The sequence below is a fragment of the Abramis brama genome (genome assembly GCF_963993115.1).
Source record: "Abramis brama genome assembly, chromosome: 13".
NCBI classification, from domain to species: Eukaryota; Metazoa; Chordata; class Actinopteri; order Cypriniformes; family Leuciscidae; genus Abramis; species Abramis brama.
In genome coordinates, this window is record NC_139975.1 from 6698169 (window position 1) to 6759116 (window position 60948).

General features: G+C 37.2%; 4 protein-coding genes across 6 annotated transcripts; 2 read left to right on the forward strand and 2 right to left on the reverse strand.

The window, feature by feature from the left end:
* Positions 1-3553: 3553 nt before the first annotated feature.
* kazald2 (Kazal-type serine peptidase inhibitor domain 2) lies at positions 3554-9226 on the reverse strand (the record flags this gene model as incomplete). Its single annotated transcript, XM_084133009.1, has 4 exons — positions 3554-3863; positions 6729-6876; positions 7105-7265; positions 8746-9226. The coding sequence occupies 4 exons, from the start codon at positions 9224-9226 to the stop codon at positions 3742-3744; spliced, it is 912 nt and encodes a 303-aa protein (XP_083989135.1). The 3' UTR covers positions 3554-3741.
* An 11329-nt stretch (positions 9227-20555) lies between these two features.
* Positions 20556-34865, forward strand: aup1 (AUP1 lipid droplet regulating VLDL assembly factor). Of its 2 annotated transcripts, none has more exons than XM_084132439.1 (12): positions 20556-20767; positions 21585-21722; positions 23071-23221; positions 25200-25390; positions 27192-27264; positions 28468-28541; positions 28992-29058; positions 29971-30094; positions 30220-30363; positions 31743-31894; positions 33044-33132; positions 34380-34865. In XM_084132439.1, exons 1-12 carry the CDS (start codon positions 20727-20729, stop codon positions 34423-34425), a joined length of 1290 nt encoding a protein of 429 aa, XP_083988565.1. In that variant the 5' UTR covers positions 20556-20726; the 3' UTR covers positions 34426-34865. The 2 variants fall into 2 exon arrangements, with proteins under 2 accessions (XP_083988565.1, XP_083988566.1); XM_084132440.1 differs by having other exon boundaries at positions 29971-30076.
* A 591-nt stretch (positions 34866-35456) lies between these two features.
* Positions 35457-38494, forward strand: tubb4b (tubulin, beta 4B class IVb). Its single transcript, XM_084132758.1, has 4 exons — positions 35457-35671; positions 36714-36822; positions 36954-37064; positions 37270-38494. The coding sequence occupies exons 1-4, from the start codon at positions 35615-35617 to the stop codon at positions 38328-38330; spliced, it is 1338 nt and encodes a 445-aa protein (XP_083988884.1). The 5' UTR covers positions 35457-35614; the 3' UTR covers positions 38331-38494.
* Positions 38360-60011, reverse strand: loxl3a (lysyl oxidase-like 3a). 2 transcript variants are annotated; one of them, XM_084132757.1, is made up of 15 exons: positions 59784-59861; positions 58482-58813; positions 58192-58355; positions 56388-56605; positions 50546-50738; positions 50210-50390; positions 49930-50084; positions 49303-49473; positions 48068-48223; positions 46801-46960; positions 46440-46683; positions 42706-42821; positions 40169-40305; positions 39570-39681; positions 38820-39382 (listed from the first exon to the last, which is right to left on the reverse strand). In XM_084132757.1, the coding sequence occupies exons 2-15, from the start codon at positions 58774-58776 to the stop codon at positions 39309-39311; spliced, it is 2376 nt and encodes a 791-aa protein (XP_083988883.1). In that variant the 5' UTR covers positions 58777-58813; positions 59784-59861; the 3' UTR covers positions 38820-39308. The 2 variants fall into 2 exon arrangements, with proteins under 2 accessions (XP_083988882.1, XP_083988883.1); XM_084132756.1 differs by lacking the exon at positions 48068-48223 and having other exon boundaries at positions 38360-39382; positions 59784-60011.
* Positions 60012-60948: the final 937 nt, after the last annotated feature.

Consider the following 60948-nt stretch of genomic DNA (forward strand, 5'->3'; position numbering starts at 1 on the left):
TAAATAGGCCTACCATAAAAGGTCTATCCTAAAAATAAAAAAGACATTTCGCTTAAGTCTCCCCTTAACAGTAATTTTAACTATTGTTAAGTTTTAGTAGCCTATTATTGTTCTTATATTTTGTAATCGTGACATGCAATCAAACGCCATATTAGCCTACTGTTGCATGCCTAAATATTATATTTTTTCCCAAGTGTTGCTTAATCACTAGAATTAATATCCCTCTATGCCCATGTGGATATTTTATATTGGCCAGTCTGTGAGCAGCTGGCTGTGAAAGTCCAGTCAGACTGTTGCAGAAAACGCATGAGCCACGTTAGTAATTCACGCCATCTCCAATTAGCGTGACAACAATAACCTTTCATCCTGTCATTTATCAATTAGAGGAGATAAAAAAAAAATCGTTTAGCTGAGAGCTGTGCAATAATGTGCAGCTGTGCTGAAGAATTCGGCGTCCCTTTATTACTTTGCGACAAAGGGGAGACAAAGACATATTTCACTCATTGCGTGACTTAATGAGGCCTCTCACAATCCATCACCTAAATGCAGCTCCAACAGCGGACGGAATTCTCGCGAGAGTTCCTTTGAGAGCGCTCGGAGTTCTCGCGAGAGTTCCAGCGGAGAGCGAATGAGACAGCAGCACGCGCCACCTCATGGTGTTAATGATGCATTTCTGCCACTTTTCTTTGCCGTTTCCAACTTCATATTATTAAAGCATGAGCAATGAACAAATGATTACTGCATGATTGTGGGCTTCTCCAGACATGAGGACATGATTTATTTAGCGCACTGAGGTAAATAAATTCAGAAATAATTGAATAAATGATCAGAATAGAGAGCCTATAATTAATGTAATTGTCATTTTTGTATTTCTTGCCTTTTTGTTTCAGAAACATATAATAATTATATAATTATAATTAACTAATTAACATAATTACATTTAATTAAACAATTATTATTAGCCTACATAAATATAATAAAACAAAATAATTAATTAAATATAATTAATTAAATTCAATGGATAAGTCGAGTTAATTTATTTATTTAGATCTAATTATTTTTAGGTTTGGTCCTTCAGATAACTATGGATTTTTCTGGCTACTGTATGAGATATCAAAATCAGCTAAATAATTATCAGTCAAAAAGCGATTCTTTGCTTGAGTCTGTTTTACTGCAAAGACTCGCCATCAGGAGTCAATATGATCTCTGTTCATCTCTCCTGTGGATATTCATGCTTATCCATCGACAAGCACAATATTAAAATGCTTCATGTCATGACTGGTTCATTAAGTCAAACGTCTTTTCCCGCCCACTTTTTATTTCAATTTTTCTATATCATCCAGTTGATGCTTTCATAAATCCAGATGTATTTTATTCTTCAGATTATCTTTTAAAATGAACAATGGCCAAAATACTTCTGACCACATCATCTTCTACTCAGGTGAGGTTAAGTGTGTGTGTGTGTGTGTGTGTGTGTGTGTGTGTGTTATTATTCTTCTTCTTCATTGAGAGGACCAAATGTCCCTACAAAGATAGTAAAATGTAAAAATGTGTCACATTGTGGGGCCATTTAGTCGGGCCCCATGAGGAAAACAGCTTATCAATCATACCAAGTGATGTTTTATGAAAATGTAAAAATAAAATTTTCTGTGATGGGTATAGGTTTAGAGGTAGGGTTAGTGTAAGGGGATAAAAAATCTCTAAAAGTCTATGCAGAGTTAAAGATGTGTAAAAACGTGTGTGTGTGTGTGTGTGTGTGTGTGTGCACATGTTTTTCTATCCTGGTGGGGACTTGAATGGACACTTACTCATGTGTCACTGTGGGGACCTAAATTGAGGTATCCATGGGTACACAAGCTTATAAATCATACAGAATGAGATTTTTTAAAAATGTAAAAATGCAGAAAGTTTTCTGTGATGGGTAGGGTTAGTGGGGGGATAGATTATACAGTTTGTACAGTATAAAAATCAGAAAGTTTTCTGTGATGGGTAGGTTTAGGGGTAAGGTTAGTGTTAGTGAGAGAGAATATACAGTTAAAAACCATTTCTTCTATGGCATTGTCCACATTTAGATAGCTAAGTAAAAAAGTGTGTGTGTGTGTGTGTGTGTGTGTGTGTGTGTGTGTGTGTGTGTGTGTGTGTGTGTGTGTGTGTGTGTGTGTGTGTGTCTGCGTGTGTATGTGTGTGTTTTGGTCAGGCTGGGCAACTAGTAACCTGACCCAGCGTTTTATTGAGATGTCCATTAATCCTAGCTCTCTGCCCATGACCTCTGACCTCGGCTGACCCCTGCACATGGTGTTGCCGGCCAGAGGGACTCGGGCACTGCTGCGTCCCGGATCGCGTCTCCCATCCTGACAGCAGCCCACTCTCTCCCATCGGAGTGGGGATCATTAAGCGCGAATCTAAAACGAGGGCCAGGGGAGAGCTTTATCCACACAAATACAGCCATGAGAAAGAGGCTCGGCTCTCATCTCAACGGATAGAGTTACGCTGGAGTGAGAATGATTCAGCTTTTAATTGCATTCTTCTAACTCCATATCACATCTTCATCCATCTATCTCTCTCTCTCTCCCTCCCTACCCCACATTCTCGCTCACCCAATCGTGTTGCGCGCTCCCCTACAAACGCCTCTTATAGTACAAATCATTCCAAATTGGAATTCATTTTCAAAGAGCTTTTAAGAAGATGAATATGAGAGCCACTTACTTTAAATGATCCATTATTTTAAAGCTTGAAGTCGTATCGCTTACCTGATCCCTATAAAAGAAAGTCCTCACCTGCCACCAGGAGTCTAAAAATACAAGGCGTCCTGAAAGCGTATAGATAGGCTTTCGTTAGGTATCATTGCTTTCTCACCGACAGTAGCGGCGCTGAAAGAGAACACCTGATTGGCTCGCCGCCTCCCCTCGAAGCTGTTGTCACCTATCCGAGCTCTGGTGAGCAATTACCTGGCCTGTCGGAATCCTAGCCGAACAGATTGAATTCTGATTGATTTCTGCCCAGGAAAGAGGAGAGAATTTAAAGGTCTTCTTTTTTAATTGGGTATTTGGTGTGTGCTGATGTGAGGAACTTGTCCCTCCCCGGGGATCCTTTATGGGGCAATAATGGCGCTGAGAAACAGCCTGGTCTGCTCTCTCCCTGGAAGGCCATAACCCCACATTTGTCCTGAGTGCTTTTCTATTATGCATTGATAGCTAAGCATCAATCAATAGTGGAGGGAAGAGAAAACCCAGCGAAACCAACTTCTTAAGTGTAAAACGCCTCTTAATACCAGAGCTTTCAAACAACTTAACCTAGGTGCTTTTTTTCCTCTGCTGAGCGTCTTCGAGAAGCCAGAAGCGAGGAGAGACGATGCTGATGTTTTATTCAAAAGCAGGGAATGGTTTCGGGGGAAATGCATGTCACGGCAGCATCGATGGCAGGTTTTTTTTTTTTTTTTTGGCTTTTAGAGAAGTCCGGCACACACGTGCACTTTTGCATAATGGCTGTCTAAACAAACCACAAATATTGTAGATTTTCTGACATGCATTTTGAACAATAAATGACTCGACGAGTAAATCAACTATTTAATTAAGTTCTATTTTTTAAAGTACAAATCTCAAGAGTGAATAGAAATTATTTGGATTTATATACAACGGCCACACATAAAAGGCAAAAAAACTATATTTTAAGAGTACACATTTTACGGTGAGCTTACGAAACATCTGTGATTAAATGCTATGTTTTTATAATATCTATATGCTACAAATACATATATCCACTTGGCTGGCCTTCGTAATCTTCGTCATCGACATTCTCCTCTTCGCCTGATATTCTATAAGCTCCGTTTTCTTTTTGCCGGAACTCTTTGTTCAGCTGAGAACCTGGAAAACATAAAGGGAAAACAATTTGATTAATTGTATTAATTATTTATGATTCATCATAAATATGCATTTTTTTAATATAATGTAATTAATATAATATACAATAATTCTTAGTAGATTTTTTTTTTAATTAACAGAGTGAATATGCATTGAACAGCCAGCATTCTAAGAGGATCTATTAATTAACATACTAAATAAAAAATTGTTTAGAAAGCTCAGCATTTTCTCAATATGCCCATAGCGTCCTGTAAAACACGCATGATATATTTAAATCTTCTCTTTCTCTTTTTCTCTTAACCTATAGGAAAAGGTCTGTCCTGTGTCCAGAGTCACCTTTCACTGCCACCCATCCCAGAGTTCATTTCAGTCGGGACGTTCCGGGAAACGAGGGGTGGGGGGCAGGCACTGGTGGTGCAGATAAGGGGCCGTCTAAAGGAACAGTCCCCCCAGAGAAAGAGATAACAGCCAGACAGTCACAGCAACGACCTGCCACATAATACACAAGCCCTTCCACCCCTTCTCCCTTTCCCTTCCAAATCTCCCCCCATCTAGGACCCTCTCGACCTCCTGTCATCACCAGCCTTTACGTTGCTGCTGCAGAAAGCCCTCGGCTGGTGTACGGTTATCGTCGGCCCTGACTGATTCTCGGAAAGGCCAAGTTCACCTTTGGCGATGAGGAGATGATAAGCTTTGAAATAGCCAATGTGAATCGATCAGCTCCCACTGTTGGTGCGTTCACATGTCTTTTCTGACCACAGAGATAACAGGAATAACCCAACAGACCTCTCTCTGCAGTATGGATGGATATTTTTCAGTGTTAAAACAAGAAAAATTTTCAAATTAAAGGGAATTTGTGGTTTGCATTAGGTTACTGCACTGCAAAAATGTTGATTTTTGAATTTTGATTTGAAAAATTATTTTCTTTTTGTTGGTTTTCCAGGACAAATACCTTAACATTCTTCAATCAAGATACATTTACTTAAGAAGCAAAATGACACAAGATAACAACTCTTGTTTTCTAACACAATTATAAAAATTTTGTGGCTTTATTACACTTAAAAAAAGAAAAGAAAAATGTCTGCCAGTGAGGTGAGAAAAATAAACGTGTCTTCACTTTTTTTCTTGTTTTGAAGCCTCTAAGTTTTGATAGATTTTTCAGGAAGTAATTTTGTTTCTCAAGTAAATGCGTCTCGATTTAATAATGTTTAGGTATTTGTACTGGAAAACAAGACAAAAACACTGAGGAAGAAAGTAATTTTTTGCCGTGTAAAAGTACTTTTCATTGTAATTAGATGAGGATATCATCTTTCACTAGTGCACAAGAAAAATACTAGTCAACTAACATGAAACTGGTTAATAATAAGAAAGTTACATATATACAGTACCAGTCAAAAGTTTGGAAACATTACTATTTTTAATGTTTTTGAAAGAAGTCTCTTATGCTCATCAAGCCTGCAGTTAAAAACAAAAAACAAAAACAAAACAAAAAAACAGTAATATTATGAAATATTATTACAATTTAAAATAATGGTTCTCTTTTTTAATATATTTTAAAATGTAATTTATTTTTGTGATGCAAAGCTGAATTTTCATCAGCAAGTACTCCAGTCTTTGGTGTCTTATGATCCTTCAGAAATCATTCTAATATGATGATTTGATACTCAGTTATTATCAATGATGGAAACAGTTGTGCTGTTTAATATATTTTTTTGGAATACTTTTTTCAGGATTCATTGATGAGTAAAACGTTAACAGCATTTATTCATAAAAACAGCATTTATTCAAAATAAAAACATTTCTAACAATATAAATCGTTACCATCACCTTTTATCAATTTAACGCATCCTTGTTGAATTAAAGTACTAATTTCTTTTTTTTTTTAAAGTTATTGTTCCCAAACTTTTGAACGGTAGTGTATATTGTTACAAAAGATTTCTATTCTAAATAAATACAGTTCTTTTTTACTTTTTATTCATCAAATAATCCTGAAAAAAGTATCTCAGGTTATAAAAAAAAATATTAAGCAGCACAACTGTTTCCAACATTGATCATAAATCAGCATATTAGAATGATTTCTGAAGGATCATAAGACACCAAAGACTGGAGTACTTGCTGATGAAAATTCAGCTTTGCATCACAAAAATAAATTACATTTTAAAGTATATTAAAAAAGAGAACCATTATTTTAAATTGTAATAATATTTCATAATATTACTGTTTTGTTTTTTTTGTTTGTTTTTTTAACTGCAGGCTTGATGAGCATAAGAGACTTCTTTCAAAAACATTAAAAATAGTAATGTTTCCAAACTTTTGACTGGTACTGTATATATATATATATATATAAAAATCAGAAAGATTATATATAATCTTTCGGATTTTTCTTCTGAGAAAAATCTTCCAGAAATCTTCCAGGGAAATTTTCTTCCAGAAATCTCATATACAGAGTTTCAGAAGAGACTTTGGCGGGGTCCCAAACTGTGTTCAGATTGCTAAAATACCAAAATCTGAAATCAAAGTCAGAGATCTCAAATATTAACTATATTTGTCATTATATTCTTCCAAAACCAAACTATCTGAGCTAGGCGGACTCATTTGTGTCTATTTTTATTTCTCCCTAGGAATTTCAGGAGAAACATTATTGATACTTAAATGGAACCAAGTCTCTCGAGTTATGAACAAGCAACTTCTGAACAATAACATATTCCTCCAGGTATAAGTGTGTGCGTACAACACTTAAACAGTGGGGTTTGTGTCTGTGAGTGTGTGGAAGCAGCCCCAACGATCTTGTTTTTTCAGCTTGTTCACCTCTGACCTTGTTTTCTAAAGGCCATGTCTGTGTCTCTGAATGAGTGTTCTCAGACATACCTCCACGTGTAACCTGTAATCTGGCGGAGGCAGACACCTCTCCGAAGGTGTTCCTGGCGGTGCACGTGTACACACCTGCATCGTTCGGGCCGACTCTTTGAATCTGGAGCCAGCCGGTCAGTTCAAACCTCCGCGGACCTCCACGGGCCTGTCATTACAGAAACACACCATTGCACATTTAACAAAACCAGAACTGTGACTAGAATGCAAACCTGGTGTGAGAATTTAATTGAGTTTGTCTGTTAAAGCTTCAATTATATAGACAATGCAATGAAAAATACTAAAGTATATGACTACCATTGTAAGCAGACCTTGGATTTCTGATGACAGTTTGTAGGATGTTGCTATAAAATTGTTCACTTGTATGTGCACGTACCTGTACAGCCGTGCTTGAATCATCAGCAGGAAAAGAAATAACGTCCCCCTCTTTCCTCCACTGGACGGAAGCCAGTGGATACGACGACACCTCACAGGAAAAGATGACATCACTTCCTTTGGCTGTGACGATGTCACGGGGAGCGTAAGTGATAACTGGTTCTGTAAAGTTAGCAGAAGATGTAAACTTTGAACTTTAGCGGAACTGATTACATTTATATTTATTCATTTAGCAAAGGCTTTTATCTAAAGCAACTTGCAATTGAGGAATACAAGCGATTCATCATAAACACGAGAAGTGCTAGTAGTACAACATTTCAGCAATTGTTCAAAATAGCACAAGCTTGAATAGGAAGGGAGGAAAAATGAGAGCTTAAATTAGTCAAATAAAAGTTAAAAAGTAGGCTATCCCAAAGCAAATCTCTGCTAGTGGATGGTTCTTTCACAGCAGCTTCTGTATTTGCGGTGGCCATTTGTGCTGTGTTTGGTTAGCTCAGTTAATTATTTTAAGGTGTGAGATTGGACACTTACGAGCTGCTAATCTTAAACATGACGGTAAGGTAAACACAAACCTAATGGCTGAATTTTTATTCCCACAGTTGAACAAATGGGTTTTCATTTGGCCTTTTCCATGACAAAACTTTTAAATGAGGGGATTATGTTGGCACTCAGTGTATGTCCATGACAATGAGAGGACATTTACATCTATATGTATATACATTTACATTAGCAGATGTATTCATACTAAAATGATGCAGCCTTTACTTTAGGTGAGGTAGCAGAGCAAACAAGTCAAGTAGCCTACATAGACAAAAAAAAAATCAAATGGCAAAAAGAAAAGTATTTGCAGGCCTTTAGAAGGGTAAATCTCTGTCAATAAATGCCCAGGCCACATTTTACGGCAAACACTAAAAAAATAAATAAATAAATATATTTTGTTGAAAGAAAATGAAGCATTTTAGGACTATTAATTTTTGCATTGTGATTTTATGTTTATGACAATGTAGTACCCTCACCCAATTCTCCTTACATGAATGCAAAAAATCACATTCTCATTATTGTCATGTGAATATATAATTTAATATATAATGGTCCGGTTTCACAGACAGAGTTTAGATTAAGCCAGGATTAGGCTTTATTTTATTTAGAACATTAAGTAGCTTTTATAAACATGCCTTAGAAAAATCATTACTGGTGCATCTTGAGACAAAACAAGGCACTGATATATTTTAAGATATGATAGATCAAGTTGTTTTCAGTTAAAACAGCTTAACATGCATTTTAATCTGGACTATAGGTTTAAGCCTTGTCCATGAACCCCGGGGGAATATGGGGAATATAGCAATTACCTGTTGGAATATAATTATTTAATTTTAATAATTTAATGTTTAAGATATTTAAAAATATATGAATTGTAAAATGTTTATGCATCATGGTAGTATTTGTTGTGCTGCAATATTTTAAATGGAATAAAATAAAAACATGTTGTATTTACCATAATAAAGTTAAATGCACTGTAGAAAGTTGCAGTAATGAAAACTCCCATTGAGAATAATGGGAATTACAATATGTATACTATCTATCTATCTATCTATATATATATATATATAAAGAATTAATCAGTTTGTTCAGAGATACTCACTTGTCTTGCAGGGTCCGTGGTGCACCATTGTCAACGTCTGACCTTTGCCTTGTTTGTGTTGGGCTGCCCGAAACTGACATATATTCTTAAATGTCTTTCCATCAGAAGCGCAGAGTGTTTCCTGCTTGCTGCACACGCAGACGGCTCTGGGCTCACCTGTGGGGTTTCTGCGAGGAGCTCTGCAGCGCAAACTTTCAGCACAGCGCCCGTAGAAAGAAGACCCGGACCGGGGCTCCGGGTCACACAGTTGCCCCTCATCGTTCCCACACTCCCAGCAACACCCGCACTGGTCCCGAACCAGCCCGGCTGGACAACCCTGCAGCTGCCTAACATCTGGGCACCTCTCAGGGTGGCACTTTTTAGGGCATCCCTCACCTGGTCGAAGGCTCTTCTGCCAGTCAAAACGACCAATGTTCTCCAGATGAAATGCCTCAGATACTGAAACTAGTATCAGTACTAGTATAACTAGTAAATAAGCCATTGTTCCTAAGGTTAAACTGGCTAAAGTCAATAAAAATATGAAAAAGTCCTTGTCTCAGATAGCAGAAGTAGCTCTTATCTCAGTGCAGAAGGCTAAAAAAATGCACTCTTGAGGGACATGAGTGGTCCTCACCACTCACTAGGCCTGAAAATCCCAAAATACAGTGTTTCCAGGTCTCTGTGCAGTCCTCGAAGTATCCTGATAAATTGACCCGTGTGCACAAAAGTGCAGCAGGCTGAATGAGCAAGAAGGTGGGTAAGAAACAGAGCTCTAACTTTGGTGACCCCCTCTTAAACTGCAGGGTGCCTCCACCCCCCCATTTGCCAAACAAAAGTGTAAAAAAAGGTGTGAGCTGAGAGACACAACATCCAATCAAAATGCTCAACTTTGAGTTGGGGTGGGGGTGAAACCATGGGTTGGAAATCATGGGTTTTAACCAAACTTGAGGAGTCAGCAAGAAAAGATAAAAGTCATAAATTAACCTGCGGTCTCAGGTATAGTTATCTGATTTTTTGCACATCCTGAACGTTGTTGTTTCCACATAATAGGCTATGCTTGTCTCCCGTCAGGTGCTGAGACTTTAATGTTTTTTAAGTAATGTTTTAAATAAGTTGAATACCTATAGCTCACTCGCACAATCAGTGTGTTTTAATATACCTATACCCATTAATGTTCCCAATCATCTAGAAAAAAATATTTTTTTGTCAATTACATGAGCTGTAAATTGATCGCCCTATGGCCCTGTTTACTGGTATTGAGGTGCGTTTTGACTGGTTGAATGAAATTGCATGTCGATAAAGCACAGAGAGATATGAAAACAAAAGAAAGAACGTAAGGAAGCGTGAAAAAACATGATGTTGCAAGCAAAATTCTGAGTTATTTTAGTTATGTGCATGTAATAACAGAACTTCAGATTCACGTGACCTCTGTCACATTGTCGATATCATTTCAATCGGATAGTCATTTAAGGCATTACAAGTAACGCGAGTTTCTTAAACAGATTACTTTTTTCCAAGTAACTAAAGTAATTACTTTCAAATTTACAACAAAATAGCTGAGTTACTTTTTCAAATAAGTAATGCAAGTTACTTTGTTTTCCCATGCATGTATTGACCGATAGCTCTCCTGTCCCCTTTTTGAGAGAAAGCGTGAGTAAGTTCGTGAGGCGTTGTGTGTTGCTGTGTGAACATGATAGGCTATACTATCTAGACTGGATGTGAGTGTGAATTTACACATCTCACTTGCACAAAAACTGATTCAGTATTCCTCCAAATGAATAAAAACAGTGAAATACGAACTCAGAATGTTACACAAACCTGCAATAATTGTTAAATTACACAAATATAATGTATGTATTTAATCTCACGTTATTGACCAATGTCTTTTCTGCTGACCTTGTAAGATCTAATTCAATCGTACTAATAAGCAAAAAAATTACTTCAACATCAAATTTATGTTGTTGTTTTTTATTGTTAAAGTAGCCTACGTGTTGAACCTTCTCTATTCTCACAGCTGAAAGGTTTGTTTGAGCTGCGCCCTCTACTGTACAGATGTGAATTTGCACTTGCTTTTGCATTTTCACTTTTGGAATGAAAGGGCCTTTACATTTGCCAAAAATATATGCCCAGCTCAGATGAGAAAAATGTAATGTAATGCATTACTAAAAAGTAACTAAGTAATGCAATTACAGTCGTGCTCAGAATTAATCATACCCCTGGTTAATATGATCAAAAATGGCTGTAAAAAATAAATCTGCATAATTTATCCTTTTGATCTTTCATTCAAAAAATTGGCAAAATCCTAACCAATGGGGATTCACATTATAAAATAAATGTTTTTCTCCAAAACACATTGGCCACAATTATTCATACCCTTTTATTAAATACCTTTTTGCAATCTCCTTTTGCCAAGATAACTGCTCTGAGTCTTCTCCTATAATGCCTGATGAGTTTGGAGAATAACTGACCAGAGATCAGAGATCATTCCTCCATACAGAATCTCTCCAGATCCTTCAGATTCCCAGATCCATGCTGGTGCTTCTTCTCTTCAGTTCACTCCACTCATCAGGTCAGGGAACTGGGACGCTCATGGCAGATGCTTTTTGTGCTCCCTAACACATTTTTGTGTTGATTTTGATGTTTGTTTTGGATCGTTGTCCTGATGGAAGATCCAACCACGGCCCATTATAAGATTTCTAGCAGAAGCCGTCAGGTTTTGATTTTTGATCTGTTGATATCTGATAGAATCCACGATGCCATGTATCTGAATAAGAAGTCCAGGACCTTCAGCAGAAAAATTGGCCCACAACATTAAAGATCCAATGGTATATTCAATTGTACACATGGGGTACTTTTTATCCTTGTGTGCACCAAACCCATCTAACGTGTTTGCTGCCAAAAAGCTCTTTTTTTAGTTTCATCTGACCACAGAACCCTGTGCAGTTTGAAGATCCAGTCGTGTCTGACCACTGAATATGCTGGAGTTTGTTCTTGGAGGAGCGAGGAGCATTTTTCTTGAAAACCTCCCAAACAACATGTGGGGATGTAGGGGTTGTTTGATTTTTTTTTTATAGGCTTTTTGACCCCAAGACTCAACTAATCTCTGCAATTCTCCATCTGTGATTATTGAAGAGTCTTTGGCCACTCAAACTTTCCTCCTCACCGTGCATTAAGACAATATAGACACACGTCCTCTTCCTGGCAGATTCGTAACATCTTTAGTTGATTATAACTTCTTAATTATTGCCCTGATGGTCAAAATGGGGATTTTCAATTCTTTAGCTATTTTCTTACAGCCATTCTCTATTTTGTGATGCTCAACAATCTTTTGCTGCACATCAGAACTATATTCTTTGGTTTTACTCATTGTGATGGATGATTAAGGGAATTTGGCCTTTATGTTTCCTCATATATAAACTCCTGTGAAACAAGAAGTCATAGCTGGACAATTTCATGTTCCTAGTCACCCTGGTGTGCTAAATAAAGGTAAATATTAATGGGAATATACTTCAGAGATATTTTATTCATAAAAAATTCTAGGGGTATGAATAATTGTGGTCAACGTGTTTTGGAGAAAAACATTTATTTCATAATGTGATTTCCTCCCCACTTTCAATTCTTTTACTTCAATGAAAGGTTAGATTTTTGCCAATTTTTGGAATGAAAGATCAAAAGGATAAACGATGCAGATTTATTTTTTACAGCCATTTTTGATCATATTTACCAGAGGTATGATTAATTCTGAGCACGACTGTAGTTACTTTTTAGGGAGTAACGCAATATTGTAACACATTACTTTTAAAAGTAACTTTCTCCAACTCTGGTAACTGGCTAAGTTTAAACCTCCTGCAGTGGTTGATTGACAGGCAAGTAGAGCTGTTCAAATCCATTCGACCACATGAGCATTTAAACTAAAAACGCAATTTTACATGTTTTGACCATGTTCATGTAATTGAAATTGGATTTGCTCATAAATTTAGTATTGAATTAGTGTAGTTTTCGTATTATTTCCTATCAGGAAGATTTGCCGTAAGATTTTAAAAGCAACTGATTGTCCAAAAATATATAATATATAAATAATTTGTATCATATTACTGTCAATGTTCAACACTACAAATATGGTCTCAAAGGTATTTAGGTTCCACTATATCCAAAGTTTGAATGTTCTCTAAGCATCCTAAAAGTAGTAACATTTAACAAATGTTAGACGAACGTCCAACTAAAACATTGCTAACATTATTAAAGACCAGATAACTTTGAATGAACATTCTATTAATGTTACTGCAAGTTCTGAGAACATTCCCTGTTAGCTGGGAAACTCTCATTTTGATTTTATGGGGCTAAAAAAAAACATTCAGTAGTTGGTCCAGATTTGTTGTTGGAGCTCTGCATGAAAAACAAAACAGGCCTCCATTACAAATGAGCTTATCTGTGCTGTGAAAGAAAGTGAGAAGATATTTCGCTCCTCTCTCTCACTAATGTCCTTAGTTTATCTGCTGCTCTCACCTCGCCACGTTAAGCCAAAACAAACAATTAGGCGGCCATTAAGGGCCCATTGTTAATTGTAAATAATCCATCATTAATATTGATTAGCTGTGGCGAGCAGATCTCATTCACTTCTTACCTCCTAATGAGTGAGTCTTAGTGGGCTAATTGCTTCAGGCTATTTCCATTCAACACCGAGGAGGCTGCAGCGAGCTCTGGAGTGTGCCTTGAGTTTTACAGTTAACTAACACAGATTGAACGTCCATGATAAGATCAGACCCCACTCCAATTAACTTTCTCTGAAAACCTTTCCCAAGGTTACAATGTGCTTTTCCGATCTGTCCAAAAAGCGGCATAAAAGTAGGTCACGTGACTCGCATAACTCAAGTCTTATGAATATACGCGCGTGTGTGTGTGTTTACAGATTTTCATTGTTTGATTATTGCTTTAGGGTTTTAACTGGAAAATACGTGCTGTCACAGTATTTGAGTACTTTGTTAAGTGTACTCAGTCTGAGACGGTAACGTATTAAATGGTTGCTTGAAGGCAAACCAGCTGTCTGCAATTGTGTAAACTCTTTTTGAGACGACAGCAAATATATGTCTCATTGTCTCCCCATTCAGTGGAACATGATGTCTGTTTGATGGGTTGAGTTTGAAATATGTTGTCAATGTAAAAAAATAAATGCACTTTCAAAAAAAAAAAAAAAAAAGCAATTTTCTGTGGATAAAGTGCAGTAAACTGTAAAACTATTTGCACTACAAACAGTGTGCTTATAATTAAGACAATATATTAACATAATATTGTATATATATAAAAACATTAAAAAAGCATAACAAGCTCTGTAATGCAGCTAAAAATAACTAGAAGCAGAATTTAAAAATGGCCACTTCCACTCTTATGTGAAAAATAAGGTTGCATGTATAAAAAAAATTAAGCTCTTTTTAACAGATTTTTTGCATTGTTTTTCATGACAAGTACAGACATTTCTCATTTTTTTTGTAATTCCCATTATTCTCAATATTGATTCTCATTAGATTCTCATTACTGTAATACTGTTATTTCTTCTGTAAAGCTACTATTGTAATGTATTTATATTTAAATCAACTTAAAATTAAAGCTAGAACAGATTTTTTTTACTGTATAATACTGTAATGTGACTGAGATGCTTTGCATTACAGTGATGCAAATTTATAAATATAGTGAGTATACAAAATATAAAATTAAATTTCTTGCTTTCTTCTGTTTTGGACAGAAATGTGATAATTTTTGGCCCATGTTTATGACTGAAGAAACCTTTTGGAGGATGCGCTGCAAAAGTATTTTATCATGGCTAAATTGATTCATTATTTAGATGAAAACAGGATTGATCAACAGTGCGGAATGATCAGATTGGCTCACCCAAAGAAATGCAAATCAAATATTTTTTAGAAAACCTTTCATGGACATTAGTGACCCATAAAAAGAAAGCAAAACTTGATATCTAAATCATTCTTATTCATGTCAATTTCTGTTGTCTGTTTTGGAGTGTAATGGGTACTTTACTCCAGTGATTTATTTTCATGTGGACAGGCATGTCAGATTCATGAAGATCAATTGTTTTATCCTGTCTGTCTGTCTCTCTCATGTCTATCTCTCTCACTCATACATACACACACACACACACACACGCAAACACGCTGTCTCACAGTCTTCATGGAGCCTCCACAAATTTAATTCCTTTATAACAATGATGTCACTAAGCGGAGGTCACATGTGGAACAAATGCTTGTAAATCCAAATGACAGTATAGTGTATTAAACAGGGCGATGGAATTACAGGACGTGAATCAGGGGAGAGATTCACCTCACCTCTGGGATTAGATATATTGGTTTGTGATAACACAGAAGCCATGAATCACTGCAGTGTGTCACAGGAGGTAGAGCCCTCATCATGGCTTTTAAATGATGATCAATAGGATCTTTATTTCACTAATTTGCATGCTGTCATTCGATAACTTCCTCTTCAAAACTGTGAAATCACCTCATGCAAGAAGCAAGGGAGTGTTTAAAATTGCATATTAAATAATTGCATTTTTTTCTAGATAGATAGATAGATGGCGCTCATTCAACACATTCATAACGCTGTTTTGTTTTGTTCTTCCATATAAAGATGCAATTCCATGAGAAAGCAATATAAATCCCATTCAGCACGTCACCCGCTGTGAAATCACTGTGTGATGTTTTATCGGGCTGTGTACGCATGCTGTGTTGAAGGATTTCAGAAAACATTTGAATTGTATCTTAATTCACTTGCGTTACGTAGCCTATTAGCAGAGGAAACAAGAATATTAAACTAAACAAGTCAAATTCATCAGTGCAATCATTTTCTCCAGCTCATCTTTGCAAAATATACCAATTTACATTTATGGCGCTCTCATTATCCATTATTTCCCATATTATGAAACACCTTATAACCTGTCAAGTCTTTTATCTCACCAGGCAGGTACTTAGCTTCAGCGTTATTAACATGATCCAACTGCCTCAGACTCGCCACAGGACGCTTTTCCCGCGAAGTGAACTGCTTGATTTCTTTTTCAATTGTTTTAAAGTGCCTTTATTGTCCTTCGACAGACATTAGCCTCACAGCGTCAGCCACGACTTGAGAACTTGGCACTCTAGGACATCGGAATGGTCAATCAGAGCAGATAATGTTGGTCAGGGTGGTTGATTTGGTCTCTTTGCAATCTCACAGTCGACATAAATTGCTGAGACGGACCATTTAAGCAGCATAATTCCATCATTTTAATAGTTTTAATGCTCAACAGGTACACAGATCTGGGCAGCGTGTGCTGTGTTTCCCAAAAGTCACACCCTGTGCCAAGCTGGACTTGAATAATTAAAGTGGTTTTGTGTATACTCATTCATCTGAAGTGCTCTCTTAAGTCTTTCTCCTGAGACGGATTTGAGCGGGAAAAGGCGGAACTGTTCCTGCATTAATGAGAAGCTCTTTGCTGCATCCCAACTCTCTAAAGATAGGCAATATACAATCCAACATTATGCTATTTTTAAAGCCGTGCGCGTGCGTGTGTGTGTGTGTGTGTACACTTCTCAGAATACACATATTTTGATATTCCATTTCAGGCAAATCTGTGGAGAAGATCTATCAATATGTAGATTTGTCTTCAGTTGTTAAACTTTTCCACTCCTAGGCCTCGATTCATCCACAGCCATCAATGAAAATAACACAACTTAGAAATGCATTTCATGACTTTGTTGTAGCCTATCAAGAAAAGTGTGTTAAGAAACTTGGCCAGAGTTGAGGAAACACTCTTAATTGATGTTTTATATATCCAGGTAAACATGGCCTCATGGGAAATCAATACCAGGGGTCATTTACTGTCTCTAAATAAAAAGGATGTCTGATGGATGCCTTGAAGTTGGCCGAAACATCACTGTTTTTAAAGAAATAAAGTCAGCTCTATGTTTGTAGAGTGAGTATTGCACTTTTCTTCTGATTTTTGAGTCAAACCTCTACGATTGGTTGAACATATGCCTTTTATTTTCATCTAATTTGTTGCATGAAATACCACTGTTATACCATGAAAGATGAACCAGGGCTATAATTGTGTGATTTAACAGGACTAATATGTATTCTACTATATGTTTACATAATACGTGTGTGTGTGTGTGTGTGTGTGTGTGTGTGTGTGTGTGTGTGTGTGTGTGTGTGTATATATATATATATATATATATATAGGTCTATGTGTGTGTGTGTGTGTGTGCGTGTCTGTCTGTGTCTGTGTGTGTGTGTGTGTGTGTGTGTGATATACACACACACATATATGCATATATACACACACATATATACATATATACACATATATTTTATAAACAAACTTTTATGTTAAATGGGATTAATCACGATTAATTGATTTGACAGCACTATTGCTTGGTTGTGGCATAATTTACGTTACAACAAGTAATCTTACCATTAATAACCTTTTTTTAAGCCATTGTACTTGTTTACCAAGCTTTATTGAACATTCTAAATTGATATAGTGAGATGATGTGTGAAGAAAATAAATATCAAGGTAAATATCACTTGTGAACAGAATATTTTATTGAGCATCATTTTTAATCAACCTGATATTTGACAAAATATGTAAAAATTGTTTATTTTGAATTATGTAAAATAATAAAATAATAGTTATGCAATTAGCCAAAGTCTTTGATTTTATTCCACAAAATGCTAGTAAACACAACATCACAAAACATAATTTGAGATTGTGGTGGAAATTATGGGGAAAAAATCTATTCGACATTGTTAGCAGACATTTTTAATAATCTAGTGAATAATCTAGTGTTTTAGAACACTTAAGTTTATATATATATATATATATATATATTATCCTCATATACTATATATATAGCCTATATATATATATATATATATATATATTATCCTCATATACTATATATATAGCCTATATATATATATATATATATATATATATATATATATATATTATCCCACTAAAGGCAAAACGGACATCCGGCAAACACAGAACACAGACGCAGCACAACGCCAGAACTTCTACGGTTACACAAACTTTGCTTTCGCCCCCTCTAAATCAGGCCCCTTTACCAGCATCTGCCATCTGTTCCAGGAGAATCTGTTTCACTCCCCGAGCCAAGCAAGGCCGTTATTGGTCCTAATGGCGCTATCAGCTAAGCCGCTAAACCCAATTACTGCTTAAAAAGGGAGGCCACCCCAGCTAATCATGGCCGCCTAACCTGATTTGGCTGTGATGAAGAGATGGGATAAAGATCAGTTAATGCAGGGAGAATGATCTCACAAATACAAAAAACTCAATTCATTTCTCTGGGAGGCCAATCTGTCCGATTCAGCGCTAATGGAGTGGAGTTTCATTAGACTCGAGGCGTGCTGCTCGCTCTTATCAGCCTGATGACAAATAATATCAAATAAGGGTGATCTTCATTAGCGACATGTGTCTCAAAAAGCTTCGTTTTGAGAGGGATTGATGCAGAATGTCTTAATATACTGATCTGGACATCATTGTGACATGGAAGCAAATAATAACACACTAAAACAGCTCACTATTATTCATACTTAGGCTTTACAAACTGGATTTGGGATTTAAACAAACCCTATGTTTTATGTTTTAGCATGTTTGATTGTGGCACAGACATGAATAATACCTCAAATCATGTAGCTTGCTCAAAAGAGTTTTTTTAGGGTGACTTTTTTGAAGTGATCTGATTTAAAATCGAAGGACAGGCCTAAAAACGATTGAGACTTGGGCCTGTATAACCACTTTCCTAGCAACTGTGTGTGTGTATAAGAGGATACAAATTTGTGTAATTACATGGGCATTACACTGTGGTTTATGAGGACGTTTCCTGAGTCCTCGTAATTTAAACGGCTTAAAAACATACTAAACAATGTTTTATTAAAAATTGCAGAAAGTTTTCTGTGTGTGTGTGTGCATATGTACGTGTGTGTTCCTGGTAAACCCTACGTTATAAGATGGCAATATCAGAAATCCTTGTCCTTTTGTGGAAAATCTACAAATGGTTAGGGTTAGGGGGTAGAATATACAGTTTGTACAGTATTAAAATAATTATGTCTATGAAAAGTCCCCATAAAACAAGCGTCCTTGTTTTGCGCTACTTCAGACTCGTCTCTTTTGCTGTGCGCTTTTAGGCCTTAAAGTCAAGTTCTCTTAACACACTGTTAACCACACCATCTGTTAATAGGTCTGGTTTGACAGCGTGTGTGCATGCGTGTTCACCTGAGGGTACAAATTCATTTATCCTGCCACTCTCATCTGCAACCCTGCAGTAAGAGTTAGTTGTGCATGCGGCCGCGGGCTGAAGGGCAGGTCTGGACCAACAGAGCCGGGCCAGGCCTTACAGACGGACATTAGGCCAAACCGGAGTTAAAATCCTATTAGTTTCAGCTGGGAATCAGATTATCGTCGTCGAGAATCACTCGTCTGGCAACTAGGGTCTAATTTACGCCAATCAACAGCAATTATTGAGGGGAAGGGGAGCATCTATTAGGGAAGCTCATCCACTTAGGCTAATGAATGGGGCAGATTCAATCTCTAACTGAAGAGATGTATTTGGGAACTGCAGCTGGGGGCGAATGCACTGCATTCAAGGGGCACCACTGTTATCTGACTTTGTGTGTGTTTGTGAGGAGAGAGACATTCATTCGTACTGAGTTTTATTATACATGGCAGCCGTATAGATCAGACGTTTCAGTATTTTTGTATTGTGTAGTATAGGGCCTATTACATTTGCAGTAATACTTGGATCAATATAGCCTATGACAAACTGCTTTATTTGCTTACTGTCAAACTGATCATGAGGGAGATTTAGCTACCCTGCTAAACTGTGACTTATTTCCATGAAGGAACAAAGTAGAAATATTAGAGAAGTTATGGTTTTACTAATGGATTTAATGTTTTAATTTATTGAATTATAATGGTGGGCAAACAAAAAGTCACTGACACCTACAGAACTGCTGAATCGATGTTTTCATAAAGTCTTGAGAGTTGAAAAGGTGACATTGGGAGATAAGAAAACTTGTGGTGTCCCCTAGTGTTTGAAAACAGCAAGTGCTTCCTGCACAAACTTCATTTCTTACAAGACAATATGGATTTTTATTTTCATAAGGCAAAAGGAAGAAAATGAAAGAAATAGTTAGCAGTTGTCTAAATATGTAAGAATAAAAAATAAAATAAAAATTGAAACTGTAAATAAAGGGTGTCAGACTGTATTGTAGTGCATACTCCATAACGCAAGATGTCAGTCTTCAACAATAAAAATGCACGCAGAAAGGCAAGAAAATAAGATAAAGATGAAGGGTGACTTGTTTCCGTTCTCTTTTGAAAACTCAAGAGGAACATAGATGCTTTATTTACCAGCCCTTCCACTCTTGACTATTTGGGAATGTTAACAAATGCGGCAGTAGAGGTCGCTAGACTTTTACCTCGGGGCTTAGAAATGAAATGGCAAATACATAATGTTAATGAAGGCACTAATTTTACAAGACATACAGTTGGAAAATTGAATATCGTTCTTGTTAAGCATACAAATCTGCATCGAACAATATTTATGTATGCTGTATTTATGTAAAAATGCACTTCTCCAATTATTTGGCGGTGTGCACTATAAGATATTGAGTATTATAATTTGTTGTATAAAAGCGATCCTAAACATTTAAATACCAGAGCCGTTAAATATGTTTTTCAACGGCTCTGCTAAAGACCAATCAGATGCGTTATAGCAAAGCACGTGATTCAACACGGAAGTAGCTCTGGAGTGTCTAATCTCGTTTCTTCACTGAAGTTCTTTGTTCTTCATCTAGAAACATCAGCAGCTTCTCAACATGGCGAATAACAGCACAGGCTAAAAACGGGCTAGCGTCTCTCCCCCTCTCACCTTCTGTTAAACCCTGAAGAATAGTATGCAGCAGCCTTTGACAATATCCCAGAAAGAGTTTAAATAATGGAAACGCGGGGGATTGAGCAGATGTTCGACTTCCAGCGGTAACTTATTCACATTTAAAGCTTGAAATGACAGCAGTTGCAGAGCTAACTCAATTAGCCGTAGCATGTTCAACATCAAACCCTCAAAAACACAACCGTATAAAGTCTGTTAGAGATCATTGAAGGATTTTCAAATACATACATAAGAAAATAAATAGTAAACACGAATGATTTCTGGTTATTTATGCACTTACGTAATTTAATAAACTATATTTGCTATAAATGCTATTGAAACAGTATAAAAAGGGAATAATTTTATTTAACAAGGACGCATTAAATTGATCAGAGGTGACAGATATGTTTTGCAACATTAAAAACCTTTACTATCTTACTATTTTAAATAAATGCTGTTTTTTTTAACAGTACTATTATGGTTTATATGATAGTTTTACATAAAGTCTGGTTGTGTTTACAGTTAATGGAACCTGCAAAATTATATTGTTTATATAAACACAATGAGTCTTACTATTTTTGATTATTTATGTCAGCAGTAAGGCCTGCTGCATGCAACAACAACAACAAAAAACCTAATCTACATTTAAATCATAATGCATGTTCGTATAATAGCTGATTTTTCTCCACCAAAGCCTTAATTCATATTTCTTAGGTAGTCTAGTAGTAATCCTGATATATTAGAGTAACTCATGACAGCAGAAATGAAGTGCACTAGTTAGTAAACTGGAAATCGGTCATGCAGTCTCCTGTGTACACTGCTCAGATCTCTGAAATGGAGAGATGGATGTTGAATTCTGCCAAACGGCTGTTCTCAGAAATAGATCCTGAAGCTGGTTTCTATTCCTGTCATCTGTTTTCACAGGTTACCAAATGATCGCTTCATCCTCCTGCTGTTGCTGCTGTACTCCCCTGTTGGCTTGTGCTTGATGCTTCTGAGAATATTTATTGGTGTTCATGTGTTTCTAGTGAGTTGTGCACTACCTGACAGTATTGTCAGAAGGTAAGACGCCACACTGGAGAGTTAATAGTTGTCAACATTAAGAAAGCGCACCAAAAAAATAAGATCGGAAATAAAATAATATTTAGAAAACATTGCATTTGTGGACTAGGTTTTATGTAGATAATTGATCTTACATCATTACAGTGTTATTTTAGTATTATTTAAATGCTATTATAGTATTTATTCATATTTTGAATTGGCTTTTATTTTTATAATTTCAGTTTTCACTTTAATTTTGTTATTATTTTTTTTATTTTTCTGTATAGCTTTAATTATTTTTTATTAACAAACTTATTTATTTCAAAATTTTTTCCAAGGCAACCTTTCTTAATGTTCTCTTCGTCATCTTTGTTTGTTTGTTTTCTATTACCAGAAATAATTTGAGTTAACAATAATTAGTTAACAGTAACAATACTGCTGCTGTGTGACATGCTCAAACTTTTTATTAATGTATAATTTTTACACAAATTTCTTACATTTTTACAGATTAATTTGTCACACACCTGATTAAGGTTATTATTAATAATTTGGTGATCAGTCACAAGTTTCCTAATGCTTGCATATAAATTGTAGTGTGAAATCTTTTGTCATTTTTGTTTGGCAGATTTAGGGTATATTCACACTTAGCAGGTTCGGTTTGAATAAAACAAAGTCTGGTGCGATTGCTCTGTTAGTGTGGTTTATTTGAATAAGTGTGAACATTGCCATCCGAACCCTGGTGTGCACCAAACAAGCAGACCCGAGACCGCTGAAAAGATGGATCTCGTCCACTTCCAAACGAATTCTGGTGCGGTTTAACAGAAATATGAACGCAACACGGACCAAAGACATGTAAACTAAACAAAAACTGTACATGATGTCACAAGATGCAACCCTAAAAAGGACAGAATGCTCAAGCATACCTGTTTTTTCTCGTCGTCATAGTCGCGATGTTGCCCATCACAGTTCGGTACAGGCGTCTGAACCGCGTCTCCTCGCAGCAGATCTTCGTTTTCGTGCAACGGAGGAATTCCTGCCGCTGTTTTGACTCTTACACATTTTCTAAAATCTTCATGAGTTCTCAGCTGGTCAAAATGCCATCATATGTACACACATACAGCGAGCGCATTTAGCCCACAGCTTTGTTTTGGATAGTCTGTAAGTTTTTATCTTTAGGTGCGGTATTAAAAATGACTGTGAAGTGTGAACACCAAGCGGAGGACTAAATGTATTATTTTCTTTTTTTGGTCTGTAATAAAAAAACCAAGTGAGCCAATCTGCAAGTGTGAACACACCCTAAGTTTGTGTTTGTATGTTTGCAGTATTGATGCCAGTGTGTGTGAATTGGCTTTTGTCTGTGCTGTTTCAGGTTCATAGTGAGAATAATGTGTTCAGTGCTGGGTCTGCATGTCCGGCAGAACAGCCCGCGCTTACGGGACAAAACTGCCCGACTTTACATCTCCAATCACGTTACACATTTCGACCACAATATTATCAACCTCCTGACCTCCTGTAACACGGTGAGTGTGTATGTGTGTCTCCCAGCATGATGTAATCTCTTTCTCCTCTGCTCGGCCCTTGACTTCTGTGTCTTTCATTGGTTAACTCACACAATGAGGTCTATTTCTTCTTTGGATGCTGTGCTGACTTAATGTTGGGCCAGAGGCCAGTGAATGAGGTTTAATTCTCTCTGTTTGCTCACTTCAAATGATTCACTTTGTTTGAATGCGGGGCAGGAGGAGTAACTTGCATTCAGTTTCAAACATTAGGTCATACTGCTCTGCTTGATCTAACATTTCTGTATGAGTTGACTTAGGTTTTAGTTAGAGAATAAATTAATGGATTTATTATAAATGTATTATACTTTAACTTATTATTAATACATAATTGTACATTACAGTAAACAAAATTGAACATTTACAATAAGTGTATTAAATTATAATGCATCTAAATATTATACACATACAGTACAGGCCAAAAGTTTGGAAACATTACTATTTTTAATGTTTTTGAAAGAAGTTTCTTCTGCCCATCAAGCCTGCATTTATTTGATCAAAAATACAGAAAAAAAATGTAATATTGTGATGTATTATTACAATTTAAAGTAATTGGTTTTCAATTTATTATACTTTAAATGATCATTTATTTCTGTGATGCAAAGCTGAATTTTCAGGATCATTACTCCAGTCTATCACATGATCCTTTAGAAATCATTCTAATATGATGATTCATTATCAAAGTTGGAAACAGTTCTGCTGCTTAATATTTTTTCATAACCTGTGATACTTTTTTAGGATACGTTGATGAATAAAAAGTAAAAAAATAAAAAAAAGAAGCAAATTTTTTAAAAATATAAATCTTTTGTAACAACAATATACACTACTGGTCTGTAATTTGGGGTCAGTCATTTTTTATTTTTTATTTTTTTAATAAATCAATACTTTTATTCAGCAAGGATGTGTTAAATTGATAAAAAGTGATAGTAAAGAAGATTTATATTATTAGAAAATATTTTTTTATTTTGAATAAATGCAGTTCTTTTTAACCTTTTATTCGTCAAATATATTAGGCAGCAGAACTGTTTCCAACACTCATAATAAATCCGAATATTAGAATGATTTCTAAAGGATCATGTGATAGACTGGAGTAATGATCCTGAAAATTCAGCTTTGCGTCACAGAAATATAAAATATTAAATTTAAAGTATAATAAATTGAAAACCAATTAGTTTAAATTGTAATAATATATCACAATATTACATTTTTTTTTCTGTATTTTTGATCAAATAAATGCAGGCTTGATGAGCAGAAGAAACTTCTTTCAAAAACATTAAAAATAGTAATGTTTCCAAACTTTTGGCCTGTACTGTATATAATATACAAATAACGTTATATAATTTACACAACTTGCACAGTATAAATAATAATATACTCAGTATATGTACACTTACAATTTTATTACACATTCAAATTATCAAAAATGACAGTAAATGCATTTAAAATGTGACAAAAGATTTCTATTTCAAGTAAATGTTGAACTTTATATTCACCAAGGAATTTTGTATCACAGTTTCCACAAAAACATTAAGCAGCAAATCAGCATATACGAATGATTTCTGAAGGATCATGTGACACTGAAGACTGGCGTAATGATGCTGAAAATTCAGCTGTGCCATCACAGGAATAAATATATTCAAATAGAGAACAGTTATTTTAAATTGTATTAATATTCCACAATATTACCGTATTTTTGATCAAATACATTTAGCCTTGGTGAGCAGAAGAGACTTCTTTCAAAAGCATTTTAAAAACGTCGCGATCACAAACTTTTGAGCGTATTGCTCAGATGCATTATACAATGTTACCTATTTGATTCAGCTTCAATTATAAAAGAATAAGACTCTTTTAATTGCTATATATCCCCTTTTTATCTAATTTTGTAATTCTGTATCTAATCAGCTCCATCTAACCATGTTTGCCTCTTTCTCTGTGTGTTTAGCCTCTGCTGGAGGGCCCCGTGGGGTTCCTGTGCTGGGCGAGGGGTTTTATGGAGCTGGGTCAGGGCGAAGGGAGCAGGACGGAGCTGACAGAGACCCTCCGCAGATATTGCTCATCTCCTAACACTTTACCCCTCCTGCTCTTTCCAGAGGAGGACACCACCAACGGCCGGACCGGCCTCCTCAAGTTCAGGTTCAAAACATTATTACAAGTCAAAGGAATTTTTCACAAATACACATTGTTTCAAAGCAGCTTTACAGAAAATCATGGTGTTAATGTGTATAATATCTTAATGCATTATAGTTGCATTTAGCAGATAACAAGCAGTCAATCAGCTGAGATTTGCTATTTAGTATGTATTGCCCTATGCGAGTAATACTGTATGTATGCAAATAAAGTTGGACATGCTTACATATCCAATAGTTAAAATAGTTATAAATAGTTAATATAAAATATTAACGATCAAGCAGTTGAGATTTGCTATATATCACTCTGTGTTTATGTACTGTATGTATTCTGAAAAAGTTGGATATACTTACATAAACTTTATATAAAGAGCTAAGCGATAATATAGTTTGCATTTTTTGATATAAACAGTGTCGCGGTTGATATTTGTTTTAAAGTATATATTGCTTTACGTGAGTATACTGTATTTATGAAGATAATCTGTAGTGTGAAGTTGGATGCCATACATAATAAGGTCTCAATTTGTAGGTTTGAAGAATGATGTATCTTTATTTTCCCCATAAACTAATGCTATAGTGTATAATAAAATAAACTATATGAAATGTCTCTCTGATCTTTAGGATGACTGCAACAGTAATATGCCTGAAAGAGATTTCATCAATTTAGCCAACAGCGACTGTTTATACAGCGTAAATACCTGTTTATGATGTATCTGATTTGGTTTTAAATGTGACTGTACTGTACGTAGACAGTCAGGTGCCTGATATTAATAATGTTTGGTAAGTAAGGACTGCTTTAAAGGGATAGTTCACTTTAAAATTAAATTTTGGTATGTTTTAGCTTACCTCAAGGGCATCCAAGATGTAGGTGTCTTTTTTTCCGCAGTAGTTTCAATTTTGATATTTTTAGGTCAAACCGTTCTTGTCTGTCAGTCGTATAATGCAGGTCTATGGTCACTGTCTCAAAGAGCAAGCACAGAGTCCAAATTAAAACAATTCCCCGTCGTCCAAATTAAACAATTCCCCATCGTAAGTACACATTGATGGCCTAAGACACGAAACGAGCGGTTTGTGTGAGAAAACGAACAGTATTTATATCGTTTTTACCTCTTATACACAGCCACGTCCAAGTGATCTGAGGGCGCGCGCGCATCCTGGTGTGTGACGTGTACGCAGACTGGTGCATAGATATATACACTAGATGTCGCCTTAAAGACATTCGTTCCAATGAACTGCCGTAGACAAGGCGACATCTAGTGTATATATCTATGCACCAGTCTGCGTACACGTCAGATCAGATCACTTGGACGTGGCTGTGTATAAGAGGTAAAAACGATATAAATACTGTTCGTTTTCTCACACAAACCGCTCGTTTCGTGTCTTAGGCCATCAATGTGTACTTACGATGGGGAATTGTTTAATTTGGACGATGGGGAATTGTTTTAATTTGGACTCTGTGCTTGCTCTTTGAGACAGTGACCATAGACCTGCATTATATGACTGACAGACAAGAACGGTTTGACCTAAAAATAATCAAAATTGAAACTACTGCGGAAACAAAGACACCTACATCTTGGATGCCCTTGAGGTAAGCTAAAACATACCAAAATTTAATTTCAAAGTGAACTATCCCTTTAATGCCGAGACTTCTGTGATTAAATGTGGATCTGTTCTGGGAGGGTTGCCAGGTCCTCTCTAAGCTTTACTGATCCTCAGATTTAGCCTTTACTGCCTGTTAATCAGCTGACACCCATCTTGCCATTAGCTTTTAGATGACATTTTTAAAATCCCAACTTCTCTCTCCTCAGCTCTTGGCCTTTCTCTGTGTCTGACTCCGTCCAGCCTGTGGCATTGCTGGTGAAGAGGCCCTTCATAGCTTTGGTAATTGCATTTAAACCCTTTTTTATGATCCTCTCTTGTTGAACGATTTAACCCGGTTAAATTCACACACATAATACGTAATATTTACCTCTCTTGCTCTGAACGTGTATGTAATGTAATCCTACCTGTAGTTTTTATGTCAGTGCTGCACTTCATTTCTGTAAATCACTTTGCTATGAAACCATCCACCCAGGCATTTAAATAAGACTGAATAGCTAATTGTAAATCGTTTCTAGAGTTCCCAGATCTTTTTTTTCATTCTCAAGTTCCTGTTAACACACACAAGATAGTCTTTGTGTGAGCGTGGATATTTATAGCAGCACTGATAATAAGTGATTCACAGTGCAATAGAAAGACGGACTGTCAAAGGTCGGCAGATCGGCTCATAGCGACCTCTTGCTCCTATTACAGCTTTGCAAAATGGTTTTATTATTATGTTTTGGTGAACACTGGATATGATCCATTCCTTCAGCTGCTGTATTACATCAGGGTTTTCAATCTGTTGAGATGTCACGGACCCCCAGATCTGATTCATTTAAATTTAAAAGGCAGCTAGATATTTGTATGTGTAGAATATGGAAGCTTGTTTTAGCTGCACAATAAATAAATAAAGGGTAATTGCAGCTTTTTATCTCACAATTCAACCTTTTCTTCTTGCAATTGCAAGTTTACATCTTGCAACTCCTAATTGGCAGTTAAAAAGTCAGAATTGTGACATTTTCACGCAATTGACATTGTAACTCACAACTGCACATTTATATCTCTCAATTCTAACTTGTTTTTCTCAGAATAAAAAAAAAAATTGCAAGATATTCTTTTTATTATGCTTTCTTGCATCAAAAAAATGATATAATTTAGGGTTATAATTGTAATAACTTATGTTTTCAACTTCTCAGGCTCTAAAAATTATACACGCTACTGTAGCTTTAAGTCTCATACATTTATACATGACCTCTGTTACTGTTTTGCATGTGAAAACAGCTGGTGCAGTTCACACTAGCGTTCATCAGGACGGGGCGAGTTACTGAATGCCGGATAGGTGTTTTATATAAATGTGGGCGGTCAACTGGGTAGGGAGAATTACGTTGTGCATGTGAAAGTATGTCTAGATAATAATCATCAAGCCATCGACATGCACATAACTGTGTTCTGTTAAACACTAGCATCTAGGATAATATAAAAGTTATTTCTGTTTCTTTTCAGAACACGCCAGAATCCTCATGGCTGAAGGAGCTGCTGTGGACCTTTTTTGTACCGTTCACAGTGTACCATGTAAGGTACTACATATTACAGTCTCTCCTTTGTCCAGTGGCAGTATTTTAAACGTACAATCCTCTATTGCTGCTCGACAGGCCAGAACTGGTAATACAATAATGAAGCTTTTCAGTATTTAATAGCCTCGGGAGTCTTGCGAATGAAGCTTATAAGACCAACAGTTTCAGGTTTAGTCCTGAATTTTTGTGCATACTTGCCTGTAGCTAAATATTGTACTTTTATTACTGTCACTTTTAAATATTTGAATATATTTTAGTTTTATAAAATGTTGACATTTTGAAGTAGATGCTAACGTTTAATGGTAATGTTTAATGTTGTAATTATTGAGTGAATAAAGGAAGAATCAGAAGCATATCATGGCTTTCTGAATGAATAAACTTTCTTTCTCACTCTTGTTAAGTGTCTCTGTACAAAAATGTAAGGTGTGATTGTTTTGAAATGCTCTCAACTAGATGGCTCCCACCATTGTCTAAAGAAGATGGTGAATCTCATCTAGAATTTGCCAGCAAAGTCCAAGAGGTAAAACATTTTCCCTTTTGTTTTTTGTGTGTTGAATTCTGTGTACTATTTTATCCAATAGACATTGTATGTTTGCCTTTTCCTTTTTATAAATTTCCGCACTTTCTGAAAAATATGTTTGCATGTGCAGTGATTATAGTCATCGCCAATTGTAGCCTGATTAATGTGTATGCTACCAGCGAGCTACCATCATATTAGCTACACTATCTTGACGGTTTCCACAAAAATAAGCAGCAGCACAGCTGTTATCAACATTGATAATAATAAGAAATGTTTCTTGAGCAGCAAATCAACATATTAGGATCATTTCTGAATGTGACACTGGAGTAATGAAGCAAAAAAAATTGTAATTTTGTAATTGCATTACAGAAATACATTTTTACATTTTAAAAGGTTATTTTACATTGTAATAATATTTAACAATTACTGTATTTTTGATTAGTAAAAGTAAATGCAGCATTGTTGAGCATTGAGACTCTTTCAGAAACATTAAAAAAAATTGTAGTGACTCCAAACTTTTGAACAGCAGTGTTAGTCCGATTTCGCAAAAACTGGACTGGTATGATTCAACTGGAGCATAAAAAAAAAAAAAAAACTGAATGAGTCCTACTCAAATAAAGTGCATGTAAATGCATGTAGCGATCCTCTGCCTATAGCCTGTTGAAAGTTTGTAAGTCATGCTTCTGTAGTAATGAATGCCCTGTGAAATGCCTTGAAATGTAAAAGATTTTAAACCACTTTCCGGTAATGTCATACTTGGTTGAATTACCATTAAAAACATGTTCAAACAAACCATTATCTTATTGTCCACTGACATGGCTTTTCATCTGGCTAACCTTCAGATCCATTTCATGTCCGTTTCAAAGCTTCTACGTGTCGTTTGATGTAATGTTCATTGTGTCCCTCCGTCAGCTGCTGGCCACCAAGCTGGGCGTGATCTCCACACAGATCACTAAAGCAGACAAAGCCGAACACATCAAAAGGAAAAGACACACTGCCGCTCAGACTGCACATTCAAGTAAGAACGGATTCAATGGTGAGAAATCAAATTATGATGTATATATACATCATAACAAGTTACAAGTTAGATCACTGAATCAACGTAGTAGATGTATTTTGTCTTCTAGTGTAACATGAAACTGTTTTTTTGGTTTTTTTTAGATTTGGGTGCCAGACCTCGCACAGTGGCACAGGGTTTCCTGGGCACAAGTGCAGGGGCCGAAGACTCACGAGTAGCACGTATGGTGCAGCAGGTGAAAGAGGTTCTGCCTGACGTCCCATTATCGGTCATCACCAGAGACCTGTGTATGTCTTCCTCCCATAATGCTTTGCTGTATGCAATTAGTCACTAACATGAAATCCCCTGAAATATTAATTCAGACCAGCTTCAATAAAAGCAACTGTGCCATTATACTCTTTTGTGGCTCCCCGATATGCGTACTAATGCAAAGCTGATTTCTTGGGTTTAAGCAATTGAGTTTCAGCCAGTATGTATTTGGTTAAAGGGATAGTTCACCAAAAAATTTAAATTTGCTGTTTTTTGATTTACTTGCCCTCAGGCCATTTAAGATGAAGGTGAATTTTCTTCTTGAGTAGAACAGTAAAGAAGTTTTTAGATGGTGATTCATTTAATGCAAGTTAATTGCTACTGTCACTTCAAAAAATCATATACAGGCAAAACAAAATTGATACCCGTGGCTCCTGGCGATACATTGAGGTCTTAAGAAGCAAAAAGACCTGTGTGTGCAAGAAACTGAACATTATTTACAACATTATTTCCTGTAATCCACAGCCTCGCCAACGGTCCTAAGCGCTGTAACGACAGTCCGGAGCGCGAGCTTCCTGTCGCATAATGACATGCGCTGGAGATCAAACGTTAAGAATCTGTGAAAAGTCAATCTTCCCAATTGCGCAGGCAAACGTAATCTTAATTTTTTATATAGGTTGCGGCATCCAGGATAACTCGAGTATAATTTTGATGAACAATACAACACACACGTCCTCCCTTTCCGTTTTAAAAAAACACAGCATCAGCTCACATTTGAGTTTGGTCCAGCACGTACTTTATACTGCGACAGAAGATCGCGCTCCAGACTTTCGTGAACGTGTTCAGGACCATTTGCCGAGGCTGTGGATTACAGGTTATAATGTTGTAAATAATATTTCTTGCACACACCGATCGTTTAGCTTCTTAAGACCCTTAATGTATCGTCAGGAGCCACGGGTATTCATTTTGTTTGGCCTGTATATGAAGAGTTCATGAAGTGCCATCTGAAATTTTCTTCTAGAATGATCATTTTTTAGCAAGCTTGTATATTTAAGTTCAGTAATTTCACTTAAATGGCAATGAAAATGACCTATTAAGTGAAATTTACTGAACTTAAATATACAAGCTTGATAAAAGTGATCATTCTAGAAGAAAATTTCAGATGGCACTTAGAGGGTTTTGCATCTGAACTCTTCATATGTTTTTTGACTTTCAAAGTGATGGTAGCCATTGATTTGCATTATATGAACCACCAAGGACCATGGTTTCAGCTCAAATTAAAAATTCTTTACTGTTCTACTGAATAAAAAAAGGCACCTACATCTTGGATAGCCTGAGGGTGAGTGCATTAACAGTACATTTTTATTTTTGGGTGAACTATCCCTATAAGTAATCCCTTTCTTTCGTCTCTGTACAGTACAGACCAACTGTGTGGACACAACCATAACCAACCTGCTGGAGCACGCTGACCAGTTCAGCTCGGAGGCTGCTGCGAGCACTCCTTCAGCTCCAGCCAAACCTGCAGCTTCCTCCTCTCTGTCTGTAATGGCATCCACACCCAATTTAAAGGTACCAGCGACTCTCACATCACTCGCTGAAAAGATGCAGGTGCAAATGATCCAGTCTTTTAGCCAAAGTTTGTTTAACAAGTAGTGACGTTTGGTTCTTGAATGAATCGTTCTTTTAATCGAGTAACCTGTCGAGCCGGTTCACAGAATTGAAATGAATTGAACTTTAGTTCTAAGTTGATGACACAAGACCTACATCCGAAGTATGCTTGACTCTGTATAAGCCAATAAGCAAGTTCGAAATGAAAGTCAACCTCATATTTGCATGCTTCGGACAGTAAATTCAGTATTTGAGAGGTAAAAGGCAGCAGCAATAGCAATAGATACTATTTACACTAAGTACAAATTAGTGTACTTATTTATACACTATTTATTAGTACTATTAGTACTATACTAAGTAAATAACAACTAGATTCTAGATTTCTAGATTCTAATGTCAAACACGACATTTGAGTGAAGAAGAGACTGTTTCATTACTTTTATAGTTTGAAATGTCCATTCAGTATAAATTCGATAGTACAGTCGGCAATACGAGGATGCATCCAATCATTGACACTGACACCAGAAATATGCAAATAAGAATGTTAACCCAGGTTTAGGAATGTACACTGTGAAACGTTAGCTTATAAATATTATATGGATAATATAAATTAATTGTAAACCCTGGGTAAATTATGAGCAGTGTGAAGCAAGATAACTCAGGATTCCTTTTACCCAGGGTTTAGAATGACCCAGGGTTAACTATTTCAAGTGTGAAAAGCCCTATTAATCTGTCTGGACAAGCTTATTGACTCATTTGGTGCTGCGCAAAGAGCGTGTGTGTGCTACCTCAGATACGCGTCTTGTGCCATCAACCTAGAACTAACATTTCGATTCTGTGAACCAACTCCAGTTGCCGACTTAAAAGAAGGATTTGTTAAATAATTGAACACCACTATTAACGACCACTGTATAAATCAAATTTGCAATATTCTTCAGTGTACCACAAAAAACAAGATCTGTGTTTTGAGTTTGACCTTATTTTGTACAAACTGTACAATGTCTTTTTTCTTGCATGGCCTATATTAGTGAATTTACCTATAAATAGCAACTTTGAAGCCTTTTGTCTGACAGGATATTTATATAATATGTCTGTGTATTTATTCAACAGCCAGCTGCCAAATCTTTTGGGAGATCACCCACAGACAGACACATGACCCTACAGGAGAGAAAAGAAGCCTTATATGAATATGCAAGAAGGTAATTGTTTTATAAATAATAAAATAATGTTTGAAACAGTGTGTTTGAAAAACTGTTGTTTGCCAGTGTCCACCACTGTAAAAAATGATGGTAACAATATATACCTGATCTAATCTAATCTGATCTAATAATCTACCTGAATAAATCATGTAAAATCCCCTAAATTATTTAGTATATGACACAATGAATTTAATATTTTTAGTGAAATTGCTTTTTTATTTTAAGTTGACTCTCAAAATTGTGTGAATTCGAGTGAATGAAAATAACCTGTTTCTATTTGACTTGGAGTTATATTTAGGGTTTGAAATTAACTTACCGTAGCCTGGAAATCCAGACCTAAATCTAAAAGATTAATGGTCTGGCGTCGACTAATGAAAATCGGCCAGCTCGAGGGGCGGCACCAAGCGTGCATTTGAAAATCTCACTGCACGCAATTGGATAACACTACGACCAATCACAACAAGTCATCGCTTAGCTACCAGCGGAGCTAACTGGTAGATTAGACTCTTACCGTATCCGGTCGGCAAAACAGCCAAAACGCCCTTCTTGCAAAGGAACGATTCGAGCGCCATCTTCTGTTCCTCTTTTAGATAAAAAGCCAAGTCTAACTCGTTCATTGTAGCGGCCAAAGCCGTTTCAAACAACTGGTGTTCATCCAAAGCCATCTTGCAATGTTTACTAATGACTTCGACGTCACAGCGCTGTCGTCTTCTGTTTAGCTCGCCTCTGGCCCGCCTATATCAGATAACCCGATGTGATTGGTGCAGCTCGGATACAAGGGCATATTTAATGAGCATCATTACTCGACACCAGAGTAACTCGCTGAGCAAATTCAATTTGTGCTCTCGCGAGAACTCTGGATTACCATGGTAAACTTACCGGCCAATTTGGCAAAAAAAAATGTAAGTTACCGGCCATTCAGAACTTCTACTAGCCAAAATAAATAAGCCACTATGTCACAGCATATATATATATATATATATATATATACACACAGAGTATATAGGCCTATATATATATATATATATACTGTGACGTAGTAAATCTGATTTATTGCTCTTTTTTTCCATTTTTTCCACATATATATTTAATTATTTTTCCACAATATTTTATAATTATCACCTTACAAGTTTAATGAAATTAACAAGAACCTTGATTAATTTTTTACAGTTTAGAAATTGTATGTTGTACTCATTTTATTCTGTTGAGTAATCTGATTCTTTACTCTCTGTTCACCCCACCCGCAGACGATACATTGAAAAACATGGACTGAACAAAGAGGATGATCTATGACCTTGGACAAAGACACACCTGAGGAATTGTTTAGGAAAGGCCGCTGCTTAACACAAAATCCACATAGACAAAGAAGAAATAATAGAGTTGACCCAGAATGAAACATTTGTGTTTACCAAACATACAGAGAGAAGACTGGATTTTTTCCTTTCTTGTTTTTGTTTCTTTGTAAATCGTCTTGCATGGCAATCATGCATGTCTTTTTATTATTTCTCTCTGCAACAGAAAACAATTATTTTGGTAAACAATTTGTATTGAGACCCAGTGACCTTGGCACACTTCATATTATTTTTTATAAGGTCCTTGGGTAGAGAATAAGGGTTCAGAAACATATGGCAGTGAACTAAAACAACTCGAGGTTCATTATGTGGTTAATGATACATGTTGATGCAATATCAGCTTTTAAAGACATTAAAGATCATATAGAAATGCAAAGACTATTGTGATTGTGTCTCTTGTACTTTATAGACTTATTACATCATTGGAAATGTATGTATCTTATTTATGCATATTTTTTGTGAATGAAAATGAAGTTGTCAGGGATAGATGAATAATTATTTCCATAGGTCTTTTTTGTCATCAGGATTTTTTTTGTTTTTTTTAAATGCTCTCAGCTTTTTCTTCATTTACACAAAATTAGGTTCAATAAGCTTTAAACCTATAAGTGTTTTTTTATTACTAGTAATTACTTTATTTCTGCCTTACCTTATAAATGAATTAGCACCTTGTAATGGCCATGGGAGACAAATGGAAGGGTTAAACTGTCAAAACGGCTTCGATTATGTTTTATTTGTACTCTTTAAACAAATAAGTTTTGGAAAATATACCTGCAGCCGCCCTAACTACTTCGCAAAAACTTTTTTATTTTCTTTAAATACATTTTTTTAGATAAGCGTTTTGAATGTCGAGAGCCGTTATAACCGTTCTTCTAGCCAATGGTAATTCAGCCTGCCTATAATGACGCATCCGTCTGGATAAACCAATCATAAAAATGAGCACAAACAGGAGCCAATGAGAATGCTGGAGAGGGCGCACAGCAACCTATGAGAATGATGGAAATGTTGGTGATTTCTCCAGACTGAATAAGTAGGAGCACATCTCATTTTACGACCTCATTGTCGAGGGGTTTGAGTTAGAAGATTTTTGTTTCGGTCATATTTTGGGTTGTTAAGCAAACAAATACGCAAGAATGAGGGAGATTGTGCATTTACAGGCTGGACAGTGCGGCAACCAGATTGGTGCTAAGGTAAGAACTGAACGAATATGTATTATTTATTGTAATATATAATAAAGTAACGTTGCCTTTTGAGGGAAAGCTAATCTTCGCGGCTTTTAGGGTCATAACGTTACATTGTTAGTTTAATTGATTACGTTATTATTAACGTTACATATTTAGTATTTTCATTTGGCTGACTTGTGTTCTGTTTATTGTTAGTATTTATTATTGTTTAATCTTATTTTCTAACAGCTATTTTGTTTTAAATATGGCTTTGGATTAATCTGAACAGGCAACAAGTTTTTTTAAAAAATCTTATTTTTGAGTCCTCAACCAAGAATCGACGAAAAATGACTTAAAAAAAAAAAAAAAAAATTAAGGAAGTTTATTGTATGAAATCCGCACGATTTGAATGAACTAATGGTGAAACAATGCGTTAGTTTTAGGGTGTTGGCCGCGCCTGACCGGCGTAATGTCCGATACGCAAGCGAGTCGGTTCTTTGATTTGGTAGAGCCGAATCTTTCGAGATTTTGCTCGTCTACTAAAGTTGTCAACCGAATTTAGGAAGAGTCGTGACGCGACGCAGGCGAATAGATTTGAACAAACCGTTCGAACGAGTCGATTCGCTTAGAAGAATCACGTGTCGTAATGTGGCCGGTTGAATCTAGCTCATGGAAAAGTGCGGGAACGCTAATATCATGTTGAAAATACCCCCTAGCCCCATACAAAGACCGAATCTGAATTTCATCTCATTGTGCAATATCCAAAGTTTAAAATTCGAGACATTAAGTGCTGTGGTACTACGTCGCTGTTACTTTAAGCTCCCGGGTGGTGTAAAATGGCTCCGGTGACTTGGCAAACTCCATTTTAAAAGTGTGGAGCCCATTTAACGGAAAGCTCTGGCTATTCAATATTGGATTAACCTAGTTTTAATCGCTTCTATTTGCCTTTTATAAACCAATTCCATATCAATGCGTTTTTGTCATGGTCTAAATAAGTCTTTAGTCTAACTCAATTGAATGGGTAAAATAATAAATATTTTGTACCTTTTTTGAATCCATTTTATTTCAGTTCTGGGAAGTCATTAGCGACGAGCATGGAATTGACCCAACTGGCAGTTACCATGGCGACAGTGACCTTCAGCTGGACAGAATTAATGTTTATTACAATGAAGCCTCAGGTGAGCAGAAATTAATGCCTGTTGTATTTTTACTTGACTAAGATGTATCGTATGGCATTTTGTCCAAGCATTTGTCCTAAAAATCTGTCCTTTTTGTGTGTTTTTTTTTATTTATTTTTTTATATATATAGGTGGAAAGTATGTTCCACGTGCCGTACTCGTGGATTTGGAGCCTGGTACAATGGACTCCGTGAGGTCCGGTCCATTTGGTCAGATCTTCAGACCAGACAACTTTGTTTTTGGTAAATATTATTTTAAAAAAAAAATACAATTTTTACTACAAATATGTACCCGAGAGCAATGGTTTAGTTGGGATGTCTGATTTAGAAAAAAAATGATCCTGCACTTGCTCTGAACAAAATTTGAATGGCAAATTGTCACCTGATATGGATCTAGTTTCCTTTTGTGTTGAAGTAACTAAACTCCTAACCATTTGTCACCTGATAGGCCAGAGCGGTGCTGGAAACAACTGGGCTAAGGGCCACTATACCGAAGGAGCTGAGCTGGTTGACTCCGTTTTGGACGTGGTTCGGAAAGAGGCGGAGAGCTGTGACTGTCTGCAGGGCTTCCAGCTCACTCACTCCTTGGGTGGAGGTACAGGGTCTGGTATGGGAACCCTCCTCATTAGCAAAATCCGTGAGGAGTACCCAGACCGTATCATGAACACCTTCAGCGTGGTGCCCTCTCCTAAAGTATCAGACACCGTGGTAGAGCCCTACAATGCCACACTGTCTGTCCATCAGCTGGTGGAAAACACAGACGAGACCTACTGCATCGACAACGAAGCCCTTTATGACATCTGCTTCCGTACTCTCAAACTCACAACCCCTACATATGGTGACCTCAATCACCTAGTTTCTGCCACCATGAGCGGTGTCACTACCTGCTTGAGGTTCCCCGGTCAGTTGAATGCAGATCTCCGTAAACTGGCAGTGAACATGGTGCCCTTCCCCCGTCTGCACTTCTTCATGCCAGGCTTCGCTCCTCTGACCAGCAGAGGCAGCCAGCAGTACCGTGCCCTGACCGTTCCCGAACTCACCCAGCAGATGTTCGACGCCAAAAACATGATGGCCGCCTGCGACCCGCGTCACGGCCGCTACCTGACCGTGGCCGCTGTCTTCCGTGGCCGCATGTCCATGAAGGAGGTGGACGAGCAGATGCTCAACGTTCAGAACAAGAACAGCAGCTACTTCGTAGAATGGATCCCCAACAACGTTAAGACCGCCGTCTGCGACATTCCACCTCGTGGTCTCAAAATGGCCGCCACCTTCATCGGCAACAGCACTGCCATCCAGGAGCTTTTCAAGAGAATCTCTGAGCAGTTCACGGCCATGTTCAGGCGCAAGGCTTTCCTGCATTGGTACACGGGAGAGGGCATGGACGAGATGGAGTTCACAGAGGCTGAGAGCAACATGAACGACCTGGTGTCCGAGTACCAGCAGTACCAGGATGCCACCGCTGAGGAGGAGGGAGAGTTTGAGGAAGAGGGTGAAGAGGAGCTTGCTTAAGTTGACTACTGTTTGTTGTGTGGTCCATGTTTTGTTTTGTTTTTTTCCCTTTTTTCTAAACTTGTCACCCTTTTATATTTTTTTCTTACTGCATTTCCTGTCACTTAAAACCTTCAGTTGTTCCTCTTCATGTACATGTTAATAAAACAAATACAAGAACTTAACTGGTTTACTAGTGTTTCTCTGTTCTTGACAAGGGGAGGTCTTTCAGGTTTAAAGAGATGTGGAAAGGTATTAAATTCTATTAAAGTTGTTTAATTGAGCTCTGAAATGGTCAGGTCTTCACCATCTTTGCAGTTCCTATACATGTAAACCACTAGATTTAAGGTTTTGCAAGTAGTTTAATGGAAAATGCCCATTTAACTTGTGACCACTCAAATGTGGTTTAGAAAACTGCTAGCGTTTTAGTGGGTCTAAATTCCTAGTCCATAGCCATATTTTTCCAGATTGGATCTGAATGTGGGCATAGAAGATCATTCAAATGGCATCAAGGTGTTTAAAGTGCAGATTTTAATGTTTTAGTACATTTCAGAAATATACAGATATATGGACAAATCCTGCATGGGTTCAAAAATAAATGCACACACTGACTGAAGTATGAGAAACTTTCCATCAGCAATCAGTGTTTATAATTCCCTGATGCATGTTATAAATTCACTAAATGAAACCGGTGCATCACGTGAATGCTGACGTCTGCTCTGAGAGGAAGTGTATAGCCACTGTTCAACCACTTGCATTTGCATTGACAAAGGCCCAGGCCACAATCACAGCCCTGTTCTGTCTCTGAGGCCCTTGGCTACATGATCATTTCTGATCACCTAATCTAACATCAGCACGACAACATGTGATTAGACCACAGTAACAATGGATTCAAATGAGAATAAATAGTAACGTTAAGTGATTAAAGTTTCTCTTTGTCCAGAGCCACGTGGTTACTGCAGGTCACTGGGTTTGTTCACAAAAAAAAAAAAAAAAAAATTATGAGATCTTGTTGTTGAGCTGCCCAGGATAATGCTCAAATTCTTTCTCAGCCTCCTCACTGAATGAATCGCCTAGAAACACAAATAATACAAATTACGTTTACATAAAAAAAAACAAGGTAATTAAAAAATAATTAAGCTTCATTTAGTGCTGATTTAAAATATCCTAATAAGCAAGCATGCCATTTTATTCCCATCAAATCATGTTTAATAGAATCGGGCAGCTCAGAAGGACCCAGTGAACAACAGCACATCTCACCAAGATGACATTTATGCAACCAGACACGGTTGCCGTCGTATTTGCAGTTGCATCGCATCGCGTTGTTGGTGAAGTCACTCTCAGCCACCTCAAAGTTGGGGTTTATAACGACCTGACAAAGAGAAAAAAAAAATGTTTGCATAATTGTAATCAAGCTAACAGCATAATCAGCAAAGTAAGTAGCCTAGTGACAGCAAGATCTTTAAAATAAAAGACTGTTCTGGGCCTTTTGTTAGTTAATCCTAATCCGGGTGGGTCTTTTCCAGTAAAATCCGTCCTCCACCCTCCCTCTGTGTAATTAAGGTTCATTACATCATTAATCAAACCAAATCCTATTACTCTTCTAACCCTCGCATTCCTGGACATCATAGTGAACTGCACGAGATCTGACTAAACTCCACCACTAGAGGGCAGAACTGCAACAGCGCTTTGACAACTATTGACAAGCTGAAAAGCCCAGACAATGGGGTCCTACGGGACCAAAGTCTGCTCATGTGACTGCTCTTTGCTGTTAGTGTGCCATCTAGCTGAAGGAAACACATTTTTAACAAAGTACCAAGGTGGTTTCTCTTTCTGTGACTATAACCACAAGTGAATACCTGTAGAATGTAGTTTCCTGGTTTAACATCCGTGATGTCAATCCACTGGCAGTCGATATCATGTCTGTACAAGTCCCAGCAGCCCACTGTGATCCCCTGCTCACCAAAGTTAGCACATTCATAGCGCTTTGAAACACCTGCAACAAGGGAAGTGGCACCAGTGTATTTCTGGAGACAAGCCGAAGAAACCTTAACCCTTTCATGCATGAATTATGATAACCTCAGTCAGGATTTTTTTCCTATGTGTTTTTATTGCTCTTAGGGCATGAAAAACAAGAATTGATTTTTATTTTATTTTTTTACAAATTTTTCAAAGAGATTTTCAGATGTCCACTTGAGTGGACAGCATGCGGTTATGGTTTAAACTGAAGATATACTGTATTAAATAAGACAATAATCAAACAGATAAAGTATGTGAATTTAACAAACTAATCAATACAATTATATCAAATCATGTGAAAACTATAAAATATATACAAAAAATATAAACGCAAAATATTGCAAAGGCTTCATACAACTTCATACAAGTTGCACTTTGCGTATCTTTGATATCAGAACATGAGGACGTGATTCCATCAGAATTTTCTACAGCCTGTCAAGGTACAACTGTGGAAACCACTCAGATACTCCCTCCAGTGCACCAGAGTATGGATATTTACCCTTATTAGCTGATAATTCTGATTATGTTCAAGATGGACATGCACATTTCTATCATAGCCCTCCTCTGAGAAAACCTAGCGATACGTTTTTTTCAATCTCATCTGAAATGATCAGTGTTGGGGGTAATGCATTACAAGTAACATGCATAACGCATTCAGATTACTTTTTTGATGTTACAAGTAAAGTAATGTGTTACAAGTAACATGCATTAATCAGATTACTTTTTGATCTAACAAGTAATTAACTACAAGTAATGTGCATTACCTAATCAGATTACTTTTTGATGTAACGAGTAAAGAAACGCATTACAAGTAACATGCATTACGTAATCAGATTACTTTTTGATGTTATGAGTAAAAAAACGCATTACAATAACATGTATTACGAAATCAGATTACTTTTTGATCTAACAAATAAAGTAATGCATTACAAGTGTCATACATTATGTAATCACATGACTTTTTTTATGTCAATGAAAATTACATTCTAATAATACAAATACATTTATTTACAGTAAAAAAAGTCACTGCAGATTAAGTTTTTAAGTTTTAAGTTTCAAAAACAATATTCACATTATAATTATGAATTGTAGCTGAAATATAGCAATTGATGCATGACGTCCACTACAGTGGACATGTGATTAATCAGAGTTTTCTCTCAATCTAAAATCAAAACTTGGAAAATTTTACTGTGATATGACTCATTAGATATTGCTTGATGCTGCAATATTTTTTTTACCTACAAGAGTCTCCTAGGATAGAAGGAATGGGTGGATATTCCGGAGCAACTTGGCATGTCTGACTGACCCTTGGCCATCTTGGTTTGGAGGGGGAAAAAATCGAAACACAAAGGCTTGCCACTTGGTTGCAATTTATAGGATGATGCACCAGGGTCCAATGAAGAGGCTGATGTGCAACTTTGCCATAAAAACCCATGCAAATTCAAGAAAATGCATTTTTAATAGCTGTCCATTGTAGTGACCACTATGCGTGAAAGGGTTAAACCAGCCTACTAATAAACCAGTTTTTGTATTCCACTCCACTGTGCTGCTTTTCCATTGTTTCTTAATGTAAACATGCACTAGACAAACAACGCTCATTAAAAGAAGGTAACTTTTTTTCAACCTTGCTTTTTTTATTATTTCACTATAGATGTCAGATGTAAAGATGATATTTTGAAGAACAGTTGTGGGGCACCATTGACTTCCATTGATGTCAATGGGGCCCATCAGCTGTTTGGTTACAAACAATCTTCAAAATATCTTCCTTTGTGTTCAGTAGAAGAAAGAAATTCATACAGGTTTGGAACAACTTGAGGATGAGTAAATGATGAAATAATTTTTATTTTTGGGTGAACTATCCCTTTAAGCTAAGAGCAAGCTATCTTTGGCTGGTTTAGTGTCTTTAATATTAATTGCTTCAAATCTAAAGTATGTATACCACCCTAGATGTATAGCCTAAAAGTGACCGAGCAGATTTAAAGTATTGGTCACTGAAATGTATCGGTACTGATCCATAAACAGATTTCAATAGTAGACTCACTATACCCAGTAGTCTAGAGACCCCTAGTGTATAAACAACAACCATGGCATGAAAGCCAAAATTTATGACGGTTACTAAATCATTTATAGCACTGAAATAAAATGTTCCTTGATCTTTGGAAATAAAGGAGTTTATTGTAGCATAAAAACACCCTGTAACTCAAAACCTCCTGAAACCTAATTTATGAAAACTAAATTGATTATTTCTGTCACACACACAAAAAATAACATCAATAAAGAAGAAGAAAAAAAAAAAATTGGGTTGAGAGAAAAGATTAAAAGTTTGGTGTTAATCGTACAAACAAGTCCAGCATCTGACCTTTGACCTCTGTCTTACCTTCATGGCACTCGGTGTCCTCCAGACAGAAGCTCGCTTTATGTCCATCTGCCACTTTGGTCCCGTTTAGAGACAGCAGGTCATAATAGGTGAAGATATCCATACTATGATAGTGCCTGGAGGTCATAAACACAGTCTTCTGAAGTCTAACAGGGTTAAACCATCCAAAAACCATCATTCAAAAATAACCGGCTAAAATCCGGTAAATTTTAAAAACCATATCAAAGTACCCGTGCATGTGTTGTGCTACAGTACAAACTCATTTAATGTATGCTCTAAGATTATGACTTCCTTTTATAAGACTTTAATTGAATCAGTTTTCTTTTTGTATCGCAGCTTGGTTTGGCAATCTTACAATAACAAATATTAGCCTTGTTAAGGTGGCAGGAAAAGGCCTTTGATATGAACTATGATTTGTGCAATGTGTATATTGTTTGTATATTATGTATTATCTGTATGTCTGTGTTACCTTCATGCTGCAAAACTAGTTTCCCCTAAGGGGGACAATAAGAATTTAAGCTATCCCGAATCCTGTATACTATACTGCATCCTACAAATCTGTCATTTTCATGGAAAAAAGCAAAGATTTAAAAGGGCTTGGAGAGCAGATTCAGTGCTGTAGGCCTGTAGGAGAGAAGTGAAGTCGCAGTGTCTCAGACACTGGCTCCAGTCCCAGTCCTTTCAGCAAGAGCACACAACAGGTTTCCTCATCATCATTGTGTCGGACACATACACTGGGAAACCTGATGTCTGCTGGGAAGCTTGCAGTGTAAACACAGACCACCCCAAAGAGTTAATGAGACTATTCAAAGCTGCTCTTATTCATAAATCATCTGAAAAATGCATGGTGTGAGAGTACGTCAAAAGGCCCTACAGCTTCTACACCACTGAATTCAGACTTCGCAGTGATCTACAGCATTGAGAGGCTACTTTAAAGGGATAGTCAACACAAAAATAACATTTCTGTTATGTTTTTTGGTACTCGAACGTATATTCTTTGAAGAAGTAGATCTTGAGCAGTATTTTTGAGCCAGTTCTTTTTAGCGAACAGGTTCATTTGGTTCAAAAATCAATTAAACCCACTGAATTTGGTAAGTGTGAAAATTATGAAAGTGTTTATTTACAAAATATCTCATTTTGTTTCACAGAATAACATCAAGGAGAGTGAATGGTGACAGTTTTCATTTTGGAGTGAACTGTCCTTTAAGGATGGCACAGTTTACCAGAACAAAAAACAATAAAAGTGTATAAATGTATATCTGGCATTTCAATTATTGTTATAGTTTATTTTCCATGGTTTTATCTTTCTTATGGTTGGACCAATCAAGTAATTATAGTGTAACGGAGGCCAGCTAATAGTCGCTGTGCGAGTAAACCACACTCCTCTGATCTCTGATGCTAGAGTCTGCAGTCTTTAGCCTCCTTGTTAGAGCGCCTGACTCTCACGCCGGAGACCCGGGTTCGAGGGCGAGTAGGACCCGGGTGGAGGGGTTACAATAACAATAAGTAGCAGTTACAGGGTCATTTAGAAACCTGTTCCAAATGTTGGAGAGCCATATGACAGACCATAAATAACTATTCTGCAGGCCCCCAATAAATAGCATATGGAGCAAGCATGACATCTGGCCAAAAACGTTAATGTTTTTGACCATGTTTTATGAACTTTGGCCAGTAGGTGGCACATCCACCACCGGAGGAAAATATAATTTAATATTACAATGTTCATTTCATGCAAATATTGTAACTGGTTTGTCACACGGCTATTTGGTCCCCAATACTTCTCAATAAGAGTGAATATTTTCATAAATATGAATTTTCAATTCATAGACTTCAATGCAGAAAGCACAGAATAAGAACTTTTAAGGAGGAAAAACTGTAACCATGCAGTTGTAATGCAAAATGTTAATATTTAAGCACTAAGCCCATGCACTACACTTCAGCTCAGTGTAGTTGAAGGTTATACCATGACTAACAGAAACCACTGTGAGACTGATATAACCAGCCCTGGATCATGTCGGCACACGTGTTCATTTAAAGCAGAGACTGCCAGCTTGAACTTTCATTCACCCTGTAGGTTGTCCAGGGTCTGAAAGCCTCTGCTCTGGTTTGTAGGAAGAAATTTATATCAGATTATGACTTTTGGAATGTTGTTCAGCCGACATGACCACTAGCGCTCAGTGTTAGTAAAGCCATATGCGTCCTTGGGGATGCAGCTGGATCAGGTTGGAGCAAGAGGAGATTCAGCAAAGCTGCCAGACGCTTAAAAGAAAAACACAGTTGATAGATCTCTTTTCAAACCAAGCAAGCCAACCTATATAATCTATTCATGCATAATTCACTCTAAGGTCAAGTGGTGCTGTCATGCAAATACACAAATGCAGACCTTGGCCAATGCATTGCAACATAAGTTTACTTATCATGCATTCTTGCATTACTGTGGCAGTAAAAAACCTCAGTACTCAAGGGGTGGTAGAATCTTTAAATGTCTAAGGCATTTCATTGGATGTTGACAATTTAACTGAGTTTAACTTGATTGGCAAGAGTGTCTTCAAACTGTTGTCATGATAGTCGACCGGAAAGACTAAACTGACTGTAAAAGAAGACAGTTTTATGGATAATGCCTATTGTAGTGACCCTTGTGGGAATGCTAAGAATTCAATGACAATAGCAGGGATGTGATTTTTCCGGATTAATCCGGAATTCCGGATTTTCCGACCTGAAAATGTGACCTACGTGAATCATGCAGATCTGTAAAAAAAAGTTTTCGGGGTCTCAGTATATTTTCCTGCTTTTTTGTCCTTAGCCAATCACATGCCTGCAATAGTCAATGCATTAGCATTAAACATCATGAACTAACAATGAACACATTTAATAGTGTTCATTAAGTAAGGATCTAAGATTAATAAATGCTGTACAAGTGTTGTTCTTTTTTATTTCAAGCTAGTTATTGAACTACTATTGCTGAGTGTTACTTTTTGTAGGCCAAAACCCAGAAACGAGTTCACATGTGTTTGAATTGGTTTTTGGTTAAATGCCTGAAATTTAACAAGCTCAAGATATTTTCATGTTTTATTCTACTACATAAAATTCATCAGTAATACCCCCTTGTGATTTTTAAGCTTTTAAAGGCAGTTGCTGAAAAGTGGTTAAATGGGACTACAGAGGTTGTTGGGACATTAAATGTAATTTCACCGAACAGGTAAACTCATCTAATAACTAGTCTACTTTCACAGCCGTATTGTGTTAATAATTGCACTTTTGCAAACTATTCTAACTCAAACTTTCAGGGAAAATGTTTTTGAAAGAGCTGATTGTGGTGTCATTGAAATCATCGACCACGGTGTAGTTCATTAATAGCCTACTTTAGCTTTTTACTTACTGGCGATTGTATTAACGGTTTTTAAAAATTCATAAAAGTTGTGTTCATTTGTGAAGATCATGATGAATAAAATGTGTAAGAATCATTAACTTTAGTTGGTTTATTTTCTGCAATGACCCAAAAGCCAATGGAAAAATCAGAGGGAACGTGGTTTTTGCTAACTTCCATGTTGGCCAACAAAAATACATCACTGCAGCGCTCTATTTTGTAATGAAATTGAGCTTGCATAGCTATAAGCATTTGCATACTTGTTTTTGGGTCTTAATCACATGCTCCACCTTAAAGAGAGAACATATAGCCTGCGGGCCAGGTATGAGATTTGAAATTTAGCAACAACAAGAGCTCCTCTGTTTACCTATGGCATTCGTGCCACACCCATGAGTGGCGGCCGAGCCGTGGTCTGAAGTCAGCCTTGCCGATGTTGTGTATCTGGGAGGAGAAGCGTAGCAGGCGACGTTGGCCGTATGGCCAGTTGGCTTGAGCAGCTGATTTGGCGAGGCAGTTTTCCTCTGCTGCACAGTACAGCATGTGCAAGGGTCGGTCCTCGATGTACACGCTCTGCTCCACCAATGGAGCGTTCAGCACCAGGTCCGAAGCCGCTAGGGATTGTGTGAGAAAGTGAAATGTATTGTTTTAAAACAAAAATATGATGGAATAACTCTTCTTTTGAAACACATGCAAACAAACTTTTCTTTACGGACTTGCATATCACTCACTGTCTGAGCAAATGACGCCAGCGGAGAACTGCGCTCCCGCTCTTTTGCAGCTGATGACAGGATGATGCTGACAGTCGGTCAGAGTCATCTCATCTCCCTTACACTTCACTCCGCTCAGGACCATCTCTGTCACGTTACTGCTGTCCCAGTACCACGTTTCCTTAACACAGGGGAGAGCTCGTCAGTAGATGAATGAATATGGCAAATTACTGAACATGGATAAAACAAGAAACACAATTCAAAGCATGGTAATGTCAGCATTAGACATTAATTAAATCTGAATCAAACCATATAGCATATATATACCATATAAATACTTCCATTGGTCAAACAAACATTTAGCCATTGGTTGAGTTTTGGTGTTGGTGTTGCTGGTTGCTTTAGTTTGAGCCACAATGTTTCCACTTTCAGTCTATGAATAGATTTCTTATTATTGCGAAAAATTAATCTTCAAAAAAAAAAAGTAGAGAAAATTACATACTGTTGGAAAAAATTATATTAATAAATTATTTAAAGGGATATTTCACCACTGGAAAGATTAATGTGAATTTAAATTGGGTCATTTATGTAGTAGAAATGTGAAATTATTTTAGAAGTTGGTGCCTTCTAGACTGAGAAAGGCCAGGAAATGTATTTTTGTCTCATGTGGATGAAAGACAACAACTCCCAGAATGCACTTGCTTCGCTGCCCTACGAGGACACTCCCAAGCCACGCCTACCGGTTACAGAGGGCAGTATCGGAAGAAATGACACAACTAGGCTACTAGTCGACTCGAAACTGAGAAGACGGCGTTTTATCGTGAGATCCCCCTATGGGTGGGTTGAAGACATGCGGAACGAGCTCCTCCTACTGGCTGTAGTCTCTCGCCTCTGGACAAAAAAGCCTCCGATGACGCTAAATTAAGATTTTTCCGTCATCTGAGTTTTTTTTCCAGACACACAATACAGAAAACTCTCGTCTCAGGGGGACATGAGGGAGGGAAGCACGGTCATTCGAAAATACTACCGGGTTTCTACTGATGCAAAGCTTAATGCTAATCGGTGAAGTATCCCTTTAAATATAACTTTAATGTTTCAAGCATACTGAACACACTTCGATGTTTTAGTAACCTGATCTGGACTATTTGAAAGAAAATACTGACCCCAGACTTACCGGTACTGCATACTTCACACATGAATAGCTCACATGTCATGTTAATATGTGATTTCAAAACCAATCAAGCTGCGATGCTTGATCAGCCAGTCCCATAGCGCCTTGCTTACTCACAGTGATAGCATGCAGGCAGTATCTGAGGCCTAACTGTCTGCACGCCACCATGGCTTCTCTTCTGGTCCATTTGTCACTGCATATAGTTCCCCACCTGGACTTGACCTGAACCTCCACGCGACCCTCGTGATCCGTCCTGCCCCCCACCATACGAATCTGCGGACAGACCCCCACTGCAAGGGCTTAGCATGCAAACTAGGCTAAATAAAGTGAAGAAGCTAAAAAATTGCCGGCTATGCTAATGCTTGAATTACAAAGTTCTATATTTGCTAGTAATGATTTGATTTAGTGGATTATTGTGATCAGTCCCAGAGGCAAAAGAGCATGGTGCGTTTTGCTAATAAGTTCATGTATTGCAGGGTTAAGAGGTGTTAGCATTATGCTCTGTTCACACTGTCTTGTATTGTTATGGTAATCAGTTGAAAACTCTTGAAAATTAATGCACTTACACTGCAAAAAAATATGAGTTTTTTTTTCTTTCTTTTTTTGCAGGGTATTTCAGGGGAGGCGAACCCGTTCTGGATTATGAGTGGCCATATTTTTGTGAGACACCCCAGATTTTCCTACATAATATCAACACAGAAAATGTGGAAAACGTGCAAAGTTGTCTGGGTTTACTTATTTTTAATGCACTGCAGGTTTAAAACTTTGCAAAAACATACAGACATACCGTCACCACTGCTTAAAAAAATATCAGATTTCGACCAGGCCTGTACTGAGCCCCCAATGGGACAAGGTGATGAAAAATAATGTTAATGCATTTCCAAGCAAAACTTCTGTATTCCCCCAAGAAACTTTGCATTCGCTCACAAAACTTTTGTGTTCTTTGCGGGCAAATGCAAAGTTCTCTGGGAACGCAAAACATTTTGCGAGTAAATGCAAATTTTCTTGAAGGAACACAAAACATTTATTTCCTCCCATATTTTTCCCTTCACCATGTCCCTTTAAGGGCTCCATAGACCTGCAGAAAACATTGCATTATATTTGTATTATATTTTTAATTTTGCACCGCCATTTCAGTAACTGCAATTACATTAGTTTTCTTGCATTGGATTTTTTTTTTTCATACTAAGCTGATTTTTTTGAAGGTTATTAGAGTTTTGTTGTACAGGTAAACACACCTTACGATCACACTGTTTCTGTGCATCCCCCTAACCTTCATGCCATATTCACTTAAACTACTCATCAACTCCATGTCTGTGCCTGTGTTGTATGTTATACAGTGGTTATCTTACTCTCAGGCCACTGCTGGCATGTCCCAACCCCAGCTGTCTGCACACTACCATGGCCTCCCGAGATGTCCATCCGTCCCCACAGATCAAACCCCAGTCCCTCATCTCACTGCCTGATGAGAGCAGCAGCTCCACCCTCCCCTCCAACCGCGTCCGACCCCCCGTCAGGCGGATCTGCCACAGGTTACAGAGCAAGCATGAGAAAGAATGAAAAGACTTAAGAACCTTGACTTTGATCATTTAAACTTGATAAGCAGTGCTGCTTTAGGGCTGTGAGAACGTGTTTTTATTGCACATCGCATCACCTATTTGAATAAAGTGCTCATTTTAAGTGATTTTACAGATTTTGGTGGTGCAATGCTTTAGTTTGGATCAGCCCTGAACAGCATTGTTAGTGTTCATAGCTGAGCTAAGAACATTTTTAACACAATACAAAAACACATAAGCGTTAGTCGTAAATGAAGACACTTTGATGAGGGCATCAAAGATTTTGAAGTCTGATACATCAGAGACAATTATGGTTATATTAAATGTTAAACGTTAGATAAAAGCAGATTTGAGACAGTTTTTTTTTTCTCTATACACTTCATAGTTTACTTGCTAGAAATAAAATAACAGTATGTGTCTGACCGTTTTCTCAAAGCCCATGTAGGGAATATTGCAGATGACGGAGGCGTCCTCCATGTGTTTGCAGTCTTCAGCAGTGATGCTCTTATGAGGACAGTCCCACAGGCTCTTCTCATCACCACGACACTGAACCTCATTCATGTAGATGGGACCCATGCCTGTGGACAAGAGATCATAACAGGCTTTGAATGGGATATCTATCTATCTATCTATCTATCTATCTATCTATCTATCTATCTATCTATCTATCTATCTATCTATCTATCTATCTAGTGTTGCCCACCTTGGCCCATCCGTGCTCCAGTCAGAGCCTCTTTAGCGGTGCCGAAGCCCAGATCTCTACACACCACGCTGGCGGACTGCAGGTTCCAGCGGTCGTCACACACGGTACCCCACTCACTCCCCTTCAGGACCTCCACACGGCCCTCACCAGCCTTTGCACCGCCCTTCAGACGCACTTGAGCCTGGAGAATGAGAACGAGCATGATCAATGGAAGCCATAATACAGGTGTTCTTTTAATCCTGTTGATATTACCTCCAGAAATTGTGATTAATGTTAATATCAAATCAGTCCATTGAAAATGAATTATGTTAAACTTAATGAGCTTTATCTAATCACCATTGGATTGAGCTTGACTCTACGTGCTCTGGCCTGTGTGAACAGTGGCCCGGGCACACAGTTGACTACAGCAGCTCCTCCATTGGGACAGGGGGCGCTAGAGTTTGCTTTACTGAACTCCATCGTGCATGCTGAAAGATGAGCCTCATTTCCAGTGCAGGCCACTGAGTGGATCTTGTACACACTCTGGTGACTAAACAGAAACGCAAATGATCAAATGACAAACATTGTATCCCAAAACAATAGTAAGAAATTTCAATAATATTCTGTCTGCTGAAAGAATAATAACTGCTGTATGAGCAAAATAACAACAATTTATTATGTACCACATACAGTAGGCTTATAATACACCAGAAGATGTCTTTGAATTCTGAACCTTGCAGTGCTCAGACAAGTAAACCCGAATGGAAAGCATAACTGATTTCTTACATTCTATCAGCTTGCTGAGAAATAGTGTCCAGTCCAGTGTGAGCAAATACTGCGTACTGATGTTGCTTTTCCACTGAAGGACATTAAAATGTATTTATAGAGTGTACATCTATAGTGTATATATATATTCCCTCAAAATATATTATCTTATTACTTTCTCCTAACTTTGGGGTGAAATATGACCCAGACATGTTCTTGACAGCTTTCGAGAGATTCACCCGTCTAGTGTAGCCCACACAGCAGTATTTGCTTTATGAAAGGCAAGATTTTACAATGGTTCACCAGATTTATGACACATTCCAGACTCTCACACAGGTGATAACATGACCAGGAGAGGTCTGGTATAGAGTAATATTACTGTAGAGAGAGAGAAGATACTTTCCTCTTGTGTGACTTTCCAGCACATATGCAATTAAATGGCAGAATTAAAAAAATCAAGTAAAATACTGGAGAATAACATATATGTACAGAGGCCCCAAAAAGCATTTGGATGCTTAAAAATCATTGCATGGCATTAGATATCAAAATCTAAAACCAAGTGTCTTATGGCATATGCAAACAATTAATTTAAATTGCAAACAAATGAAAAAGAATACATTTTTGCACAATGATTCTGACATTCCGATATTTTTAGGTGTGACTTTAGTGTCCAAATCCAATTTTTTAAGTTATAAAAACAGGCCTTTTTATTCAATTTCTGGGAACCACAGACATTCATACAGACAGACATCTGAGAAGTGTAGGATATCATCCACAGTCTTGTAAATGTGCAGAGTGAGCTATTTCTGAAGTGCATCTAGCCAAGCACTTCTGGCACGAACCTGATGTCAGTGTCATAATTACAAAGATGAAGAGAAGTACAGTATTTTACCCATTTCCTTTCAGTAAATTATGTCAGAGCTCATGATCAGTTAAAAGCAGTGGAAAGGATAAATGGCAGCTTTTTCATCCACCCAATATTACTTGTGTTTAGTCAGCTTGTAGACTTTAATATTAAGTAACATTAAGTGTAAATTAACTGGCCTTCTGTCAAGAGAAGATATTTCATCAGTCAGACTGATGAACAGCCAGTGGGAGAGTGTTTTTGGAGCTCAACTTCAGCATGCTGAGGACTTGAGCTCATGTCTATGGAGGTATAAGTCAGTTTAATACACACACAGAGAGTGCATTGGTTGAAATGATAGCCATATTCTCACAATGCACACGTGAATTCTCCTATGCTGGCTTGTTTTTCTGTCCAGTCACAGACTGCTTACATTTCACCATCTGCTGTGAATCGGAGTAAGTGTCTGTGTTCAGACGTGGATGACTGTTTCAACACAGATGGAGGAGAGAAGCCATAAAAGCACAGCAAAACAAAGCAATGAAATCACATCGAACCTTCATTATGGCGACATCAAAAACCTGCCGCCACAAGCTGCTGTGTGTGGTTGCCAGAGCGTTGCTATGTGGTTTCTAAGGTGTTCAGAATGTATTTAGCATGTTATATGCAGTTACTAGGGTATTCTGCGGGGTTGCAATGGTGTTGTTTGCAGCAAGAACCTTGTCTTGATTAATAAATAGATTTAAGAGAATAAAATTCAATAAAAAAATCAATAAAATTATCAATAAAAATGAATTTGTGCATGTAACGAGGTCTACTGGAGGCAAGCTTGGAGAACCCAAGTGCAGTTTTATTGAACCATGAACATGGACATGGAACTTTGTGTGTTTTTGATATAACCTTGTGTGTATTTGACAGTTTAAGCGCAATAAAGAGAACTTAGTTTAATACTCAATAAGACGTGAAAGAGAACTTAGTTTAAAACTCACAGGACGCACCATCTGACATCCAGATTTCTGTGCACGCGTGCTTCTGATATGTGCACTGTAAAAAATTTGCTGTAGCTTTGCAGCTGTTTGCCAGTAACTTACTGTAGATTTAAATCGATGTTATTTACTGGCAACAGTTTGCTCAAAGTTAAATGAACATTAAACATTAACAAGTCTTTGTCTTTACAGAATAAAACTATAAAATAACAACCTAATGCAAAGCATTCTGGGAACCAGAAATCTTCATCAACCTTTTTCTGTTTTTTTCCTTCAGATTTTGGTTCCCAGAATGCTTTGCATGAGGCTGTTATTTTAGTTTTATTCTGTAAAGATAAAGACTTGTTAATGTTTAATGTTCATTTAACTTTGAACAAACTGTTGCCAGTAAATAACATCAATTTAAATCTACAGTAAGTTACTGGCAAGTAGCTGCCAATAATACTGTAATTTCTACAGATTTTTTTTAACAGTGTGCACTCAGAAAACCATCATACGTTTAGACTGATAGGGCTTTAAAACACATGCACATAATAAACTTTCATGATGATGAAGAACTGCAATGTCATGTGAGCGTGGCGACGATAGAGATGATAATCAAAACCAAAACATGTTTTAGTTTTTAGCAAAGTAACCATGCACTGTAAAGGCTCTGAAAGCGGGGTGGATTTGCATTTAAAGAGACATACACAAAAACAGCATGTTTTTCCTTCCACTCAAAAATGATCTGTGGGGTATGTTGAGCTGAAACTTCACAAAAACATTCTGGGGACACCTGAGACTTATATTACATCTTGTAAAAAGGGGCAAAATAGGTCCCCTTTAAAAACTGAAGTGTCGCGCTGGAATTCATTTTTGGCTTCTGTAAACATAAAGCCCACCTTCTTTGATTTAATTGGTGATTTCAATCATTTTGTATTTGTAACTTTTACAACTTTTTGTTATCCTAACAACAAACAGCAGGATCAATATCAAACATTGGGTAGACAGTTTGGACATTTATAATTATTGGGAGGGCGGGGACTTGTCCCTGTCAATGGTGGATACCATATATGGATGGTTTGCGGTACAAACGGTGCAGGACCACATCACATTACCATAACATTTACCTATCGCTATAATATTAAATCAGAATGAATCAGAGAGACAAATAACGCCGCAGCTCAGTATGAAATTTCCATCAGGGCCTCACTGATCTGTATTGTACATTTTTCACTGGCACAATGATAAAACTTCCTCATCCCTCACAGTTAAAAACACGTTGGCTGGCAGCCCAGTGGTAACATATGGAATTGATTTCATTTTGCAGGATTTTGTAAACATTCGTCATTACTTCATGTGACAATGCATAACTGCTGCATCCCCCATGACCTCACAAAACACTGGGTTGTTTCTCTGACAGCTCATATATCCATCAAGATTCGTGTGTATGTGCTCACATTCGCTGCCAGGTTTCATAACAACATATCCTGACTTGCATAAGTGGATTCTTGCAAAAGTCTTTTTGGCCGCAGCATGGGAAGTGTATGATGATCTATAATGATTCATTGGCCAAAGATCATGAAATAGAGACATTTTCCATCTTTTTAAAAGTGTCTGAACACGTGCAGAAACCAGGTATATATTTAATGGTGTATATGAGCTCTTCATTTTGAGTATTTGAGGGAATAATGGAAACTATTTATGTGGTTTTGCAGTAAAAAATTACAAGCAGACATCCAAATTAATTTGAAACAATGAACATTCAATCTTTTGGATGTCTAGATGCTCTGACTGAAACACAAACACTAAAAATAGGTTTCAAATAACATAAACATAAAAATGCACAATAATTTCCATAAGAATCCAAAATAGTCTAGATCACACAGACAAGTGATCATTTAGAGGAAGGCAGCAAGCCACAAATTAGACAGTCAGCTTCGAGGAATTTGAAACCGACCATCTTGTTTTTAAAATGCTGTTTTGATCACAAAGTTCCTTCAACTGTTGTAAAATACATATTTATTTTGTTTACAGCTATAAAATACCTGAAATTGCCTCAGAAACTACTTGGGCCACCACATTATATAACAAAATATCTAGCGGTATAAGTATAATAAAATATAAGTGTATTAAAAAATAAGTGGTATTTAATAAATAAAGAATTAGCACACTTTTCGAGAAAAATATAGCTTTTAAGTGATGAGAAAACAGATACACCATTCAAAATGAAGATTTTAAGAACGCTGCATCCGATATCGAATACTTCCCTATACTACATAGCTAGTAGGCAAAAAACAATATGTGACAAAAAAATGTCCGAATTCACACTACTCATAAAAGAGTAGGTAAAAAGTACCGCCGGTGACCTACTGCTACTTCTGACGAGATTCTGAAGTGTGCATACGACAGACACTTTACTATCCCATGAGAGGATTTATGAATGGAGGTTAATTGACGCAAATGACGCTGGTAGGTCACATGATAATGACAGCATGTCGAATGTAGTATGTTTGGAATCTTGATTACATTCTTAATTCACACATTAAAGGGCTGGTATAATGCCACTTTTTACAAGATGTAAAATAAGTCTCTGATGTCCCCAAAGTGTGTATGTGAAGTTTTAGCTCAAAATACCCCACAGATCATTTTTTACAGCATGTTAAAATTGTCCCTTTTTGAGGCTGAGCAAAAACACGTCGTTTTGTGTGTGTCCCTTTAAATGCAAATGAGCTGCTGCTCCCTGCACAGAGGGCGGAGCTTCAAGAGCTTGTGTGTTAGCAGCTCTGATTACCTAAAATGTCAGAAACTGCTCTGTCTTTTTATGTTTAAACTGGAGTCGGACAATGATGGAGAGACTCAAGAAGAAATGACAACATGTAGAATACAACAGGACATTTCTGAATGGTTAGTTAATGAATTTATGTTGCTGATGTGGAGTTAACTAATGTACTTTTTGAGTGATTGCGCTAAAATTGCTTATTCAAAATAAGTACCTACTCAAGAGATTTCAGACACAGCCATCGAGTGTTGTGCCACTTAGTAGTTGTCAAACATTAGTTGATCATGTTCATTAAAGTGACAAACGACATCATACGTCCACTAAAAATCATTAAAACCAAAGACTTTAGATATACAAACAAAGTGCACTCATTTTACTTATGAATTGGAGAAAGTGCAACGCAATATGGCGGAATAAGTCACAACTTGAAAAAAATACGCTTTTTGAACACTATTCGAGCATAAGAAACTACATTTATGAGACCGTTTTTGTAAGATTTCATTGGTGATTTCTAATTTGAAATTTCATTGTAAGCTTGGTGAGCAGCTTCGGTGAATTTTATATTTTACATATTTTGTTTTTTAATTAAGTTCTAAGTGCAGCTTATGTGTCCAAATGCGTTTTGCGGCCACTGTGCGTAAGATGTGTGTGTGAAATACCATTTCAAAATAATTTCAAGTAAGTTCGCCATTTGATAGACAATAGCTGTTTATTCACTAAAAGACGACATTTTGTACTAATCATATTGAGCACCTTAAGTTATCAATCGAACATTTGATAAATACTGTTTTTTGAACAACCATAATTAGTTTGATCCTTGTATCCTTGAAACATGCCCATTACCTGCTTGGCTTCTTGGCCGTAGTTCTCTGGGAAGGGAATCCCATCATGCCACACACCACTCGAGAGTTCTTGGTGGTCCAGCCAGTGTTGCAGATGTGACCCCATCCGTCCTTAAACTTCACCTCTATCACTCCCTCCGTCACAGGCATACGGCCGGCATGGGCTCCTGAGAGTGGACGCAGACGAATCTTCTCCATACGGTTTTTATCCACCTGCATCTAAAACAAATGCAACTCTACATCAGGAGAGGTAAATGTGATATAGGGTATATACTGGTTTCAAGACCAGTTTTATACTGTGTTTTTTCAAGTACGTGCATGTCTGTGGTGAAGATAAGTCCAGTACGTCTTTCTGATAGATATAAGCCTTATATTTGTTTAACTAGTCAGCTACAGTCTCCAAATTAAATTTCATGCAGGGTTTTTAGGAAACGAGTCCGTCTGTTTGGCTCATGCTGGACACGAGTCATCTCACACGAGGGGTTTGGATCACTGTGGTAAGCGGCCAAACCACACCTTCATTGAGCATTGGCTAGAACACAAACTCTCTCCACCATTTACACAAGCACTTCCAAATGTCTGGCCAGCACAGTCCACAAAGTCTGCTGAGCACCTTGCCATGAGACAATCAACTGAAATCTGAAATTGGAACTTGGGTCTCATTCTTAACCTAAGGCTAAACTGCACAGCAAAGTAGCAGCAAACCACGTCTATACCAGTTGGCTTTCTCATGCAATGCATTGTGGAGCAATGCATTCTGTAGTGAAGCACCACAATGTGGTGTTTGCACCTCTAGTTAAACTGTCTAGTTAAACAAATATACCACCACATTGTGGTGCAATGCGTTCTATAGTGAAGCACAGAGTTTCGGCCAAAATTTCAGTCCCCATTAGGAAAAGTTCATAAATCATACTTACTGATTTTTTGTTTGTTTGTTTGTTTTTGAAAACACATACACACATGTTTTAAGGGTTAGGTTTAGAGGATACAATGTAAAGTTTGTACAGTATAAAAATCATTATTTCTATGCATAAAACTCAAAAACCCAATGTGTGTAGTTATGTCATAAGTCTACACTAAATTAGATAACTGACAAAAAAGCTTTCAAAAAAGCTTGCATTTCTATGAAACAAATAGTGAGCACATTATAATTACTTTGGTATGTTCTTTGGGAAGAACATTCTTCTTGTCAATCTGTGTTTCTGAAAACATTTGTACATTTGGATGTGAAATCAATCATTTGCAACATTCCAGTAAACTCAGACACATCTGATTGTGTGTAGTGAAGCACAAACAGCAGAGGTTTTCAGAGGTTCGTCTGACACCCACTCGTGTTCTCAGTGTTCTTTCAGCCTTCCGGACAAGAACACGGAGAAACCTGGCACATATACTGAGCAACGTCACTTCTGCGTGCCCTCGACTCTTCCTTCTCTTTTCTTCTCTCCTGTTTTTCAGTCGCTAATTCTCCTAGCTCTTGTATCTCTACATCTGTCTCTCTTTCTCTGGTGTTCTTCCAGGCAGATCATCAGAGATGAATTTACAACTGAGCAAATACTTTGAGTCGAAGCAGAGTGACTCTGGCTGTGGACACTCATTATGTGGATGTAGGAGAGAGAGAACATGCAGGAAAATCAAATGTCAAATGGAGAGAGAGATGAAAAAGTGAAGAGATAAAAGCAGTCTGCAAACAAGTGATGCAAACTTCAGGGTTGGCATCATGCAGCTCTCTATGTAATGGCGTAATTGTTATTTTTCTCTGTTTGCCAGCATCAGTGGCATGGCATTTGATGGAAGTGATCTTTTACCTCAATGATGTTGGATTCTGCAAAGCCCGGAAGTCTCTCGTCTTTACAGACAACCCCTGCGTCCTCTTGGTGCGTGCAGTCGCTGTTCCCCCAGCCTCGGGACACACATTTCTCTATGCTGTTTTCCGTTCCTCCACACATGACATTATCAAGCCAGATTTTACCTGCAGGGACATGGATCTCTAGGTGAGGTTACAACAGGAGTTTCAGAATCTGGTCATAACTAAGCACGAACGCGACAAACTACAATAGAAATGTAATTTTGCTAATAAGGTTTATTTTTATCTCACCATTGCCCGGTCCATACTTCGCACTGTGCGACCAGCTTAGTGCCTCCACGAACCCTAGATGATGACATAGAACATGAGCGTTGGCCAAGGTGAAGTCATCATCGCAGATAGTTCCCCACTCTCCACTGTAAAACACTTCCACTCTTCCTTCATTGTGTTTGCGAGGGTATCCGGCCAGACGAAACTTCATTTTTCCATCATGAGATGGAGAGGGGGTCTGGCTGAGACAGGAGGGCAGCCAGGCGGCCCATAGCACCATAGCAATCACCGAATCCCATAATTCACCTCTCAGCATGGCTTGAGCATGTGAGAGATGAAGAGAGTAAGAGAAACTAAAAGAGAGAGTGATATACAGTATATACATTATTTTGCAAGGTGTGCATGAAATGATCCTAAAATAAAGAAAAACTCACTTAAAGCTTCAATGTTCCCTGTTTCCATGAAACAGGGCAGGGCTGAAATACTATTAAATTTATAAAATATCATCAGGTTGAGAATTCTCCAAATATCACTCAGTTATAATGTTAGTTTTACTTATAAACAGTGTTGGGTGTAATTCATTACTAAAAAATTAATTCTTGTAATTGAATTACTTTTATTTTCCATTCCCTTGAAAAAGTAAGTAATTACTCCTAATTTTTCAGTAATTTTATTGCACTTATACGTAATTGCATTAAATACTGTACTGAACAATTCTATATAAAACAATTTTATGTCAAAATTTTACATCTAATGATAAAATGTATAGCCTAACCTTCTCCCTTTAAATACTTATGTCAGGTCAAGAATCATTTATGCAATTTTATATGATTTATTTGAAAGAATTTAAAAAGCAGTTTCATGTCTGTCCTTGTATTGTTCAACTTGTCAATGTTGATATGGGATTTTATTACTTTATTAGAGTAACTTAACTAAGACTGCATGCTTAAAATTAAAATACGCAATAGATAAGTGTACATGTGCACATGAATGACAGAGCATAGTTGGCTATTTCCAAACTTTGTTGGATTTACATGAATTACATCTGAACACCAGTTGGATACACTGGCAAATATTCCTCAACATAGTTGAATATCGTCTTAACTTTAATTATTCAATTACACAGTCGTGTTTAAGATGTAAGATGTATTCTTATTTAAGATGTATAAGAATCAGAGGTTTTCCATATATAAATTAACTTTTGTGCAATGGAAAGATTCTATGCATATTAAAGTTTCTTCATAGAATAGATGCCAATACCTGCCAATACAAATAAACAAAATGCATTAAAATAAAATAATCTTGTGTCCATGCTCCACTTACCTGAATCCAGGAGACAGAAACTTGCACAGGTTTTCTGCTGAGTCAAGTGGTTGTGGGCTCAGGTCAGATCTTATCACAGTTTGATCAGTCACTGGAAGTTTAAAGCATCTGGGTTAATCACAGGACGCTGTTGCTGTCTGCAGAGAGAGAGAGAGAGAGAGAGAGAGAGACAGAAGAGAGCTGGCGGGATGCAGAGGTTGAACTGGAACTGCCGTATCTGCCCGTTTCACAGGTTTATTAAGAGGAGGCAGGTCTTATGTAGAGGTCTCTCTCAGAGTCAGAGTCAGTGAATGGAAATGTCCCGTCATCCCGTCACTTTCTCCCCATTTCTGGCAGAGGGTTTTTTTCATAATCAGGAAAAGACTCTCTGAGGATGCATGTGTGCAAGCAGTAGCAGGAGGAGGGATGATGAAGCATTTTCTCCACTCTCTCCTTTTAATGATATTCTATTTCACATGCATTTTATATATAATTATTCTTGCATAAACATCAAACAATTAAAGGCCAACAGCATAATCTAGACTTGAAAATTAGACACCTCATGTGTAGTCAACAATTCTCACCTCCAGCTCAAGTCAGCTGACGACTAAGAAACAGCGCCATCTTGTGGGCATTAGTACACAGTGCCCTAGGAGTTAATGCTTCTCAATGTAAAATTGTTTGACATTATGATGTTCATTTTGAAAGAGAGAGATTTTAATTTGGTTTAATACTTTAAAAGTCTTTAGGGCTAAGGTCGGTCTTTAGATACATTAAGACAAAAATTATCTTCAGTATTTATGATATATTGGTCTGATGGGACGGGTTCAGGAAAAGTCTACGAGTCGGGACTCAAACTCGGCCACCTGAAGCACAATCACACTTTAATCAGTGCGCTGCCCACAATGATATTGGTGCCAATTTACCAGTGTAAGTTTTGTAGATATTGGATCTTAAATGTGTAAGAAACAAGGAGGAGGTGGGGGATGGGGGGGTGGGAGACAGAATCCGACTGCAAAAAATAGAGCTGTCGGAATCTGTTTATTCACTGCAACTGGCAATATAATGTTTCTGGAGATGTTTTTTCAAGGAAATCTGTATTAGATATGAAATGTTTTTTGTGTTTCATATATATATATATATATATATATATATATATATATATATATATATATATATATATATA

Coding starts and splice junctions, on each gene's coding strand:
- aup1 (XM_084132439.1), top strand. CDS start 20,727: ATGGAAACGCGGGGGATTGAGCAGATGTTCGACTTCCAGCG. Junction 28,542..28,991: donor TTCACAGTGTACCATGTAAG/GTACTACATATT, acceptor GCTCTCAACTAG/ATGGCTCCCACCATTGTCTA. Junction 29,059..29,970: donor TTGCCAGCAAAGTCCAAGAG/GTAAAACATTTT, acceptor TCCCTCCGTCAG/CTGCTGGCCACCAAGCTGGG.
- tubb4b (XM_084132758.1), top strand. CDS start 35,615: ATGAGGGAGATTGTGCATTTACAGGCTGGACAGTGCGGCAACCAGATT. Junction 35,672..36,713: donor GCAACCAGATTGGTGCTAAG/GTAAGAACTGAA, acceptor ATTTTATTTCAG/TTCTGGGAAGTCATTAGCGA. Junction 36,823..36,953: donor TTATTACAATGAAGCCTCAG/GTGAGCAGAAAT, acceptor TTATATATATAG/GTGGAAAGTATGTTCCACGT.
- loxl3a (XM_084132757.1), bottom strand. CDS start 58,776: ATGCTGAGAGGTGAATTATGGGATTCGGTGATTGCTATGGTGCTATGG. Junction 49,474..49,929: donor ACATGGGCTTTGAGAAAACG/GTCAGACACATA, acceptor AACCTGTGGCAG/ATCCGCCTGACGGGGGGTCG. Junction 48,224..49,302: donor ATGCCAGCAGTGGCCTGAGA/GTAAGATAACCA, acceptor GTCTGTCCGCAG/ATTCGTATGGTGGGGGGCAG.